The following is a 72,089-nucleotide window of genomic DNA, read 5'->3' on the forward strand; positions in this document are numbered from 1 at the left end:
AGTGACATCCAGACCCCAGTACCAGAGAGCTTCATGGTTATTTCAAAAGGGCCCCGCAAAGGAAAATCAGCCCTTACCTCCTGCACTACAGAGTTCCTGAGTGACCCTGCTTTTATTCCATCCCTAGGATCATTAAGCCACGGGCAGCACAGTTTGGTGACTGTGCGGTTCTCATAAGGGCAACTCCATATAGCAGTTCTAGGGAGCTGCGAGGAATTACCAATAAAGATCCCAGATGAGAGATTGGGGAGTTCGTCTCCAGAAGTTCCAAATCCTTTTTTTCTTTCTCTCCTTCCTGGACACACAGCTAAAACTACAGTTCCAGGCCCCACATGCCTGAGCTCCACACACTGGAGTGAGGGGGAAGGATTTTGTGCTCATCCAAACTGGGGCCAGAGCCACACCCTGGGCGCCCCCCTCACACTCTTCTCCCTTTCTGGTAGGCTGCAGCGGAGGGAGAGTGGGCTGAATGGTGGCCTTCAAAAAGATATGTCCACATCCCATCCCCTGGAGCCTGTGAATGTGAACACATTTGGAAAAGGGTCCTTGCAGATGCAATTAAGCAAGGGATCTCAAGATGCGATCATCCTGGATTAACCAGGTGGGTCCTGAATCTGATGACAGTGTCTCTATCAATCAGTCAGAAGGGGAGAAGGCCACGTGAAGACGGAGGCAGAGACTGGGGTGATGCTGCCATAGCCAAGAACACCTCCAGCCACAAGACGCTGGAGGAGGCGAGGAATCTCCCCTAGAGCCTGCGGGGGAAGCACGGCCCGGCTGACGCCATGAGTTTAGACTTTTCAAAACTGTGAGAGAATGCGCTTCTGTTGTTTCCAGCCACCACACTTGTGGTAATTTGTTATGGCAGTCCTAGAAATGAATGCAGGAGGTTCCCCCAGGGTGAACTTGGAAGCCATAGGATGGAGATGGCTGACTTCCAGTCAGCCTGGGTTCCCAGATGATCTACTCATGGCCTCTCCAGCAGCATTACAGTAGAACAAAAAGACTTCTCCTGTGGCTGACACCCACTTTTGGGTCTGTATATTAGAAAAATTGAACCTAATTACAGGTTTACAGTATGTATTATTTCATCTTTAAGCTTTATTCAGTAGTAATTTCTCCAAAGCAAAGCAAATAAAACACATACCAAAGAAAGGAGAGATGTTCTGGGGGAATCATGGACAAAGGCTCTGAAGCCTTTCACTTTTTACCTAAAGATTCTTGTTTCTTTCCTTTTTCTTTTTCTTTTTTTTGAGACGGAGTCTCACACTGTTGCCCAGGCCAGGGTGCAGTGGTAAGATCTTGGCTCACTGCAACCTCTGCCTCCCGGGTTCAAGTGATTCTCCTGCCTCAGCCTCCTGAGTAGCTGGGACTACAGGCACGTGCTGCCACGACCAGCTAATTTTTTTATTTTTAGTAGAGACGGGGTTTCACCACGTTGGCCAGGCTGGTCTCGAACTCCTGACCTCAGGTGATCTGCCCACCTCAGCCTCCCAAAGTGCTGGGATTACAGGTGTGTTTCTTAGAAATAGGTGTTATGGCATCAGGGTTGTCAGTGAGAAAGGCAGTGTGCTGAGTCCAGGGCCAGCCTGGGGCTTGACAGGGTCAAAGAAATCAACAACTTGCGTTCCAATTCTTGACTGTCAACTTCTTTGTTGTAGTGCTGATTTTAGGGATGAAGAATCATGTAACAATTAGTAAACCAGGCTCTAGAATTATCTTGCTTGGGGTTTCAACCCTACTTACTAGTTATCTTGATGACCTAAGTTGTCCGTTTCCTCATCAGTAGAACAGGAATAATAACGCTGGAGTTGGAGGGGCTGTTAAGTCATAACCCTCTCCTCCTATGTTCTAAAACAAATGAGAAGGGCAGAGAGCACTCACGGAGATGGGGACAAACATTTGGGGTCTATTGATGAAGGCTGGGGTGGAGGAAGTAGCTTACCTCCATGTGGCTACTGAGGTAGCTTTGCACTGGATCGGCTTAGCTAGGCTGGACCTGTGTTCCCCATGACTCCCTTCCTGGGATGGTTTGGGGTTGGCCTTGGTCACAGGCACCAGCTGCAGGAGGTGGGGTGGGGTGGCTGCATGCTGATATGCAGCAGGCTGCTGCAGCCCGGGCTCCACTGCAGCTCTTGCACGTTGACTCAGAGCTGCAGGCTCTCCTGCTGGCTTGGGGCAGGAGGCAGGCATGCAACTCCTCCAGCTCCTGCTGGGTCTCTTCCTTCAGCTTCCCTGAATCCTGGGCCAAGTGCACGTGCAGCTTCTTCTGCACGTCATCCCATCACTGAACTGGGGAGACCAAGAGGCAGCAAGAGCCAGATGCGGGCTCCATTTATCCCCACAGGTTCCAGTTCATTCTCGCTCCCCCACTGCACACCCGTCTTTCCTTCTGATGGCCTCCTGCTGATGGTACCCCACCCTGCCACAGCCCTGCCAGATGAGCCGGCTCCCACACCAGGGAGGTCAAGCCCTGAGAAGAAATCCCTTCTTTGTCTCTCTTCCATGGTTCTGTCACTGACCGAATTTCCCAACACCGAACTCCAGAACTGGACACTTCCCCCTCCAGGGGCAGGGCCTCCAGTGCTAAGCCCAAAGCAGATGCTCTCTACACAGAGCGCCACTGTCCAAGGCCTGTTACCTGCAAACAGAAAGTGCAAGCCCCTCTTTGTGGCGGGCTGGGGGCTGCGTGGAAGCCCCTGGGGCTCCACACACACCTGGCTCTTGGTGCTTTCATCATTGGTTTCCTCTGAATTCTCTAGCCCTCCTCATCCCGGTCTGTGATAAAAAATTCAAGCCTGCTAACTACAGGACCTGCTCTCATTCCCTACCGTTTACTTCCTCTCCCCAGGGCTAACCTTTGAACAAAGAAGGGATGCACGGGAATGCAAGACTAAGGACTCAACATAGCTGCTTCCAGCTCCTCATCAGGCTGGGAGGGCCGAAGCCACAGCTAGGCGGGGGCTGCACGGCACTCCATGTTGCCTATGTGAGTTCAACCAACCAAACAGTCTTGCAGTGCCTCTCCCCATTGCTTCCAGCTCTTCTTCTCAGGGCAGTCTTCTTTCCTTCTATCCACATCAGCTTGCCAGGAAGGACCTGCTGACTCCTAAGGAAGGTGTTACCCCTCCAAGGAAAGGAACTTCCACACATTGAAAGAAAGGGTTGGTGCTGGCCAGGACCCTTCCCATCAGTGCTAAGAGGAGCATCTGCCTGGAAGGGAATGTGTGTCATTACAGGGCATGAGTGACGAAGAGTGCTTCCCTGGTGGGGAATTCCCAAAGAAAAGGAGCACACACTCATGGGAGACACTTCTTTTATTTAGGAAGGAGGTCTTTCCTACTGGCGCCAGCTCCTGCCAGAGGTCGGGGTGACAGCAGGATCAGAAGCACTGCTCTCACACACAGTGGGAGTGGAGGATGGCTTCCTGCAGACTCTTTAGAAAGCCCAGGAGTTCTCTTTATTTCAGAGAAGGGCATTTCTATACAGGACATCACCCCACTACAGTCGTCACTTCCAACTACAGGCTCAGGGGGACGACTCTTGATATTCATAGGTATATATTTACTTTAATCATATTTTAGAAATCAGCTCTTCCACACTAAGATTTACAATAAAAATAAAATAATTTGTTCTGTAAACTATAGTAGAAAGTTTCAAATGTCTTAAAAACTATCTTCCATACAATGGAAAAAGGCTTTTCTGTTCTTTTTGGGCAAAGGAAGACCCAAATACACTGAGAGAAGACGGATGGGCGTGTTGCTGGAGTGATGCTGGAAGCACTTCTTTGCTACGGACGGTTGCTAAGAGAACAGTCACTTTCTTCCTTTCAGCCTGGAAGTCCAACTCTTCTCTTGCTTAAGAATCTAACCTCGGGATCTTCCAAGATGCTTAAGGCTGCTCTGCTGTTGCCTGGTCCTTGGCAGCAGCAACAAGCTCTGCGAGAGCTGGGAAGCTTTTTATGTCACTTGCTTGTAGTCCCAACTTTTGTATCTGCAAAGGCCGTGAGAACGAATTATGTTACTGCAATTCAAGCTGAATATGGCGGGGAAAAAAAAGAAAGAAAATCTTCATCCTCTACTAAACCAGAAGACAGTTCCCTGAAGACTTGTAGGATATTTTTTCCTCTACAGCAAAGGATTTACTCGTAAAATGTGAGGATTTTGGGGTCAAACACTTTGCATTCTAAGAAGCCAGTATGTTAATTTATCTCAGTTCATCAAATCAGACAGAATAAGAGCCTCTTTTGCGGGCCTAAAAAAATTCTAGAAAAGAAAATCTACACTAGAGGAAATAAAAAAGTGAACTATTTTTTAAGTAGAGAATTTTCAAAAAAGTACTGGCCTGTGCTCTTAGTTTCTTAACATATTGCCAAAAGCCTTTTAGAATCAGATGAGTTGAAAACACTTTGTTTGGCACAGCAACTACCGTGGATTATTTTGGTCACCGAGACATGGCACACTATGTTCCCACTTTTGTTTAAAAACGACAATAACAACACACACACACGTATACATCCACACATGCACACACACAAACGCACCACACACACGCACAGAGAAAGATCCGGAAAGATACACACCAAGTCTCTGTCAGCATTTTGTGGTTTGTTCTGGGGACCGGGACTGCGGGAGCACCTTTTCTTTCCCTTCTCTTTCCTTTTAGTTCCCTATCCCACTCTCCTTCCTTCCTTCCCTTTCTTTTGCTCATTGGCTCTTCACGTTTCTACAACATACTTTCTTGCTTGTAAAAAGTCTGGGTTTTTTTGCCAAATAAAGAAACATGGCAGTTGACTTTTACTGGGATAGATCTCTAAATTCATCTCAAAGCAGAAAAAAGTTGAATTTTCAGTGATGATCATGATGTGTAAAAGAAATTCGTTAGTGAGCTAGAAAATCAAGTGTCTTGTTTTGACTGTTTTTTTTTTTGCTTTTTCTATTAACATTGTATCAGTTCTCCAAAACACCACCAAGTGTCCTCTTGTGGAAACTTTATGATTTCACTTTTTTCCCTCTGGAAAGGCCTCCCTTGAGGACCTACTACTATGTGCGACAGTTTAGAAGGCCAGTTTCTGAACATCTAGAGGTTTTATGATACTGTCCTCATAGTATCATAAAATTTCATTTTCACCTCAGTGAAAAATGAAAAGACATTCATTGCACGTTATCCATATCACCTCTTAAGTGATAATATCCACATTACCGTTCAACCACATGCCATGATTCTAAAATTTGTGTTTTATAGGAAAGCTACAAAAGCCAAGCAGGGAAGCAGAGAAGTTGTGCTCAAAGGATTTCTCATGCACCATAGAGGGGTAATGCTTTCAGTTATTTTAAGCTAAACCAGCAAGCATTTCAAAAGCCTGGGGTTAGCACTGGACCAAAAAGTCCCACTGTAGTGAGCTCTGTGAGCATGGGCACTGCGGAAACAAGCAGATGGTAACGGCGCCAGAGAGCATGCCATCAGACTTCAAAACGGGAATTCTCCATTTTCTTCTACCTTTTCCTTCTCATATTGCCTAGGGGCAAAGTAATTTGGGAGCCCCGACTCCTAGTCTTAACACAGGAAGCAATTCCCTAGCCACTGCAACAGCATCTCTGGGATCACGTGAGCCACCAAGTAACTGCCCGGCTCTCAGAATTTGGTTTCAGGCTCGCTGGAGCTGCCGGCGGCTGATGGGTTACCTGCTCTCCCAAGTTCTCAACATCTAGGGCCAACTGCAGCCTGATTTTGTCGTCGTCACTCATGCCACCACTGGGACCGACGGGGTTGGCGGGAGTGGTTTTTCTGGCTTGTTTCAGCCTTTTCAGGCTCTCTTCCATCTTCTTCACAGAGTTCAATACATCTGACACGGTTTCATAGTACCTTCAATACAAGACACGTTTATTGGTGAAAAGAGGTATTTGTGTGTAACACCAAATAGAGTAACTGGCTTTGTGGACCAAAAAAAGAGATTTTTAAGATAAAAATTCACTTCCAGTGAAAATTCAGCCATGGTAAGTATTTAAGTTTCTTAAGATCATTTTATATATATATATGTATATATATATGGTCTTAAGTGTCTAACATAGAACATTCCCTCAGAATTTAAGAAATATGTATGTGTGTGGATTTTGCTTAAATTTTTAATCCTGAACATGGAGAAAACTATAGATCAATTTTGTCTTTCATGTATCGAGGGCGGACATCTGTAGCTCACGCCCCAGATCAAGTAACAAGTTCATTTCCAATCAGTTCTAGGAACAGTTCATCTTTTAGAGGGTAAAAGTATTTCAGAATTTTAAATAAAGCTCATTGCCTTCAAAATACTTTCAATATAATTTTCAAATTATAAATGAGTTATATTTCAAAGCTTTGTCTACAAGCTGGTTACTTGGCATCTGAAATACATTTGCCCACAAAAACTTTATTATACATCATTGTTATGTTCTAAATTAACCCAAAAATGGCCACTTAAATCTTAAGTAAATAAAATACTACTGCAAAATTAATATTTAATAATTAAACAAAATTGGCAACAAAATTGAGTAACACACTTTTTGATTTGGGAAAAGGAGATTTCATTAGAAAAAGACAATCAAGTGTTTTAGAGGTTTTAGGAATCGAGTCCTTGTCAGCTGTAATTACTTTTAAATGTATGTTTTCTCTTCCTTGATTACAAGGGTTTCACCAACCTAAGTCCTTTGAGTATCTGTTATGATCTGACAGGGTCTGAGCAAAGAAAGGGCCTCCCAGAAGAATGTGGCTGGACCTGGCAGAACAGCACCTGCAGGGAATGCAGGCAGGGCCCGGAGATGCGGGGGCACTGTGCACATGGCCTGGCCCCGAGGCTGAGGCCCAGGCAGAGGAAGCCAGCCCACAGGCCGTCCACAGGGGTGTGGGGAGGGAGGAAGCAAACTGCGGGACCACACTCTGACTAATCCAGTGAAGAAGTGCTAGGCAGTCTCACTGCCTTATCCATACGCAGTGCTTGATTGCCTTGGGGGTTTCTGCCGCAGACTCTTCTAAGCAAGGCCCACGAGGTCGGCTTTTAATTTACTTACTTATGAGTGCTTTCACTGAGAGCGCCTTCTAGCCACTGCTGAATTATTGCTTGTTTGAGCTTATCCTTGTGTCCGCTCTGAAGCTGGAATAAGGGCTTCAGAGCACTGTCCACATAGGAGGAAGCTGTGGTTGGGACCTCCTGGAATGATGTTGGTAGGAGATAAAGATGCACAGGAAAAAAACAGAAAAGAAACAGAGTAAGTTACCTAGACCTCAAGTCCAAAAGGATACTATTAACGTTCTAGTTTTGAGACATGGACAACTTCCATCCCTCCCAAAAGTAACACTGGGGTCCACAGAAAGCTGCCTGGAGAACACGAGGGAATAAGAAGAGCCAGCACAAGAAGGTGATGTCTGGAGCCAGGCTGGGTTGAGGTGCTGGCTGGCACAGCCACCCACCGCTCAGGGCACCGAAACTAGGGCACTGCTTCCCGTAGCTTCATGTCCACACCAATCACCTGGTGATCTCGTAAAACTCAGGTTCTAATTCTGTTGGGGGCAGTGGGTGGAAGGGTTGAGTTCTGGGACTGTGCTTTTCTAGCAAGCTCCCACCCACCACGTGATGTGAATGCTGCTGATCACCAGACCACCGTTTGAGAAGCAAGGATCCAGGGTCACGAATGTAACCTTTCTTGGCTCTGGTTTCTTCATCTGCAAATGACAATACTAGCACCCATTTTGTAGAAGGATAATAAGACTATGCAAAGTGTCTAGCATAGTGAATGACCCATAACAAACTCTCAGTAAATATATTACTGTAACAGCCTATTGACTAGAAAGGGAGAGTTGGTAGATTACTAAAGAAAAATAACATATTGGTTTCTCTCTCCCACTTCCAAGTGGCAGCTTCAAATCAGACAATAAAGAGCAAATATAAAATGGTATAATAGTTGCATATAACCTATGCACATCCTTCAGTATAGTTTAAATCATCTTTAGATTACTAAAATTTGTATTTTTTTTTAATAAAAACTTTTTTTGTGTGTGGAGACTGGATGTCACGACATTGCCCAGGCTGGTCTCAAACTCCTAGGTTTAAGCAATCCTCCTGCCTCGGCTTCCCAAAATGCTGGGATTTTGGTGTGAGCCACCACATCTGGCATGTATTATTTTTTATTGTTGTAGTTTTTTTTTTCCCCCTAAATATTTTCGATCCACAGTTGGTTGACTCTGTGGATGCAGAACCTGGGGACAAGGGGCCAACTATACTTCCAGTAACAATAAAGAGGGAACAAGATCTAAAGTGTGGAATACCAGATATGGAGACAAAAATGTATAGGACTTTAAAATGTTATTAAAATGCTTTCTTCTGAAAAACATACTTTTCCTCAAGACCAAAAGGAAACTGAGTATATCCTTAAATACTTTTGGGATAGGATGGGAAAGGTCTAACTATTTCAGTTTGTGGCCCAGAGCCCCTGACCACCCCTGCTGAACCTCCTTCTCTTCATCAATACCATTCTCAGAATGGGATGAGCTCAGTCTGTCTCAGGCTACCCTGGGAATCCGCTGCTTCCTTCCTTCCTCTTTGGCTTTCCTAATACACACTTCCCCACCTCAAAATTCTCTCCCATGAATGGCGCTGACCTTATTGGTTCTTCGGTAAAGCCTGGGAACCTCCAGGGCGCTTTTTAGGAAACTGAAGCAAGAGTCACTTAAATCCTGGATGATCTTGCTACTCAAGGAGGGCACACAGACTGACAAAGAGCTCTGGGAGTCCTCCAGGGCTGCTGTTGAGATTAAAGACTGGATTTAATCATCATGCTCAGGTCCAGACGTGAACTTCATTTGAAATACTGTCACAGCATTTACAGTGTGTACTATAATAAATCAGATCAAATGAATTAAATAAAACATCTTATTTAGGTAAGTTATAATACAGAACAGAATAGAGAAACAACCAAGGATTTACAACTACAGAAGAAAATGTTAAATTAAATATACCCTACAGTCTCTGAGATTTTATTTTAAATCATTTCTTATTCAAAGATTTGCTTAGTCAAGATTCATTTTTACCTGAGATAGAAGAAAAATTCTTAAAGCCAATCATTTCAAGTTTTGGCTTGATTGTTTCCAAGAGTTCTGGAAGCTGAAATAAATATGCACTTTATATATTCAGTTACTTTTTATAAATCAAACGAAGAGGCGATTCTATTTGCATCTACAAACTCTAGAATTTGCTAATGAATGGTGAACTTAAAATCAGGAATTTCAGTAATTTTCATCAAAGGAAAGAAACAGTTTTAATGCTTTTACTATAAAAAGATTTCAACAACATGAGAAATCACATGGTTTAATGGCTACTAACAGGCACAGAGAATAAGCAAAAACATTTTCTACTCTATGGTGCTCCATAATACGAAAATAGCTCACAGTAAAGACCATATTCTTACTGAAAACATACAAATTTTAAAATTCAAAACAGTATTTATTCAAGCACCACAAAATATCTAAACTTGAGGAAAGCAGAATTGTGTATCAGAGGACTTAACCACTAAATTCACCCCACAGAGTTAATGTTAAAAGCAAAAACATATGGATTTATACAGAGAAAAAAGAAGAAGAAGTTTTAATATTTTAGCACTTTCAAAGTATAGCTGAAGATTAAACATCAACAGAAAATATCGGGGTAAATTAATGTAAAGTAACTAAAATCCAGCCCACTAAAGATTATGCCTGACCAAAATAAGGTGAGCTAATGGAAAAAAAAAAGTGGGGGAGCATGGCTGCTCAAGCTTGTCCCATCACTACTGAAAAGGAAGCAGAGTGGAGATGAATACAATACAGAATGCACTCCACGCAGGAGCAGAAGCGCACACCCTTAGAAACCCTATATGGACATGATCTGTCAGGGGAAGCTGGAGAGACACCTAGAAAGGGAGGTGAGTGAGAGGTTCTCTCTTGGGGTACCCATGGGCCCCCCAGTTTAAGCCCCGTAAGGCCCAATGGTGTTTGCCTTTTACACATACTACCTTCTGTGAAAACATTAAACCAAGCACCTAGAATTCTTCTGGGACACAGGCTTACCTGCTCCTGAAGCTTGTCCAGGTCTGCAACCACATATACGAGCTGAGTGCGGGAAATGGAAACCACAGGCTTTGTTTCCGAAGGACCACTTCCTTGGTCTTCAGTGTTTCCTTGGGCGATGGAAGGTTCTTTGCTACCAGTTACCAAAGGTTTCTTGATCTCCTTGGGACTTTCATTAGAAATGGGCCTGAGTGAAAGCTGAAAAAGGATTTCACTGATTAACTACTTTTACACCAGCAAGATACATGAGCATTTATATATTATATATGTGTGCATCAATAACTCACCATTAAATGCTAGCTGTCTACATAGCATTTAGTAAAAACTTACTAATAAAAGTACACAATATTGTATCTATAGGAAGGTGTGAAGCACTAAGAGAGAAACAAGGACAAACTACGGCCCCGTGTACATTTACCTTCTGGAACTTGTCTAATTTCTGGTGATAAAAATAACATGTGAAAAATAAAGTGCCCAAACCACAATCAAATTAATTTTGGGGACATCACAGGTTTTAAAAAAATCAATTATATTAGGCAAATAATATATCATAATACATTTGTAATTATAATTAATAAGGGTAAAATATCAAAATCCAAACCTTCAAATACAAAAAACAAAGTGTTCTGTTTATAAGGGAAAAAATCAAACAGAAGTAAGCTAGCATCAAGAAAAGAATGGGATAGAATGGGATAATGAACATTCAGGGCAAAGTGATCTATTAGAGATAAACGGAGAATTCCCGGCTAGCAAGAACGCATGCTTAGCCTAAATGAATAATCGTCCTAACCCCACTCTGTCAGGGGAATCATACAGTGGTCTTCAGAAATAGCTGACAGCCCAGGGTGGTCCACTAGGACCCTTCTGAGCGGAGGAAAGGCAAAAGGGAAAGACAAACTAGATTTCACTGGACTCCCATTACCTGACAGGAGCTTTAGTCCAAATAAATCCTCACAACAGCCACATATAGAAGCTGTTTTCCCATTCTCCAGATGAAGACTCAGCTTAATTTCTCCAGGTCCACAGAATTAAAAAGTTGAAGAGCCAACGTTTGACATTAGCTCCAAAGCTGACACTCTTTCCATTACAACACACTGCAAGAGGAGGACTGGGATCCTTTCCTACTCCAAATTACAAAGATTGTATTCAAAGTGTGCTGTTTTCTCCATGTTGTCTTTTTTATTTTTTAGAACACATCTCCTTTGCATACTCCTCACACTGCCATGACTGGTTTACCTGAGTGTCTGTTACTCATGCTGTCCCCAGAGAAAGGGCAGCACTGCAATCCGAGGTCCCAGCAAGGACCCGCGGGGCTGGTGCTCAGCACTGGACTGGACCAACGCTCTTGTGGATCAAGAATTTCTGGGTTTTTGTAGGGTATTAATAAGTCATCAGGGCATGTGGATATTTAATACATTTGATTATTTGAAAAGGGAAAAGGATATTCAAAAAGAACAGAATTTTAATACCTTTTTATGTTGATGATAATATCATTTTGTAAACTTCCAAATATTAAGTATTAAAATGCATATATTTTTATTTCTAATCATTTTCATAATCACCTTGAAATTAAAATGAACACCTTTTTTTTTTTTTTAATTTGGAGGCAGTTCAAAGATTCTGGTTTTGAGAAGGAAAAAAATGGACTTGCCAGAGTGGTGCTTTTCAACAAAACAAGTTTGTGATAATAGACACCCCTAAATGCAATGCTTGCAGGAGTAAAAATGAAACACAGAAACACAGCTGGAGACAATCTTGGGAAGTCAGACTACTGTGGTCCTCTGAATTAACCTCTCATGACATTTACAAAAATCTTAAGGAGTTAGCCTAACTTATCTTTAATTTTTATCAGTATTGGTTATGGATGAGCTCCACGGCCAGCCCTTACCTCACTGACAAACACAGAGTATCGTGCCAAAATCTGCAGAGTGAGTCTCCACAGGCGATGCACCAGTAATGGCAAGAACATCTCATCTGACCAACACCTCCTAAGGCTGCTCCAAGTTCTATGAGAAGCCAAAAGGCAATATGGACTTTCAGCTAGAGACAAAACAACAACAACAACAACACACATTTAAGGAATTTCAGGCAATTTTAGGCTATAGACTAATGTGAGACTTTCGATGTACGATTCAAAAGTAAAGAAAGTGGCCTTCTGAAGAAAACCATGTGGTCAGCAAAGCTGTTGGACGCACAGGGATGAGGAGTGGCCACAATCCATGTTCCCTCCCACATCCTTCATGTCACGGACAATTTTACATGACACTATCTCCCAGGTGTTTGGATAAACATCAAACACATATAGCATTCAGAAATAATGTTTAATAGGTACTTTATACCAAATCGACAAACATGGGCTGGAGTGGCAATCACTTGCAGAGGTTTAAACTTCAGTTTCAAATTTGTCCTGTTTCACAAGAGTCTTCCTCTATCTCAACATACTTCTTATTTTTATAGAAGTTAACTACATATGACCATTTTTGGCAAAGACAGATGAAAACTAACTCTGAAGCTAAAATTGATTCAAAATGACAGTAGACTTAGCTGCATAAAAGAGAGTGGAAATTTAAGTCGAGGAACCTAGATATAAGCACACAGTATTTCAGTGGTCACTAGGAATAAATATATGATACAAAAATTAATGAGGCTGTCAGGGTATGCAAACATGTACTGGTAAGTCCACAAACCTACAACTGTTACCTGCCCAACATGCCAGGATAGGCGGCCAGGGCCCAGGAGGCCCAGGATGCATGCTCCAGCTGTGAGTCATTCTCAGTGAGAGGCAGGAGCACCCTGACCCTCTACCATGCAGACCAGTCCTCAGCCTGGGAGGAAGGCAGATCACAGCCAATTTGCTAAAAAAAACAGCTGATCACATAAGCACACCAAGGGGCCATATCCCCTGGACAAGTTATATTCAGGAATGAAAATGAAGTCTGTTTCCTATATTCTTATTCCTTTTTCATCCCTATAAAGCAAGAACTCTATACACCAAAACTATTTGGTTTATTTTTACCTTATTAAAAAAAGAAGTCAGGCTGGGTGTGGTGGCTCATGCCTGTAATCCCAGCACTTTGGGAAGCCAAGGTGGGTGAATCACTTGAGGTCAGAGTTCGAGACCAGCCTGGCCAACACGGTGAAACCCCGTCTCTACTAAAAATATAAAAATTAACCAGGCGTGGTGGTGTACACCTGTAATCCCAGCTACTTGCGAGGCTAAGCCAGCAGAATCACTTGAACCAGGGAGGCGGGGGCTGCAGTGAGCCAAGATCATGCCATTGCACTCCAGCCTGGGCAACAGAGCGAGACTCCATTTCAAAAAAAAAAAGCAAAAAAAAAAAAAAAGTCAAACTAAGTGATTTTAAGGTCCAACTTACTGTATGATTAAAAAAAAAAAAACAGTAAAAGTACTCTCAGAGTATTACAATCTAGCTGACTGGGCCAACTGAATTAGGATACCATGCCACTTATCACTTTAAGGGAGTTACCTGGGGCATCTTCCAGGACATCTGTAAGTGCTGCTTCTAAGGATCCCGCTATTTCTCTAAATCTGAGATAAAAACAAGAACACAAATTAGTGTTTATGACTCTGACAGATGCCTTTCTCTATCCATTCTCTGTTTTTCCTAAGTAACAGGAACTTCCTCTGTCACTCGCTGGTAAGTCCAGCCTCGGAATGCCTATTCTCCCAGCCTTTCTTTTTTTTAACTGAACAAGAAATCGTGACTAAGCCACTGTTATATAAGGGTTCTCTGTTATTTGCAGCTGGTCTGAATCATAACTTACCCTATGTTTCTCAAATTAAACAAACTGCCAGTTAAGTCTCCATCAAGAAGTTGTTGCTGGTGAGCAGCACCTGATTTTGATCCTCTATTCACTTCAAGGCCATAAAACTTTCATTCCTCCAACCCATCTATCTTAACACCATCACGGGAAGGTAAATGTCCCCAAGCTAAGAAAGCTGCATTCTGTACCTGTGTTGGCAGCTTGAGAAAAATCACAGGAAGTAGCCAGTTAAAACTAGAACTCGCTGTTTGGTGCTCTTCTAATCTGTGACCCTCTGCCACGTCCATGGTACTTGCCCTTCAGGTACTACGGCTCAGTGTCTGTACCAGCGCCTCCTAGATGTGCGTTCTTTTTTCCCTGATGACAGCTGGCCCACCTGGCACCTCAGCTCATCCTGTCACAGACTTCTGTTCTAATGATGGATATGGACATGTTTTTATGACTTTGTGAAAGGCAAATGTGTTATATAGTTTTTTGAAGCTAGCTGCTTTTGCAGGCATTGTTTTCTAACTATATAACTCTTCCAATTTCATATATCTCTTTACTAGCATGCTCTTTTGTTACCTGCTAATTGCCTTACTAGTAATGAATTCTGATGCATGCTCAATATCAATTTATCCAACTGATATTAAATTATTTTTTATAGCACATAATGTACTTTTACAAAGCGGTTCACAGACTGAGCTAAAGGCAACTGTCCAAAGAGTAAAAAGAACAGCTTGAGACAAAAAGCAGCAGCCCTACCCAACACAGCTGAGCACTGAAGACACTAAGGCTATCCTGGACCATTATAGCTGGCTGGTTTCCAGTAGCTGTCCCGTCTGCCCCATGGAAGGAAAGGAACTCTCTAATTGCCCAGTGAAGCGTACAAAAGGCTAGTCTTTTCAAGCTGCAGTTGAGAGGTACAGAAGGAACAAGTGACGGATGGAAAAGTGGGATAAGAGAGCACTGGAAACTAGCCCAGGAACAGCAGTAAGAGGAGGCAGTGACGCTGAACACGGGAACAAGGGAGATGGGATTGCTCTGCACCTGGGAGAGCAAACCAGCACCTAGAGCTCAATCTCAGACCCCCAAGTCCTGCCTTTTCAAAACCTAAACAAAATATAGGAAGTTAGACCTGATACAGAAAAGGCCTGATAGCTGGCACAGCACTGTTTATATCAGGGAAAAACTGGAAGCAACCTAAATGGCCAAAAGAAAGAATATGGTTATGGAACCTGCGATATATTCAATGGACTAGTATGCAGTATTAATGTGGAAGCGCGATGCTATAAACCAATAAGGAAAAATAGGTATAATTTAGTACCATGCAAAGACATGAGACACAAAGTTTTATGTATATTTATGATAATTCTGAAAAGCACACAAATGAAAAAGGACCAAAAAAAATGCAGCAGAGCCTTGATCCCTGCACTTCACAGAGAGGTTCTGCCTGTCTGTGAGAAGGGACAATGATGCATGATTACAACTACCTGAGTCACTTGGCCTAGGTGTGCTCTCCAGCCAGGGGACCAGCCCCTCACACAGCTCTGCTGTGCAATAACTTCCAGGAATGAAGCAACAGATCATATTTCTTCTTGGAAAATGGCCAAAAGTGAGAGGGAACCTCTGCTGAAATCTGAAAAGCTATGCTGTGGTTTTCATGTGCACATCGAATGTCATTCTACTCTCAACAGGATCCACGTAAGAAGGGCAACCCCAAATACAAACATTTCTAAATTCTTAAATATAGGCCTAGGGAAGGTCTCTAGACATATTCCTCCACGAACATCACAGGTCTACAATAATACTTAAATAAAAATAACAATGGCGATAATAATAGTGATGCCTATTGTTTTTTTTCTCTGAAGTATTGGAAACATCATAAGTGCACCCGTCTCTTGTGGCTACACGTCTGAGAGGAGTGCAGGAACCGGAAAGGGCTACTTGCACCTTAATACTACTACGTAGATTCCACATCATAAGACTGTATTCAATCAGCATATACTATGTAATACAGTATATACATGTGAATGTACTAGAAAGATTTCAGTTTTAAAAAGAACAGCAAACTGAAATTTAGCCTTTGGCATTTAAAGGGCTAACACCTGCAGTTTCCAGGCAGCCACTGACTCATAATTTGAGGCTGTTTTGATCACATCTGCATTTAATTTCTTCCTATGAGATACTAAGTCCTCATCTACTTTCCAATATGCCCGTAGGTGCAAATGAAATGTAGACACAGTGGGGTCTCAGGGAGAGTGAGAGGATACAAAATGCGTTCACAAGAATTGTGGTGAGGGCTGGGGTGGGGAGGTGGCCTTTTTCCTGAAGATGATTGGGATGTGGGTATATAGGCAGATCCAGGAGCAGAAAACTATTACTGAGAGTGCAATATTAATATTTCTTCTTAGGAAACGTCCAACCATCACCACCCCACTGTCTTTAGGTTTATTTCAAATGACCTTGAAATGAATCTGATGACAATGCAACTCTGACCCTAACCACGTTTGTGCAACTTTTTGTCATCCTTCAGAGCAAACAACCCAACACCTGATAAAAATCAATAGAAAAGTTCTACAAAGTCTTAATGGAATTTACTTTTTAGATGGAAAAACAAATGTACTAAAGACAAGTTCTACACTTCCATAACTCAAATGTATTTTTTTAAAATTTCATGAATTTTAAATAAAAGAGGTTTTTTAAAAAAGGCTAATCAGCTCCTTTGAAGGCTTAAGGCTGAAATCTGGTGAAGGTAAAAAAGACTTTCAGGGAACTGGCTGAGTTTCAATGTAGTTTAAGGTCCAATTACCAGCTTTGAGAGAAACTGAAATGAAGGGAGATGCAGCTGAAGCCAAGCTGTGCCATCACCAAGGGGCCCAGCCTGGCAGAGCCAAGAGCATAGGCTGAAATAGCCCATGGAGGCTCCAGGAGGTGCAGTGGTGGGATGGAAGAGTGAGGTGATGGTGCACGGGTCCCAGGGCCTGAGGAAAAGGACCAGGAAAGTTTGGAGGCAGGAAGCAGAGGAGTTATGTTTGTGAGGTGACAGCATTAGATAACTAAAGCAATCTAACTCCAAACCTGGACGACAAAAAGAGATGGGAAAATGTAAACATTATTTCTCCATAACAGTATCATTTTATAAAATGATGCTTTGCTATTTTAAATCCTGCTCACAAATCAAAAAGGCTTCTTGCCCTGGCTTGATGTTGATTATCATATACCAACTATTTCCAGTGCATCCCATTAATATCTTAGATGAACAAATCTGTAATTTCCTGCTGAGAGACAAACTACATGATGATGCAACCTTGGAAAATTTAGCATAAAACACAGTATTGTAAGTGAAAGGGCACCTTACTACTTCATTCTGAGAACTGTGATTTCATTATAAAAAGATGATTACATACATTCTCAATCATCTCAAGCAATTATCATCAGGGTACCTAACTCTTGATTTCCCTCTCTGTAATTATTCCTCAGAACTGTAGGGGAAAGGACTGCATCATAATTAATGAAAGCATCCAGCAATTTAAATAAAAAAGCCTATGATTCTTCAAACTGCATTTCAAGTAAAATGCCATTCTATGGAAGAACATACCATGACCTCATTCAAGAGAATCTGCAAAAATGGCTATTATCATTGTTTTTCCAACGCAGTGTATGATGTTAAGGGTTCATCCTAAATTTCCCCAAGTATTTTATAGAACGGCTTCTTGACAAAGGTGATATCATCATGAAACCTGGAAGAAAAATGTCACCATTTTCCCGAATAGACAGCACAAATGTCACAAAGATTATAAGGGAGGCTGAAATAATGACTAGGCTTCTCATAAACTAATAGATGGAACCAGCTGCAAAGAACACTTAAAGCTCTGCTTCTCCCCATTCCCTCTAGGGGAAAAGTATCTCAGATGAGCAAAAACAGATGTGAGACAGGTTCATTATTTGAGGCAGATGATGAAACTGGGAAAATGGAAAAAAAGAGCTGCTGTATAACTCCTACTTTCTCTTTTCACAATGAATGAGGACATGGTGGGTGGGAATGAGGCTGGGCTTGGAGTCAGCTCCTTCCAACTCTTGTGTTCTGAGCTCTCCAATTACCAAAAAAGAAAACTTATCTTTTTGTCATGCAAGCCAGACTTTGGCAACCATAATACTTCTTATATCTCTTTCTCCACTTTCAATTTTGTCTCCCAAAGCCTATTATGATGATCAGAGAAAAGGAGCCACTAACTGAGGCAACATCCTTAACTGGCATTCAAATTCTGTTTTAGAAGGGTGGGGGGAGGTGAATAAATGACCAACCTTATTTGAAAATAAACAGGCAAGTTCCACTTATTATTGAAGCTATGATAGGCAGGATGTGCTCTTAATCTTTTTACACTAGCCTGTGATCCACATTGCCGTTCAAATCTTCTGACAAAATCCATACTTATGGTATATTTCTAAAATAAAAACAAATGGAAAATTTTCATTATCAGAAAACTAAGTGGAACAGGCAGCATGTACTGAAAACTGTAATCAAGATAAAGAAGCTCAACACTAAGAATCATAGTTTCTAGAGTTAACAGGGACCGTACAAGATCTTCCTTCCAATGTCCCCATTTAAAGATGCATAAATGCCCAAAGTGGTTCTGTGATATGTCTTCCGTGTCTTCCATGGCAAAGCCCATCTGAGACCCAGGCACTCTAAGTCTGGTGCTCTTTAAATGGTAGTGCTCATGTTCTAGGGCCCCCTACCCCAGCCCACTGGAATTAGAATTGACAGCAGATTAAATGACATAATTCATCATTGCCTCACAAAGGAGAAAGGAGAAAATTCTGAAGAAGAAAGAGAGAGAAGAGAAATAATCAAACCATGTGAGTATTCACTTTATTTTTATAAATAAGACAGCATGAAAACTGACAGGGAGATGTACCAAAACCATTAAGGTGGCAGCTAACTCGTAGCATTTATCATCCACACACTGTGCTTAGAATTGTCTTATATGATGTTTCTTCTTCTGTTGAGGCTCACAGAGAACCTGCTCAAAAGACAAGCTAGGAGGTAGAGGAAGCAGAATGCTAGTCAGTCAGCTGAGCGAAACTGCAGCTGCATGTTGCTTTTGTGGGTACTTTATTCCCGAAGCCCCCAGGCTCTAAGAACACTGTTGAATTTTTTATGTTCTTCTCAATTAAAAGGGGCTCAATCCAGGGTCATCAAACCATTAATCTAAATATGCTAAAGTCTGTGCTTAGACAGGATCTTATAGTAGTAAAAACTACAGGCTTTAAATTTATTTCAAATGGTTTTGGGCAAACTTATGTTACCCCAGAGGGTGGTCTAGGTGTGTGGAGTTGGGACAAAAATAGGGATTATTCTTCCCTTTTGGGACAAAACTATACCTCTGCATATAATGGATGCTAAAACAAATATAAAGATATTGCCCTCTTACATGAAACACGTTACATTAAGGCTTAAAGCTGAAAGTATTTCTGGAAATAAATGGATACTGTCTGCTGGAAACTATACTCACAAATGTTAAGTATTAGCCTAAAATTCTAAAGTCAAGTTCTATCAGAAAGGTTCATTTTTGAGCTGAAACATTTCCTAAGTCAAACATAGTCAATATAAATCTCTAAAGCACACAGCAAATTGTAAAGCGTCTTTACATTTGCTAGTGCTTAAAGCTTACAATTGCTACTGCTTAAAGCCATTATTTCACTCTCTTTATGCTATCTTATTTAAAAAGCCCTACTTTTTAAAATCACAAATGTTGTTGCTACAAAATTTATTGAAAATGGCACAATCCTGTTATTCAATGCACTGTAACATGGGACAATCAGCCAAGAGACAAGGTAAGTTGCATTTCTGGGATGGTAAACCTCCCAATATGTTGTCTTATCTGCGGGAAACCTGCTAGGCCCCAGGCTGTTTATGCTTATCTTGTGCCTCTCTACACTTAAAAAATTAATAAACAAATTCACCAGGGAGGCTAGACAAACAACAAATATAACTTCTAGAAATAAAAAAATATGATAATTAACTGGAAACTCAACGTGCAGGTGGAAAAGAGTTTAGACACAACTAAAGAAGGAATTAGTAACCTAGAAGACAGACGGTGAAATTATCGAGAACATGGCAAATACAGAGGATAGGGTGAGCCTGTCTAAAGAGATCTAGATGGAGATGATAGAGGAATGAAAGAAAAGCAAAACTGAAGAAATAATAAATAAAAATGTTCCAGAATGGATGAAAGACACCAATTCTCAGATTCAGAAAACCTATCAAATCCTAGGGATAATAATAAAAAAAAAGAAGTTCTACTGGACATATCATAGCGGAACTTACTTAGCACACCAAAGTCACACAGAAGATCTTAAAAGCAGCCAGAGAAAAAAGTCATTAACTACAAAGAAATAACAATTAAATTAACAGCTAACTTCATAATGCAACTCAAAAGACAATACTCAAAGTGCTGAGAATTCTGTTAATATATCCAGCAAACTGACCTTACAAACAGAAGCAATACAGTTATTTTCAGACAAACACAAACTGAGAAATTATTAAAAAAAAAATTATCATCAACAGTTAGAAGACTAAAGTCTTCTAACATGAATTTCAGAAGAATGATTCAAGAAGGATGAGCTCACATTCAAAAAGGAACAGTAAGCAATGACAAACATGTAGGGTAATTCCCGGAGGACGATGACGATTTAAAACGATAAAAATGCCCAGTTTTTAAGATTAAAAAAAAAAAAAAATAGAAATACGAGCGAGGAAACAAAAATACATAAAATGAGAAGGGATGGCTGGTGTTAATGTGTTCTAAGTTCTGCGTATTCTCCAGGAGAAGGCTCAAGAACATAAATCAACTTTAGATTCCATTAAGTAACCAGTAAGGTTACTCAACGTGTACAGAAATAAAGGGCACAACTTCCAAATTAATAGAGGGGACAAAATGGAATAAAGACGGAAAACGGATCCCCAGAAGTCTAAAATACAAAGAAGGTGAAAAAAGAAGGCAGGAAGAAAAGATAGGAGGAAGGAAATAAGGGAAGAAAACTGGAACAAAGAGAAAGTACAAAATAAGAGTCAAATGCACTGACAGTTAGAATCACTGTAAATTTAATAAAGTACCCAATTAAACGACAAAGATTATCTCACTGCATAAGAAACCAAAAACTGAAATCCAGGGAAGAAGAAGAAAGAAAAGTGCCAAGACGCTGAGCCTCTAAAATGATACAATGGAAAGCAAACTTACACATTAACTTTTGAAATCCTAACCATGAAATCTTTTAAATAATGATTTCTTTTTTAAGGGGGGGAAAAAAAAGCAGGTGTGGAATAGGGCCGGACATGGGGGCTGAAATCCTAGCACTTTGGGAGGCTGAGGGGGAAGGAGTGCATGAGGCGAGTTCAACACTAGCCTGGGCAACATAGTGAGACCCATCTCCACAGAAAAAGAAAAAGAAAAGAAAAATTGACCAGGCATAGTGGTGTGTGCCTGAAATCCCAGCTACTCAGGAAGCAGCCTGAGGCATAGGATCGCTTGAGTCCAGGAGTCGAAGACTGCAGTGAGCTATAATTGTGCCACTGCACTTCACCCTGGGCGACAGAGTAAGACCCTGTTTCAAAAATAGTAATAGTAATAATAAAATAAAATATAAATTAAAAAAGGAAATAAATATTGGGGCTTTCTTACTTTTTAAATCATAAAGGACATTTATATAGTATATTTTAAAATCCAACCAATTCCTTTTCAAAATTATACAGCAGAGATGTACAAACTTAATTTTTCACAGAAAACTGCAAAAACACTGGCTTTTAATGGTCCTCAGGATGTTTTTAAGAAAGTTAGAAAATAACGTACATTTTTACTCACACTTGTATCTAGCCTTAATTATACTTTATGTTATAAAATGAAAATGTTCTTATTCCTAAAAGCATCATAGATCATATCTTGGATAAAACGATGTGTGTGTTTTAAGGTAAATGTTCACTTAGCAGCTCAAATTTTTATTTTTAATAAACCACAGAACGAAGACTAAGTAGAAGAGAACATGATATTTCTCCAGTCTCCGGTTAACATCTTCGAGAATCAAGACGATGTGGGGAGATACCTCATGAAATGCATCGGGATTCCCAGGATTAAAAAGCGAGGGTAACTTTTCTTCTAATCCTTGTACTATTTGTGGCCAGACAGAATTCACCAAAAAGTCATATCCAGGAACAGTATTGCCTTTTTCACTGTAAAATAAGGGCACATATCAGTAAAATACACCATAATCTACTTACAAAGAGCAAATTTCCACTGTGTTGCTTCTACCAAAAGATCCGCAGCCTAAAACTTATTTCAACTTTTTTAAAAAACCGTATTTGTAATTTAGTTTGTTTCTAGACTCAAGTCTCTATTTCACTCCTTAATCTCAGTCTCACCTCAAATCTCCTAGATCTTGACTCCTCCACCTGGTGTCAAGGCTAAGGGAAACCACAAAAAACCACCTTGGTACACTTTTCCCTCTAAAATACTTCCCACCCCCTTTATACTCCTATCTTGGAAACAAAAAGTACAGTAGTCTAATACCACAGGAAAAATAACCTTCGCGTTACTGAACAGCACTAAACCACACAGCATTGTAAATTATGCTAACTTATAAATTACTAACAGCTTTGTATTTACTAAGCTATCACTAAGATTACTTTCAGTTCTAAAATTCTATGACTATCAAATGTGAAATCACAGATCTTGACACAAAAACCATTTAACAAATTAATTTTTGTGTGTGTGTGTGTGCCTGTCTTATTTTGTCTTTTTTTAGCACCAGACTTTTAAATTCCAAATTCCCAAATGTAGATGACAGGCAGCACTGAGAGAAAGCATGCACTTTAGAGCCAGTGTGCCTGATTCAAATATTGGAGCGTGGGCAAATCATTTAACTTCTCTGTGCTTTGGTTTCTTCATCTTTAAAATGGTGATGATCATAGTACCAACTTCACAAAGTCATTATAAGAATTAATATTTTTAAAGTACTTAGGGATAGAGCCTAACATATAGTAAAAGCCCTATGTTAGTAACGGCTATGTTAGCGATGGAGATTCCTTAAGTTGCTCACAAACTCAAAGACCCGTAAACATCCATTCTAGGCAAACACCATTTCACTAATCTGCCCCACTTTGTTTCATATTGTGTATTCTGCTCTATTTTAAGGTAATTTTTAAAAATGGCAAATGATTTAATAAATGTTCTTATTTTAGCAAAACTGGGAGTTTTGTAGCTAAGTTGCCATATCAAAATGGGACTTAACTTTCTGGCAAGTATTAAAATAAATTTTTAAAAAGTTTTCATAATTTTCCTGCTTAACAAAAATTATCAAGATAGATAAGTTATCAAGGAAGCTTTGCTTCACTGTCCAGGAAGAGCTAGCAAATAACGTTATTATAGTTTCACCTAAGTATTGTTAGGAAATTACTGGTGGGGGTGGAGGGGGGCCAGGAAGCAGAAAGAAGATGACTGCCTTCCATATATCCAGTTCCACATATCATATTATACATTTTCAAATAACAGTAAGAGCACGCTCTGTTAAGGTATCTAGAGAAAGAAAGCACAAAATTGAGGACTCCAAACTACAGATATACATAATGTAATCACTATTAAATGACAACATTTCCTCATTCCCAAAGTTAATGTCTAATGAAAGCCCCAAAGACAGAATGTAAAACCTGCAAGATTAACAGTTGATGGATTAGAAAAGCTCATCTGTATTCTCTGGATGAGAAATCACGAATGTTGTTGGTGTTGCCAGTTATAAAGCTCATGAAGGGTGGCACATGATAAAAGAAAGGAGTGACAAGGAGAGCACCAAGCTGGAAATCTGAAGCCAGGAGCCAAGCATGGGAAGGAAAGGGATATGCAGAATCTGCAACACAGTGACGGGCTAGCAGCAGATGATGATCTCGCAAAGTACAGTTCAGATTCCTCAAATCTCTAAGCCTTCTACATGAATTCCCCCACACTAAAAACTGTGGAAAAGATCCCCTAAAGCTTTGAAGCTTGACATCTCTGGACCCAGACTGGCCCTGTCAAATCTAATGGCTGATTGTTTCGTATCTATGGCTTCATTTTACATCATGATTTCTACTATGTTCTTATCCCCAAATCCAACTAAATCCTTATGATTACTAAACAAAAGTAGCAAAACTAGGCTTCATCTTAGGCGGTACAGAGGAAACAAAGAGGGTATGCAAAGGCCAAGCAGCATATTAGTTACCCCATATTTCTGTAAAGAACAAAAACTCAAGGCCAAATATATTGCTTGCTCCATGAAAACAGAGACCTTATTTGCCTTTTGATCATTAAACATAGTTAATTCTTTCATTTTGCAAGCACTAACTGGGCAGCTGCTAGCTCTAAGACACTGTGTCAAGAGGCAGGGGAAGGTGTGAGCAGCGGAGAGGTGATCATAATGCAACACGGAAATCAGTACTCAGCAGATGCAAGAGCAACACATTATGCAATCCAGAGGACATGATGAATGCTGAATATTAGGAGAAAGACTGGTCTTTTTTTTTTCTTTAAGACAGGGTTTTGTCATGTTGCCCAGGCTGGTCCTGAACTCCTGGCCTCAAGCGATTCGCCCGCCTTGGCCTCCCAAAGTGCTGGGATCACAGGTGTGAGCCACTACGCTTGGTCAAGGATGGTCTCTTGAAGGAGGTGGTATCTGAGCTGGAGCTTCATGTGGAGAGGCAGTTTGACAGGAAAACAAAGGACACAGGAAGGGCAGGGCAGGCAGAGGAAAAACGCAGAAGCACCTGAGTACAAGGGAGCTGGGGAAAGGCAGCTAGCACTGTGTGGCTGGAGCATCCAGGGCTATGGAGGGAAAGTTCCAAGGCAGACAGAGTTCTACAGTGGAGAGTTACCAGGCAAGAACAAAAAGGGGCTCATGCCCTGCTTTGAGAAGCCTGGATCTTCCTCCATGCGCACTGAGAAGCCACTAAAGATTTATGAAGAAATCTATGAATCTCAGATTTCTGGGTAAAAATGACAGTTAGAAGCCTAGACTAGAGAGGGAGAGACTGGAAGCAGGGAGACAGGGTGGGAAGATTCTATTATTGTGGACAGCAGATGACAAGGCCTGGACTGGGACAATGGCAATGGTGAAAAGTAATGGGATATTTATAAAAGAGAATCAGGAAGTCATGGAAACTGAACAAAAGGAGGAAAAATTGAAGATGAGTTCACAATTAGTATAAAACCTGTTGAATTAAACTGAACTAATATTTATAGACAGATTATGACGTATTAGAATCATGGAAGGAAAGCAATTCTGACTTCAAACTAAATTTAGGAAAAAGTGCAGAGAAGAAGAAAGGCTAGGCTTTGGATTCGGAAATGTGGTCTTCAGTCTCAGCTTCATCTCAGTTTCCACAACTTTGAAATGAGGCTAATGGAACCTGCCTCACAGTACCACGGGTAGAAACAATGAAATAACAAGATTCATAATGGATTCATACAAGACAGTTCATACAAGACAGTCATCGTCCATCGTGCACCTGCAGTTAGCAGGTGCGGTCACTGAAAGGGAGATGGGGGTCCACACGGGGTTGTTTAAATTACCTGGAGATGGCACCTCCTGTGACTTCTCGAAGAAGGCGGCAATGGTGAGGAACAAACTCCAGGAGTTTATTATACATGACCTGAAGGCCATTGGGATGAGATTCAACAAACTGCTCTATAATCACCTATCAAAAGGAATATCATTTTTTAAAAAAGCATTTAAAAGGGAAGTACAAACTATATATTTCAGAGAAAACAATAAAGAAAACTTTACAAATCTGCTTCCTCACGCTCACCCTCCTCCCTGTGACACATTTTCTAAACAGTGAAGTAAATAACAGGTCACATTCAAAACTAGTTCCTCGGATTAGGCTGCACAGTTACGACTGTGGGGGAGACATGGGCTGACAAACCATGCACTCTCATCTGCTTCTCTGTGAGTCTGAAAATAAAATAACATCTTTTAAAAAAAGATTGAAAGCAGAGCACACGATTCTCCACCACAACTCCTCACTGTCTTCATCTGGGCCTTTTCTTCTACCATCATTCAGATTAGAGAAGGGTTTCAGGCAGAGAAAGGTAGAAGAAAATATATTAGTTTATTATTTTATTTTTTGTGATAAAATTGGGAGTCAAGAATGATATGACAAGGTAAGTTGAGTTTAAATAAAACACAATGTGGCTACTGAATTTAATGTGCCACTGAAAGTTCAAATATTTCTTTAATTTAGCACACTAGATTCAGTTCAGTGAAACAGGAACAGATTAGTGACTAAAATATTTTCATTGGTTGGGCACAGTGGCTCATGCCTGTAATCCCAGCACTTTGGGAGACCAAGGCAGGCAGATCACTTGAGCTTAGGAGTTCAAGATTAGTTTGGACAACATGGCAAAACCTCGTCCCTACAATAAAAACCATTAGCCAGGCATGGTGGTGTGTACCTGTAGTTCCAGCTAATTGGGAGGCTGAGGTAGGAGGACTGCTCGAGCCCAGGAGGTTGAGGCTACAGTGAGCCATGATCATGCCACTACACTCCAGCCTGGGCGACACAGTGAGACCCTGTCCCCCGAACCACAAAAAAAAATTTTCACTTATTGACAAAGAAATAATGTACATAATTTTTTCACCCCCATAGAGACAGCTATGGAATATAACATGATATAAACAGAGAGAACTGAAAGATCATTTATTTTTAATAATCTTAAAGCCAAAATAATTATTAAAATTAGTCCCTACATTTCATTTTTATCATTGGGAGTCTCAACTTTCCACTTTAAAAAATACAAGACTTTCACCCTGAAATCATGTGAGTATAATCTTTGTATTTACTAACAGTCAGAACATTCACACTGACAGGACACTGGAGGAAAGTCCCCAAACACCCAGGACGGGCTCAGTGACTTCTCTCAGTTTGAAGCAGACAAAGCTGCTATTTTTGTATGTCAGAAACTGTTGAATATCAGCAACTTTATATGGCGCAATCTATACTCTGGCTGCTCAGAAGCGGGATATACTTGTTTCCTATATTTTAAGTGAAGGATACTGCATAGCCACGTTCTAGATTTAAGGTATTACTCGGCTAATTTGCTATAAAAGCCCTTGATCTTTGAATATTCCTCCTCTCACCTTCCTGGTCCAGCAAACTCCTCTGTATTTTTCAAGACTTGGGCCAAATGTCATTTATTCCCTGAAGACTTGAGGGTACCACTGTCTACCCCACTCACACACCTTTCCACGCTCACAGCACTCTCTGCACCTTCCTCGTACACTGCAGTGTTGTCACTGCTTAACTGCCTTAGTCCACCCACAAGACCAGTGGTTTGAAAACATTCTTTTAACAACTACTGAGGAACAATTGTCTCCCACAAAATTGACCTAAAAAGCACGTGGATGCACACGTTCTCCCTAGGCGAGAATCTCGCCCTTGAAGCCTGAGCCGCAGCATTGCTGGGACACCTGAGAGGGCACGCCCAATTCCTGGCACCGTAACATTACTTCCCAACTGTAACCAAGCCTTCCTTACAGCTGGTACTGTAGGAACTGAGAATCTTTCCAGAAAGATCTCTGTTCTCTCTTCTTATCTTCCTCACACCCAGTAAAGAGTCAAAGACAGAACAGAAGCTTATGAATGTTTGCTGAAGGAGGTACACAGACCTCGTCTATGTATGGTTTCACTAGTACTTGGCCAACTAAGGCCTCCGCATCCCGTGTCTTGTCAATCGTGGCATAAGTCCGCAAGCAGTGCCGTATTATATCGACATCAGACGTCTGAAGGCCTTCTAATAGGAGACCTTCCAGTGACTGCTGTAACATGGCTGTAATGCCAGCTATACGCTGCAAGAAAAGGGGGGTAAGTAAAAAAAAGCCCTAGTTATAACAATTTCTGAAACTGTAAATAGATATATAACAAGCCTCTTACACCAAAAGATGATGACATAGATAAAATCAAAATAATAACTTTTCCTGGAGAATAACAATGAACGCCTCAACCCAATCACTTTATAAGTAAATCTCTGCTTCATCAAAGAAGAATTTAGACAGAATTGCAGAATGAGAAAAAAGTTACCTTCCTCTTAAGCTACAAAGTCAATCTTTAGGAAACATCATGGATTTAAAATCCAATTAAGGGCTTTGGATAAATTAATTGTCTACATCATATAATATGTCCAATTCCATGAAATTCAGAATTAATTTTACTCTTATCATCTGGAGAATGTGACTGAGTCTTTAAACAAAATCTATAACGTGTGACACTTAGGAAGCTGGGGCCCAAAAAATGAAAAATTGAAAAAAAATGCAAAGTTAGCTTCAAAACCCTGTAGATCAACAATATTACTAGTTTAAACCAGAATTATTTAGCAAGTCCCTAAACACCAAACTGTGGAAATCCAAAACAACACTTACCGGCCTTACTTTGTCCAAAAGAGGCATGCCTTTGCTTTGAACAGCATGAAACTGTAACTGATTAAATTCTGTGGCAATTCTCTCCAAAATTTGTCCAGTCAAAAGGGGGCTAGTAGAGAAAACAATTATAGAAGTGTAATCCCTAAGGTCTCTATTTCCACGAGAATACATCACACGCATGGCAGTGAGAGACTTTCATACCCACTATATTTTGATTTTTGTCAGAGTGTTTTACGTGGCCACCTGTTACAAGGTGAAAGCTAAAGCATCTTTTGTGCCATCAGTCAATGTTCCCCAAGAGCCACATGCACAGCATGTTCTAAGTGCACTGGGGAATCTGTTGAGTACAAGCTGCCGATGCTGCCTGGCCTTGACCCACAGGGACCAGAGAGCAGCAGGGCTGGCCAGGCCTGTGTACATGCAATTATGTGTTTCTGCCACCGACTCCAAGCTCTCTCATTCATGACCTTCTTCTTCAGCTTTAACCTCCCTTCTTTTTCCCTCTTCCCCCTCTCCCCCTTCCCCCTCTCCCTCCTTATCTTTTCTTTCTCTTTCCGTCTCATTTCTTATAGCTGGATCCTTTCCACTTCTCTGCCTGCCTCATTTTCCTTGCTAAAATACCTCTAAATATTTCTAAAATACCAAATACACTTGTCTCCTCAATAAATGAAACTGACCCTCCAGCAGCAATAAATATCTCAAAGTATCTTATTTTAAATTTAAATAGTAATAACTTACTTTAAAATTACATTTACCAAACAGCAAGAGCAGTCAGCCTATATGCTCTGGGTCCTAGTGAGAGGGCATTCTTTATGTACCTGGCACAAAATATAATAAATGCACTTTTTCCCCCCAAACATATTAAAAAGTGTCAATATCACTCAAAAGGAAGTAAAATAGCAGAGGAGAAGTATAAAGGCATAATCACCTGCTGTGTATACTGAGGCATCCTGTGTACACTGATGGCTCATCAGTTAGTGAGGAAAAATGTCCATATCATGAGGACATATAAAATGCTGCACTGAGACCATCAGTGGTCTACCCAGTTCTGTATTTGTAGCATCCAAACTAGTTTAGAGGAACAGGAACTGCCCAGTGTGACTAACCAAAAGGTTAACCAGTCTGTCTTGAATATCCCTAACTCTTTCCTGAATAATCTCGTGTGAATTAATTATTTATAAATTATCTAAATGTTTCTTGGCTTAACAAGCATGGTATATCTACTATTCAGTAATATTGCCCTGGTTTTACCTTCTCTGCAGCTCAAATTTGCAGATCTGAATTTAAGAAAAGCTCCTCAAAGATGATTCGGAGCAAGGAAGAGTGCAGTGTCTATTATACTGAATATAACATACTGAATATAATACAATACAATAATATAAGAGTATGTCTAGAAACAGACATCACTGAGGTCATCAGAAGCCCGTTCCCCACTAGTGGGAGACGTTTGGTATCTTTTCTTAGGTACCTACTAGTTCCAGACACTGTGGGTGTAAAGATGTCAGGGGCCTTACAGACTGATGGAGAAGGCATGCAAGTCAATCAACAGTTCCAGTCTCAACCGTAAGTTGTCTGGTGGATGACCCGGAGGCCTGATGAATGCATGGAGATGGAGCATCTAAATCTGAAAGGTCAGGGAAGACTTCCTAAAAGAGGTGGTCTTGTAATCGAGCTTTATGGAAGGGAACTCTTGTAGTGTCTTGTTTGTACTTTCTCTCACAGAACTGAGTGAGACAGTTTTAAAGAAAGTGGAAGGAATCAACAGTATCCCACATAAAAGAGAAGAATAAATTTTACAAAACAAATCCATATCGTTTTATAACCTGCTTTTTTTCCACTTAGCACGGTATTTTGAAACTTTCCATACTTTAAGCATGTTTTGAGCTAGATTTGGATGGAATAAAAAGAAATCAGGCAGGTGAAAGGGAGGTGGAAGTAGGAAGGGCTTTTAGTACAACAAATGGCCACACATAGTAAAATTAAGGAAGCATAAATCAGCAATGTTCAGGGCAGTCAGGGAACCACAAGTAGTTCCGAATAGCTTTAGTGAAGAATATAGAAGTGGCAAGGAGCAGCTTGGGAGTTTAAGATTTACCCTAAAAACACTAGGAAACCATTGTTTCCCAATCACATAGTAAGATGTAATTAGACAAATCTAAAAGATCCATTTGGCAGCCAGAGTTAGTTGTCCTAGAGAAAATGAGAGGTCAGTCAGGAGGCCACTGCCTGAAACGAGGCAATGGGAGAACTGAGAGGGGAGGCAGACATCTCTCAATCTCAGAGGCGCTAGAGCAGCAGACTCTCCAGGGCTTGCCTAGTGAATGCAAGAAGGAGATGAAGTTTAAAAAAGGAGAAAATGACTCCCCCAAGATGTCTAGCCCCGTTAGTGCAGGAAATAAAGGCACCGTTTCCTAAGACAAGGAACGAAAGGGAGGAGTAAAATGTTTTTGCTGGTGGAGAGAGGCAGGGAAAGAAGATGAGAGCTCAGTTTTCAACATGATGAATGTGAAGTGCCTGGAGAACGTCCACTAGACTCCCCGCAGTCATCAGACTGATGAGTCTGAGGACTACAGAAGTTCATCTGCAGATAAAGAGATCAGCATTCAGGAGGCCATTAAAACCATGGGGTTGGATGAGGTTACCCAGAAAGTGCTGATCAAGAGCACAGTCCCAAGAACAGTGCCCTGGAGAAAGCTGGCATGAAAAAGGGCACTGGAGTCCATCAAAGGAACAGAGTAGGAATGGGGAAGGAGGAAAAGAAAATGAGGAGGCAGGTATCACAGACGCCAAGTGAGGACACAGTTGGGAGGGGCTGTCAACGCTGTTGAGTGGAAGACAGAAGCAGAGCAGTTAGTGGAACAGGGCTCCACTGGGCTCTCAGAACTGACACTGATGGGGACTCTGATGAGCGCAGATGAAGGGGAACAGAAGGGACAGAAGCAGAAGTACTACAGGCTGAAGAAAAAAGATGGCAGTGATTGACCACTTATTTATACGTCTCGATCAGGAAAGAAAGTAGAGACCTAGGACATGAGAATAATTTCCTTTTCGGATGCCTCATCTCCTCATCTATAAAATGAGAGATACACAGCATACTGTCTCTACAGTCTCTCCAAATCTAAAATTCTGATTCCTAAAATTAAGAAATCCAACTTGTCTTGATAGTACGATCAGGACTTTGAACTGCAGATATATTCCATTTGGTCCTAGTTGGTTTTCCTGTAGCTTATCCCATATTAGTCAAGGAAAAATATGATGGCTATCAATGTGACTTTCAGAGATGCTTGTGTTAGGCCCAAACTAGACATGTATGAGGGTCTACTCTATGGCTACTAGTCTTGCAAGTGGAGTTCCTATTAGCCTTATATGAGAGATGACAACACCAAGACACAGAGTGAAATAACCTGACTCAGGCTACCCAGCTGGTACATGCAACGTAAGCCCATGCTCTTTCCACTGCACCATGGAGTTTCCCATTAATGTTCGTAATGATCCATTCAATTCATTTTCTGAGTCACTCAACTACCTGACTGATTTTAAATTCAGCGTGGGAAGGTAATAAGACACTACAGTATAACAAAGGAAACAGTCATCTTTTGCTTATTTTGCAAGCTTTTTCTTTGCTGTTTATAAATTTCAGTGAAATATGTCCTGCACTATTTCTTAATAACACTCGTGCGTTTTGAACCTCAAGATACATCAACTGGAATACTCTGGGCCTGTCTAAATAAGATGACTGCTATTCCACACCTTGAAGGTCAGTAGGGATTTCACTAGTCCATGGGTAAGGCAATTTCAAAAATAAAAACCTTCCACAGAAAGTACACGTTCTCTGACTCCCTGAAAGGTGCTGTGTTGGAACAGTGGCCTACGACCATCAAGGCTATATAATAATATGTATAAGCTTTACCATTTCATGCACTCTGCTTTGCTTGAGCTACATTTAAAAACACTAAGCCATAGATTGGGATTTTCTTCTTTATCAGAAATGAGTTCTAACTAAAAAAATTTTTACCCTGGATGTGAAGTATTAATTTATGAGTTATTTAGTAAAAAATACTTACCTGCTTGCTTCTAGTGCAGAGGTTTCTTTAGAACTTTGAGAGTTTAAGATTTTTTCAATTTTCTCAACTGACCGAATAACTTGTATAAGCCTCAATACACACATCTATAAATAAAAATTAAGGAAAAAAGTTATTGTCATGTTTAATCTTAATTATCTTATTTCATCATCCTAAGTGCAGGAAAATACAAAGTCAAAAGTCAACGTAAAATTACCTATAGCTTTCTATATTTTTAGTATTTCTACATAACACTAAATTCCCAAGAATGCAAATCTTTTGGCTTTCTAGAACAAACATATTTCAATATTCTATCACAATTTTAGAATTTTTAAAAAAACTTATTTTTTTTTGTTTTTAATATTATCCTTATTCCTTCTTTCTTTTCTCCATCTTTTTTAGGACAGGGTCTCACTCTATCACCCAGGCTGGAGTGCAGTGCTGTGATCTCGGCTCACTGCAGCCTCAACTTCCCAGGCTCAAGTGATCCTCCCACCTCAGCCTCCCAAGTAGCTGGACTACAGGCACACACCACCACATCTGGCTAATTTTTTTGTATTATTTGTAAAGACAGGGTTTTGCTATGTTGCCCAGGCTGTTCTCAAAGTCCTAAGCTCAAGCGATCTGCCTGCCTCAGCCTCTTAAACTGCTGAGATTACAGGTGTGAGCCACCACACCTGGCCTCTTTTCCCCATCTTAAATAAACCTTTATTTTGGAACTACATTTATGTTCATAAGATCCTTTTTTCATGTTTTTAGTTTCCGATCATATTTGTCCTCTTCATTTACATGTGCATGATATACCGATAAACGTAAGTGCCAATTCATTAAAGACATTTATTACATAAGGCAGATATTATCAAGGAACATTATAAAAACTCATAAAATAACAAAAATAAAGTCATTCATTAAATAGTTACAAAGCATCTACCATGAACCAAGACATTCTTCTACACATTGGGGATATAAGTGGATAAAACAGGCAAAAATCCCCTTCTCAAGAAGTACACAATCTTTTCTAGCAATGCACTACATTCTTGAATCTTTGGACGAAAGCTGAGAAGGCATCTAAAGGAGAATTAAACAGAAGCTCTCTAAAACAGGCTTCTCTCCCTTGAGATTTTAAAAAGTGTGCTTGGGTACTAAAGTTATCAAAAGAAAAATAAATATATAAATACATCTAATAAATACATTTAGAAAACACTTTACTATAAAAGAGAGACATCACACTCCTCTCTGCAAAGGTATCAAGAAGAGTAAATCAGACCGTATGCCTGAAAGTGCTTGTTACTACAAGGTGCTATAGTGAATCAATGCTTTAATATTATAATATTTGAGTATACCTTTTTTTTCCTAATGTCTTCTTGTTTAGACATTCGTTCATCAACTGCCCGAATTCCTTCACTGACAGACGACCTAAGGCTCTTTAAAAGACAAAAAAAAAGTACTGCAGAGATTGTTTTGTAACATTATGAAATTTACACATTTAATTCAATTCCACAGGACTTAACACCTACAGGCCAGTATTACACAGATATTGACAAATTACAAAATATTAGACACAATTGCTGTTTGTGTCTCAAGATTTAAGGGGAAAATGACATATAAAGCCAAGGTCATGCAGGATTGGCTGCCAAAAGAAAATTAATATATATATACAGCGAGCATCACAAGCGGTCAGGGTAAAGAAAGGATAACCGGAGTCAAGGTATAAGGGTGTCTGGTGGAGGAGATGAGACTTGAGGTAGATTCTAAAAATTTATGGATGCTGACAAGCATAGAGAAAAGATTATCAGAAGACAAGGCAGGAAGATAGAACAGTTATGACATATTTCAGGACCAGTGAGGAATACATCCAGGGGTACTGCAGGCATCAATTTGGACAAAAGTAGAAATAAAACAGGAAGGGTTAATTCAAGAGGACTATGACCAGATAAGACTTTAGACCAGATTCTACACATTTTTGGTACTAACATGTCATGAAAAAGTTGTTTTGGGAAAATTCAGAATCAAGAAGTCAAGAACGGGAGGCAAGGAAAAGGGAGAGGTTATAGGTGCAGAAACATGTCCAGAAGCTAATGAATTAATCAGAAATTAGGGCCAAAATGAAAGTAATGGAAAAACTAGAATAAACCGGAGAAATCACAAAAATTCCATAGAAAAATGAATTCATTCATCCCACAAATGTTATAAAATACCTATTAAATGTCAGCTATTGTGCAAGCCAATGAGGATGCAATGGTGAACAAGATAGAAATAGTCTCATTTCTCAACGGCTGCAGAATCTCACAGAGTAGCTTCATGAGTTGGAGGTCAAAAAGGAAGAACAGGTCTATTGCTAAACCAATCAGGAAAAAGGTGGCTATAGAGACAGCTGTGGAAGGAGGGAGAGCATATGGTGCTGGCAGGTGGCAAGGAAAAGACTAGAGCCTGCAGGTGAGACAGCAGTCAACAATGACAGAGCAGAATTCGGGAGAGTGAATCCACCTCCATGGGAGAGCACTTGGAGAGGAGAGAAGAGGAGAGGAGAGGAGGAAGAGGACAGGGCTGAGGACTGAGGACTGAGGCTCGGAAAACACCCCAAGGCTGGGGGGTAGGAAGAGGTACACTGAAAAGAAGGCAGGAGAGCCACCCAAGAGCCATGTAAAAGCCACCCAGAGTGTGGAATCCAACAGTGGATCACAAAAACAATTTTCCTTCCATGCCAAGAAGAAGTACTTTAAAAGCTTTTTTAAAAAATCAAACAAGACGTAAACATTTGAAAATATTTGTTAGTTCGAGGCACAACTCGAGACCTCTCTTTTAAGAATTATTTCTTGCCTGCTATTCCTATGGACTTCTAAACACTGACATTTCTATTATTCTGCATTTTTTTTTTCAGCACTACGCATGCACTGAATGTTTACTTATGTCACCTACTGTGAGCATACTATGTGCCAGGGACTGTCTTAGGGGCTAAGTGCATAAGGCTACACAAGCTGCGCATAATCTAATGGTGACATACACAGGTAATAATGGTGCAATGAACCAAGTTTATGACAGTTCATCAATGCTAAGACAGCATGGAAGTCAGGGTGCCTGACACAGACTGTGGGGTGGACCAGCAGGGACAGGACAGGGTAGCACACTTTTCTGTTGAAAATGATGCCAAAACTCCCTTCTCTACTGTTCATCCGGATGGAGTCCCTGTCTCCAATGGCTCAGACATGGGGAGTCCCAACTCACAGCAGACATTATCTCATAGAAACATTAAAATAAATACAATTAGTTATTACATTAATTGTATATTATCCTTTGGTTACATGAGGGTTTAAAGAGCTTCTGTGGACTAGTCTAGGAACCTAACAATATACAAAATATTATTTGGGAAAATATTTGTAAAACTACAAATTTTTAAAATAGAAGCTATTCTTAAATTAGTGACTACCTACATATGAGTGAGCTGACAGTAACAAGTTGAGTTTTCAAATAGCCTTCTTCTCCTCCCCCCACATTTTAAAGCTGTCTACTCTAAGAAACTGTCATATTCAAATCAAACATAAATTTTTTTAGTTATAGTATCACACAGAAAAAATAGAGAACGATTTATAACTTTTCTGAGGATGAGTATTATAATTACTAAACATTCAAAAAACAAAAATCAACAACCTAACAGATTAAAGGAATTCTTTTTTGGAGGGGCAAACAAGCATATCATGCTTTAGGGTAAACTGTTTAATGTTATTCGGGAAACTTACCAGAACCTCTTCTCGTAATTGTCCCAAAGGCACAGAAAGCTGGTTAAGGGCTTTGTCCATGCCAACCTAAAGGCAGAAATCATGTTGGCACACACACTTCACAATCAAGAGTAACAGCTAAGTATCTACTTAATGATCAATGTAGTGCTAGACTTAGGTTATTCTTTCTGTACAACAAAATGAACAACCATATATTGCTAAGTAACTAAATAACAAATGTTATTTTATAATAAACATTGTTGATAGAATGTGAAAAAACCTTTGATGTACATGAAAACTATAAAAATAAGAGAAGTCATAATAAATAAAAGCCTCCTTAGGCACAATTTGCCTCTGAATAAAATATTTTAATGAATTTGAGAAATTTTAACTGGAGATAAAGAGCTATCTGTCTGTACTTTACAATATTCAACCAGTTGATGTGAAAGTCTCAAGGAGTATATCTATCCTAACCATTATAACCCTTGAGAAAAATCCAAATGAAATAGAATGGAAATATAATTTTCTAGGTTTCTAATCCTACTACAACATTTATCTTAGACGTACATTTCCCAAATGCAAATATGGCTCATTAATTTTAATGCTTCTTAAAATTTCCATGGAGATGGCTACTTTCTGTACTTCTTTGGAGAGAGTTTTAAAAGTAAAATAAAATAGGAACAGGATGACCAAAAGGCAAACTTCGGGAGTATTAAAACATAAGCACTTCTAACCTACTTATATAAACAGCTGATATGCTCATGACAAACTATTCTTACATTTTATAAAACCAAGCCTCCTAAAGATCAATATTGGCCAATGTTCCCTCAATCTAGCTGTGGCTAGCGTATGCATCTGAAAGTAAATTAAACACTTCCTTAAGAACAGTTGATATTTGCTCTTGCAAATTGGTCTAAGCCAGAGAGATTTCATGGTAATCAGCAGCTAACAAAAACAACCAGTCTGCTATTGCTAGCCTTTGTTTTTCACTAATAATATCAAATTCAAAAAATATTTAATTTAGAATAGTCTTAAATAAGTAAAAAAGCAAAATTGTATATCAAGAAAGTTTGGTTATTTTATTGATGACATTAGTGATCTCTTCAAATTTCTGTGAGGACATCAACTAAAAGGTTTCTAAAAACACACAACACTTCTAAGAATAAGTATGAGTGAGAAAGAAATTGTATGTGTGTAAATGGGACCGTGGATTTAAAGTTTACCAAGTTTGTTGAAAGATTGACAAAATCTGCATAATCCTTGTTGATGAGTTCAACCATGGCTGTTTTCAGAAGTTTATAGTAGAGCTCCAGGTCATCTCTCAGTTCTTCCAGCTGGACCCGCTTCCTACAGTCAGACACAAAATGATCGACATCGAAATCTTCCTGAAAAATAAAACCAGAGAAGAAAAAATTATGGCAATGATATCACAGTGACGTATACAAATGAAATGGAAGAAAGAGTAAGAAAGCCCATTCCCGTCATTTACAAGGCCACGCTGCTGCAGGAAGAAAGTATCTTGGCTTATACATGACAGTATGAAGGTGTTTGTCCACTTTATCAAGGTGCCAAGGGTGGCCCCTGACTGAGAACATCCTCTCCTGTTGCCTAAAATTCTAAAAGTGAACTTCTTTTTCAAAACAACACAATTCAGTCAGGTTCTTCTCAAAATAGAAACGTTTCCTCTTAATTTTAAAGTAACAAATGTTCAATGTAAAACTTTCAAACAACAAAGAACTATATTAAAAATCTCCATCAGAGTAAAAAAAAAAAATCACCGAAATTCTCATGCTGTAGAGATAAGCACTATTAATTTTTTTCTCTACCTAACATTGTGATTCACATCCTTCCAGATGTTTTTCTATGTGTCACATGCACACACAGAATCTTAATATTCATCCTGTTATGTAAACTGCTTTTCCTCATATAACAATACAACTTGGATGTCTTTTCATAATTCATATAAATTTGCATTCATGTTTTATATGGATGCTGAGTATTCTATTGAACAAGATGTTCAGGAGCTCGCGGAGTGCACTGCAGCTCAGCAAGGCCGCTGTGGCCAGACTGCCAGATTTCTCCTCTCTGGGCAGGGCATCTCTGAAAAAAAAGGCAGCAGTCCCAGTCAGGGTCTTATAGATAAAACCCCCATCTCCCTGGGACAGAGCACCTGGGGGAAGGGATGGCTGTGGGTACAGCTTCAGCAGACTTAAACATCCCTGCCTGATGGCTCTAAAGAGAGCAGCGGACCTCCTAGCACAGCGTATGAGCTCTGGTAAGGGTCAGACTGCCTCCTCAGGTGGGTCCCTGACCCCCGTGTATCCTGACTGGGAGACACTTCCCAGTATGGGCCGAGAGACACTTCACACAGGAGAGCTCTGGCTGGCATCTGGCAGGCGCCCCTCTGGGACGAAGCTTCCAGAGGAAAGAACAGGCAGCAATCTTTGCTGTTCTGCAGCCTCCACTGATGAAATCCAGGCAAACAGGGTCTGGAGTGGACCTCCAACAAATTCCAGCAGACCTGCAGCCGAGGGTCCTGACTGTCAGAAAGAAAACTAACAAACAGAAAGGAATAGCACGTCCACTCAGACTCCATCCAAAGGTCACCAACATCAAAGACCAAAGGTAGATTAATCCACAAAGATGGGGAGAAACCAGCACAAAAATGCTGAAAATTCCAAAAACCAGAATGCCTCTTCACCTCCAAAGGATCACAACTCCTCACCAGCAAGGGAACAAAACTGGACGGAGAATGAGTTTGACGAATTGACAGAAGTAGGCTTTGGAAGGTGGGTAATAACAAACTCCTCCAAGCTAAACGAGCATGTTCTAATCCAATGTAAGGAAGCTAAGAACCTTGAAAAAAGGTTAGATGAATTGCTAACTAGAGTAACCAGTTTGCAGAAGAATATAAATGACCTGACGGAGCTGAAAAACACAGCATAAGAACTTCGTGAAGCACACACAAGTATCAACAGCCGAATCAATCAAGTGGAAGAAAGGATATCAGAGACTGAAGACCAACTTAATGACATGAAGTGAGAAGACAAGATTAGAGAAAAAAGAATAAAAAGGAAAGAACAAAGCTCCAAGAAATACAGGACTAGATGAAAAGACCAAATCTGCATTCGATTGGTGTACCTTAAAGTGACGGGGAAAATGGAACCAAGTGCAAAAACACTGTTCAGAATGTTATCCAGGAGAACTTCCCCAACCTAGCAAGACAGGTCAACATTCAAATTCAGGAAATATAGAAAACACCACAAAGATGCTCCTCGAGAAGAGCAACCCCAAGACACATAATCATCAGATTCACCAAGGCTAAAATGAAGGAAAAAATGTTAAAGGCAGACAGAGAGAAAGGTCGGGTTACCCACAAAGGGAAGCCCATCAGAATAACAGTGGATCTCTCAGCAGAAACCCTACAAGCCAGAAGAGACTGGGGGTCAATATTCAACATTCTTTAAGAAAACAATTTTCAACCCAGAATTTCATATCCAGCCAAACTAAGCTTCATAAGCAAAGGAGAAATAAAGTCCTTTACAGACAGGCAAATGCTGGGAGATTTTGTCACCACCAAGTCTGCCTTACAAGAGCTCCTGAAGGAAGCATTAAACGTAGAAAAGAAAAACTGGTACCAGCCACTGCAAAAACATTGCAAATTGTAAAGACCATCAACACTATGAAGAAACTGCATCAACTAATGGGCAAAATGACCACCTAGCATCATAATGATAGGGTCAAATTCCACATAACAATATTAACCTTAAGTGTAAACAGACTAAATGCCCCAATTAAAAGACACAGACTGGCAAACTGGATAGAGTCAAGACCCATCAGTGTGCTGTATTTAGGAGACCCATCTCATGTGCAAAGACACACATAGGCTCAAAATAAAGGGATGGAGGAATATTTACCAAGCAAATGGAAAGCAAAAAGAAGCAGGAGTTGCAATCCTAATCTCTGATAAAACAGACTTTAAACCAACAAAGATCAAAACAAAGAAGGGCATTACATAATGGTAAAAGGATCAATGCAACAAGAGCTAATTATCCTAAATATATATGCACCCAGTACAGGAGCACCCAGATCCATAAAGCAAGTTCTTAGAGACCTACAAAGAGACTTAGACTCCCACACAACAATAGTGGGAGATTTGAACACCCAACTGTCAATATTAGACAGATCAACAAGACAGAAAATTAACAAGGATATTCAGGACTTGAACTCAGTTCTGGACCAAGAGGACCTAATAGACATCTACAGAACTCTCCACCCCAAATCAACAGAATATACATTCTTCTCAGCACTGCAGTGCACTTATTCTAAAATTGGCCACATAATTGGAAGTAAAACATTCCTCAGCAGATGCAAAAGAATGAAAATCATAACAGACTCGCAAACCACAGTGCAATCAAATTAGAACTCAGGATTAAGAAACTCACTCAAAACCACACAACTACATGGAAACTGAACAACCTGCTCCTGAATGACTACTGGGTAAATAATGAAATGAAGGCAGAAATAAAGATGTTCTTTGAAACCAAGGAGAATGAAGACACAACGTACCAGAATCTCTGGGACACATGTAAAGCAGTGTGTAGAGGGAACTTTATAGCACTAAATGCCCACAAGTGAAAGCAGGAAAGATCTAAAATTGACATCCTAACATCAAAATTAAAAGAACTGGAGAAGCAACAGCAAACAAATTCGAAAGCTAGCAGAAGACAAGAAATAACTAAGATCAGAGCAGAACTGAAGGAGATAGAGACATGAGAAACCCTTCAAAAAATCAATGAACCAATGAAACCAGGAGCTGGTTTTTTGAAAACATCAACAAAACTGATAGACCTCTAGCCAGACTAATAAAGAAGAAAAGCGAGAATAATTAAATAGGTGCAATAAAAAATGATAAAGGGATATCACCCCCGATCCCACAAAAATACAGACTACCATCAGAGAATACTATAAACACCTCTAGGTGACTAAACTAGAAAATCTAGAAGAAATGGATAAATTCCTGGACACATACACCCTCCCAAGGCCAAACCAGGAAGAAGTTGAATCCCTGAATAGACCAGTAACAAGTTCTGAAATTGAGGCAGCAATTAATAGCCTACCAACCAAAAAAAGTCCAGGACCAGACGGATTCACAGCTGAATTCTACCAGAGGTACAAAGAGGAGCTGGTACCATTCCTTCTGAAACTATTCCAAACAATAGAAAAAGAAGAAATCTTCTCTAACTCATTTTATGAGGCCAGCATCATCCTGATATCAAAACCTGGCAAAGACACAACAAAAAAAGAAAATTTCAGGCCAATATTTCTGATGAACATCAATGCAAAAATCCTCAATAAAATACCGGCAAGCCAAATCCAGCAGCACATCAAAAAGCTTATCCACCACAATCAAGTTGGCTTCATTCCTGGAACGCAAGGCTGGTTCAACACACGCAAATCAATAAACGTAATCCATCACATAAACAGAACTAATGACAAAAACCACAAGATTAGCTCAATAGATGCAGAAAAGGCCTTTGTCAAAATTCAACACCTCTTCATGCTAAAAACTCTCATAAACTAGGTATTGATGGAACGTATCTCAAAATAATGAGAGCTATTTATGACAAACCCACAGCCAATATCATACTGAATGGGCAAAAACTGGAAGCATTCCCTTTGAAAACTGGCACAAGACAGGGATGCCCTCTTCTCACCACTTCTATTCAACATAATATTGGATGTTCTGGCCAGGGCAATCAGGCAAGAGAAAGAAATAAAGAGTATTCAAATAGGAAGACAGGAAGTCAAATTGTCTCTGTTTGCAGATGACATGATTGTATATTTAGAAAACCCCATCGTCTCAGCCCAAAATCTCCTTAAGCTGATAAACAACTTCAGCAAAGTCTCAGGATACAAAATCAATGTGCAAAAATCACAAGCATTCATATACACCAATAACAGACAAACAGCCAAATCATGAGTGAACTCCCATTCACAATTGCTACTAAGATAACAAAATACCTAGGAATACAACTTACAAGGGATGTGATGGACCTCTTCAAGGAGAACTACAAACCGCTGCTCAGGGAAATAAGAGAGGACACAAACAAATGGAAAAACATTCCATGCTCATGGATACGAAGAATCAATATCATGAAAATTGCCATACTGCCCAAAGTAATTTACAGATTCAATGCTATCCCCATCAAGCTACCATTGACTTTTTTCACAGAATTGGAAAAAACTCTTCTCAAAGAAGAGCCTGCATAGCCAAGACAATCCTAAGCAAAAGGAACAAAGCTGGAGGCATCACACTACCTGACTTCAAACTATACTACAAGGCTACAGTAACCAAAACAGTATGGTACTGGTACGAAAACAGATATATAGACCATTGGAACAGAACAGAGGCCTCAGAAATAACACCACACATCTACAACCATCTAATCTTTGACAAACCTGACACAAACAACGGGGAAAAGATTCCCTATTTAATAAATGGTGTTGGAAAAACTGGCTAGCCATATGCAGAAAACTGAAACTGGACCCTTTCCTTATACCTTGTACAAAAATCAACTCAAGATGGATTAAAGACTTAAATGTAAGGCCTAAAACCATAAAAATCCTATAAGAAAACCTAGACAATACCATTCAGGACACAGGCAGGGACAGACTTCATGTCTAAAACACCAAAAGCAATGGCAACAAAAGCCAAAATTGACAAACAGAATCTAATTAAACTAAAGAGCTTCTGCACAGCAAAAGAAACTATCATCAGAGTGAACAGGCAACCTACAGAACAGGAGAAAATTTTTGCAATCTATCCATCTGACAAAGGGCTAATATCCAGAATCTACAAAGAACTTAAACATAGAAGAAAATTTAATCTCCAATACAAGAGTTGAGAGGAGACCTTTAAGAAGTGGTCATGAGGGCGTTGTCCTCATGAATGTATTCATGCTGTCACCATGCTAGTGGATTCATTTTTGAGAGAGGGTTATCAAAGTGAGTTCATCCCTCTCTTGCTCTTGTATGCTCCTCCCATCCAACTTCTGCCACATGATGCCCTACACCCCATTTTGACACAGCAAGAAAGCCTCCACCAGATGTGGCCTCTTGATCTTGAACTTCCCAACCTCCAAAACTGTGAGCCACATAAACTTCTATAGTTTATAAATTATCCATTCCCAAGTATTCTGTTTTAGCAGCACAACATTAGACACTCACTAATATGGACTGTCTTAGTAGAATCTAAAGTCAAACTCTGGCTGGGCGCAGTGGCTCACGCCTGTAATGCCAGTGCTTTGAGAGGCTAAGGTGGGTGGTTCACTTGAGGTCGGGAGTTCAAGACCAGCCTGGCCAACATGCGAAACCCCGTCTCTACTAAAAATACAAAAATTAGCCCGGTGTGGTGGCATGCGCCTGTAATCCCAGCTACTTGGGAGGCTGAGCCATGAGAATCGCTTGAAGCCTGGAGGCGGAGGTTGCTGTGAGCCAAGATGGTGCCACTGCACTCCTCCCTGGGCAACAGAGCAAGACTCTGTCTCAAAAAAAAAAAAACCAAAAAACGAAAAATAAAGAAGTCAAATTCATTGAAACAAAAAGTAGAATAGTGGTTACTAGGTGCTGGAGAATGGGGATTGGCGTTGGGAGTAATGTCAAATGATATAACCTTTCAGTTTATAAGACAAATAAATTCTGGAGTTCTAATGTATAGCACGATGACTACAGTTAATAATATACTGTATTCTTGAAATAATATACTGTATAGTTAATACACTATTCTTGAAGAGAGTAGATCTTAAGTGTTCTCACTATAAAAAGAGGGGGTTAACTATGTGAGGTGATGAATACATTACCTTGATTATGGTAATTATTTCACAAGGTATACACATTATCAAATCATCACCCTGTATATAATTTTTATTTGTCATACAATTTTTATTTGACAATCATACCTAAATAAAGCTGGGGTGGACAAGCAGTATGAAATCAAACCTAATTTTAAAATGAGCAAAAGATCTGAAAAAATGCTCAACATGAGTTATTATTAGGGAACTGCAAATTAAAACAAGACACCAATGAAGAGAATGACTAAAATCCAAAACACTGACAATACCAAATGCTTCTGAAGTTATGGAGCAGTAGGAATTCTCCTTCATTCCTGGTAAGAATGCAAAATGGAAGTCACTTTGGAAGACAGCTTGGCAGTTTCTTACAAAACTAAACAGAGTCTTGTCAATTGTGCTCCGTATTTAGCCAAATGGGTTAAAAATGTATGTCCATACAAAAACCTGCATGTGAATGTTTATAGCAGCCTTATTCTAACTGCCAAAACTTGGAAGCAAATATGATTTCTTTCAATACGTAAACAGATGAACAAACTGTGGTATATCCATACATAGAACATTACTCAGTGATAAAAAGAGATGAGCTATACCAAGCTACAAAGACATGGAGGAATCTTAAATGTATATTTCTAAGTGAAAGAAGTCAATCTGAAAAGGCTATATATACTGTATGATTCCTACTGCATACATGATATTCAGGAAATGGCAAAACTATGGAGACTAAAGAGATCAGTAGTTGCCTGGGGTTAGGGATGGGAGGGTGCTGGGGGTACTGAAGGTGCCGGGAGAGGGGAAAGAATGGACAGGCAGAGCACAAGGGGTTTGTAAAGCAGTGAAACTGTTCTGTGTGATACTGTAATAGTGGATACATGACACTATGTACTTATTAAAACCCACTGAATGTAGAACACAAAGAATGAACTGTAATAAAAACTATGGCACTTCAGTTAAAAATAATGCCTCAATATTGGTTCATCAATTGTAACAAAGGTACCATACTAATGCAAGATGTTACTAGGAGAAACTGTGAAGGGGGAGGCAGGAGGGGATAGACGGGACCTCTGTGCTTTCTGCTCAATTCTTCTATAAAACTAAAACTGCTCCAAAAAATAGTCTATTAATTTAAAAATACTAAGGTAGATAAATTTTTTTTCCTGAATGGAATAGTACCCACTTTTTGAAAATAAGCTATTTTAGTTAAAAAGCAATATTTTTAAAAGTAGACTTTTTTCATGTTAAAATATACATGCCTGTGTCTGAAAAGCTGGAAGAAGTCAAGAATTATGGTCTGTAAGCCCAGAAATTAAAAGAAAAATCATTTCTCTTTATACTCAGAGATATTTCTGACTTAAATCCAGGTAAAGTACAAATGCCCCAAGCAGCTAGAAGTTGACTAACAAATCAAATACAGGATAATAAGACAGCAAAACAAACCAGCTGTGGAAAACCTAAGAACCATTAACTAGAATAGCAGTGACAATCAAATTTAAAACCAAATAAAGTTTAAAAGTTTAGCTGCTTTAATAACTAGTTGCACCCAAGGATGACAAACAATGACTAACACAAGAGAACTGGGGAAGTAATCATTGAAAGCTCGCCTGAGACCCAAATATCAATATCCTTAACACTGAGAAAATTTCATAGAACTTTTAACAGAAGAGCAAAATTCTCCAAGCTGCCCCATGCTGACAGCCAAAAAGTAAAATGTTCTCCAAATATAGAAAACTATCAACCTCGGCTACTGCAGCGGTGACAGAACCCAAATCCCCCAGACATCATCATTCTGTATTCATAATGATGGGAGGTACTACTAAGAGGCAACACCAAGCTGAAGACATGATCTCTGCACTCAAAACATGTTCAGTCTCATTGAGATAAATACCAATACAAAATATTATGTGCTAAACTGTGGACTAAATAAACTATGGGTGGGAAGTCATAAAAGATTAGTATGAGCTCCTGTATGTCTGTGTGTTTCAAACCATTCTTTAAGACAAAGGGCCAACTAGATAAGAATAAATGCCCCTGCATATTTGATAAACATTAAATATTCACTACGTGCAGAAAAATGAAACTGGACCCCTATTTCTCACCATATATAAAAATTAAGTCAAGATGGATTAAAAACTTAAATGTAAGACCTGAAACTATAAAAATCCTAGAAGAAAACCTAGGAAAAATTCTTCTGGACATTGGCCTAGGCAAAGGATTTATGACTAAGACCTCAAAGCAGATGCAACAAAAACAAAAATAGACAAATGAGACTTTGTTAAACTAAAAAGCTCTGCAGAGCAAAAGAAATAGCAGAGTAAACAGGCAATCTACAGAATGGGAGAAAACATTTGGAAATTATACATGCAACAAAAGACTAATATCCGGAGTCTACAAGAAACTTAAATCAACAAGAAAAAAACAAGTAACTCCATTAAAAAGTGGGCAAAAGACATGAACAGACATTTCTCAAAAGAAGACATACAAGCATCCAACAAACATATGAAAAAATGTCCAACATAACTAATCATCAGAGAAATGCAAATTAAAACCACAATGAGATACCATCTAACACCAATCAGAACAGCTTTTATTAAAAAGTCAAAAAACAACACTGGATGTGAGAAAAAGGAATGCTTATACACTGTTGGTGAGAATATAAATTAGTACAGGTTCTATGGAAAACAGTATGGAGACTTCTCAAAGAACTAAAAATAGAACTACCATTTGACCTAGTAATCCTACTAGGGAACATCCACCCAAAGGAAATCATTATATAAAAAAAGACACCTGCACTCCTATGGTTACTGACGCCCTATTCACAATAGCAAAGTCATGGAATCAACGTGTCTATCAATGGAGGACTGGATAAAGAAAATGTGGTGCATTTATACCACAGAATACTATGCAGCCATAAAAAATGAAATCATGTCTTTTGCAGCAACGTGGATGGAGCTGGAGGTCATTATCCTAAATGAACTAACTCCGAAACAGAAAGTCAAATACCACATCATCTCCCTTCTAAGCGGGACATAAATGATGGGTACATGTGGACATAAAGATGGAATTAATAGACACTGGGGACTCGAAACAGGAAGGGCTGGAGGAAGTTTAGGGCTGAAAAATTACCTATTGGGTACAACATTCACTATCTGGGTGATGAATACACTAGAAGCACAAACCTCACCATTACACATATAACCACATAATAAACTTGTACATGTACCTCTTGAATCTAAAATAAAATAAAATAAATAAATAACAAAAGTAAAACCACAATGAGATACCCAATAAATAAATATTCACAGTTTGACTCAGGCACTGCTGTAATTACAGGGAGGCACAGCAATGAAAAGCAAAGACAACATTCCTGTTCTCAAGGAGCATATATTCTAATGGGGAAATGAGAAAATAAACATGTAAACAAACATTATGAATAGTGGTAAGTGCTACAAAGAAAATAAAACGGAACCCTATGAAAGTGAGTGATGAAAAGGCGATAGAAGACCCTTACAAAGTGGAATCTGAGCTGAGATCTGAATGTCATGAAGGCATCAGCCATGGGAAAGACTGTGGGAAGGGAACCCTTCCTCACAACAGCAAGCTATGGGCAAAAACGTCCCTGGAGCTCTTCCCTCCAGCCCCTGCCCTCAAACCTAGTGCTGTCCCCAGTGCAGGGTGGCTTCACTGACACATGACCCAGTTAGTCTGGAACTCGTGTCTTCCAAGGCTCATTCTAAACCTTTATTTGGTTACCAAATTACTGAAGCTTGAGAAATTAAAAATGTATGCTAAAGTGCTTTCCAGCATCTACGGACAGATGATCTTATAAGTTTTATGAAATAGCAACACTTAAGTTCTAAATAACTTATTATGTTTAAGTGGATTAATCAATTTTATGTCTAAATCCTCTGTTCAATACCATACCTGTGTTTGACGTATTTATGAGAAGGCAAAGAAAACCTATAACCTGTCACTTCCATTTAACAAATATTTGTGCTCTGTCCCAGCTGATTTCTTCTCTTTCTCTCTCCCTTTTACCCCAATTTAACACTAATGATAACCTATGTGGTCTTTTAGCTTACTTTCTCAACTGAATTTCTTGAGCTCTTAAGCAGAATGATCTCATTCTGAAGTGCTCACTGCTGTGGGTGTATTAGGGACACCTGAGGAAGCCCAAGCCCCATTTTGTGATTAATTTGTTTAGTTAAATCTTCAAAGAAATTTGATGTTAAATGCTATATGACTAAACAACAAAGATCTATTTACATGATGCTTATCTAACTTTGAACAAAGAAATATACCAGGTAATAAAAACTCAAGGGACCATGAGTTCAACATTTTATTCAAGTAATACATTTTATAATATTGCAAGAAGTGACTTGGAAAATCAAAAGCCAGAACTGCTCAAAAAACTTTTTTTGTGTGTGTACCAAAGAACTTGTTTCTACCAAAGGTCAACTGAATAAACTGTATGAGCAATGGTACTGATCTCATACCATCAAGAAAAGTATTTCGCATTAGGAAATCACTCCACATGTGGGTAATTAGAAAATTCTGTGACAATCAGTCTCAAATATATTCCTTATTTCTGTTGCAAACTGAAGCCAAAGAGAATTCAAGCTTTTCATGAAGACTGAAAATGAAACCATGAACCTGTAAGGTCAACATTTTAGTTGCTGTGAAACGATAGCACACGCTGTGCCAGGCACTCAGCAACACTGGGCTGTGCTGCCTTTACACTTATATCCGCTTTCCTGTATCTCATCTACAGGCCAAGAGTCCAGATCACTAGATGGGTTACAATTTGTTTTAAATAAGTGATGGCCCTCCATCTTGTCCCTACTGATAAAATGCATGTGCTTTAGCATAGGGACTATGTGACATTTTTAGGCTGTTCTCAGTATTCAAAATCACACATTCCAAAGTTCCTACCATCTAGAAAGGAAAGCATGACACGATTATTTTTCCAGTACTGAAGCCTGGGAGTCAGGAGATAAGGGCCCTGGGTTGCCCCAGTTAGCTGTGTGACTCTGGGGGAAGTCACAACACCTCTGGACCTCAGTTTCTTTATCTGCAAACTGGAAGAATCTACTACAGTTGTCCCTCTGTATCTGAGCATTCCACACCCTCTAATTCAACTAGCCATTAATTGAAAATATTCTTTAAAAAAATAAAAAGTAACGCAAATAAAAATACAGCATAACAACAAAATTTATACTGTATTAGGTAGTATAAGTAATCTAGAGGTGATTTAAAGTATTCCAGAGGATGTAAGTAGGTTATATACAAATACTACACCATTTACAAGAGGGTGTTGAGCATCTGCAGATTTTGCTATCTGTGAAGGGGTGGGGGGTGTCCTGGAATCAATCCTCTGCGGATACTGAGGGGCAACTGTAAGTTTCTTTATTCACAGAAACACAAAATGACAAGAGCCAGAAACACTGCAAAGAGTACTGAGATAAGCATCACCCCATGACACAAATGAGGAAACTGAAGCCCGCAGAGGCCAGTGATTTGCACAAAATCACACGAGTGGTCAGCAGAGCTGAAACTGCGGCCCACATCTCCAGGTCACTGCTATTCAATCAGCTAGGCATTATTCTCTTGGACATACCGCCTGTTTCAATATTCCCTATTCACTCACTTAGAATACAGAGGAGCCTCTGAACTACTGTAAGGGGTCCCCTTATCTGAGGGAGATACATTCCAAGACCCCCGGTCGATGCCTGAAACCACAGATAGTACCCAACTCTATATACACTACGTTTTTTCAATCTAATAACCAAGATAGCTACTAATCAATAGAAACTGTCCATCAATGCAATAAGCTGCTCTGAAATACTTCCAAATGTTCTGGAAAATGCTTTCTCAAGTTTTCATGGTGTACACAGGTGGCAGTCTGATTACATACAAGCACCTGTTACATACAAGCACCAAGATGCATTTTGAAAAGGGCACCCTGCCTGTGATGTAGAACGTGGACTAGAAAAAGGCAAGAATGGATGCCAGGGGACTATAGTAAGAAGCCACTAGATTATAATGGCCAGAGATAACGGTAAGTCAGAAAGTGGGAAAAGAAGAGATGGAGAGAAGTAGACAAATTTCAGAGATATTTGGGAAGTGAAATCCTAAGGCTTAGTAACAGATTGGATTTAAGAATGTGAAGGAGAGAGGTGTTATCAAGGATGACTCCTGGTTTTCCGACTCACAACCAGATGGATGGATTACCTCAGGTCTACTATTACCTGAGATAGGTAATACCAGAAGAGAGCTAGGTTTGAGAGGAGGTTGGTTTTTTTCATCTTCCCCCCACAAATTCAGTTTTAAATATGCCAAGTTTGAGGTGCCACAGATAGCCAAGAAGAGATGTCAAGGTGCTGTGCACATGGGGTTGCAGATCGGAAGATATTTGGGCCAGAAGTATGAACATTTCACCTGCCTACATGTGGTCATTGAAGCTGCATGAAGTGGGTCACCTGGGGAAAGTGCACAGCACGTGAAAAGAAACAGACACATGGCTGAGTCCATCACCCACCAATTAATGGCTATGAGGAGGAGAACGATTATGCAAAAGAGACAAGGAGACCAGAGAGGCCAAAAGATAACCAGAAAGCACCAGGTTTCAGAAAGCAAATGAGGGGAGCATTTGGTCTACTGAGGTCAGGGAAGGAGGCAGAAAAGGTCTGATGGATTGACTTCCATCTAGTTAACTTTGGTAAGAAGTCTTTAGTGGAATGATGGGGCCAGAAGCCAGAATGAAGTGAATTTAAGAGCAAAGGGAGAGAAAGCAAAGACAACCCTTAAGCATTTGGCTGTGAGACGGAAGAGAGCGAGGGGCTTTAACTGGAGATTGGAGGGTCTAGTAGAAGAAACTAAAATAGGAGTGTGTCTGAAAGTCAATGGGAAGGAGTGTAGAGAGGGTGGGAATAACAGGGTTCTGAGAAGGCAGAGAGCACCGGATCCAAGCATGGGAGGCAGACCTCAGGAGGAAGGAAAGACCCCTACACCAGGGTCCCCAACTACCTGTTGGGAACCGGGTGGCACAGCAGGAGGAGCGCAGCCTGTATTTACAGCCACTCCATGTCAGAGCTCCGCCTCCTGTCAGATCAGTGGCAGCACTAGATTCTCATAGGAGCATGGACCCTACAGTGAAATGCACATGCGAGGGGTCTAGGTTAGGCACTCCTTATGAGAACCTAATGCCTAATGATCTGTCACTTCTCCCATCACCCCCAGATGGGACTGTCTAGTTGCAAGAAAACAAGCTCAGAGCTCCCACTGACTCTACATTACGGTGAGTTGTATAATTATTTCATTATGTATTACAATGTAATAATTATAGAAATAAAGTGCACAATAAATGTAATGCACTTGAATCATCCAAAAACCATCCCCTGCACTCCTGGTCCATGGAAAAACTGTCTTCCAAAAGTGTCAAAAAGGTTGGGGACCACTGCCCTACACAACAGGTTAATTATGGGAGTGAGAACAGGTACAAATGCAAGAATGAGGTGTCAGCAAGATGAAGGAGCTGCCGCTTGATGGCCTCTATTTTTTCTGTAAAACAGATGAAGTCATACGTGAGACAGAAGGATGTGATTTCCACAGCACACCTAGGTAAGTGGGTTTAAGTTATCTGTTAGCCTACCACCTCTCTCCTAATACCAGTATCTTACATCCTAATTCATCTACTGATTGTCAACACTCTCTAAGAGTGTTTCTACTTTCTTTTTTTTGACAGGGTCTCACTCTGTTGCCCAGGCTGAAGTGCAGTGCTGCAATCCTGGCTCACTGCAGCCTTGACCTCCACAGACTCAGGTAATCCTCCCATCTCAGCCTCCCAAGTAGCTCAGACTACAGGTATGTGCTACCACATCTGGCTAATTTTTTAGTATTTTGTAGAAATGCGTTCTCACTATGTTACTCAGTGTGTATATCTTATTAAGCTGACAAAGTCAACAGTATCATGCCATCACCACCTTTGACCCCTCAAGTGATTCGTTCATCTGCCACTCCTGCTTTTTGATCATTTACGTAATATTTTTCCAAACTATCCCTCTTGTATTTCTCAGATCTCATAAAAACCACTGAAATAACTTTTTAAGTAGCCTCCCGCCACCAGTCAGTTCCAATTGCAACATATATGATCATGTCATTTCCTGCTTTTAAACTGACTATAACTCCACAATGAATATTGCATCAAGTGCAAATTCGTCAGTATACAAGGCCCGTTGCAACTTGCACATAGCAGGTGATCATGGAATGCCCACTGACTGAACCATTGCTACCACTGCACTAGCATGCCCTCATGATCTACGGCAACCTAAACACAGTTTCCCATCAATACCAGAAGAGAGGTAATACCAGAAGAGAGTGGATTTCAAGCAACCTTAAATCTGGATTTTCAAGCAATCTCAAATCTCCCAATGCAAATGTCATATCCCAACCTTCTCACATGCACAAAACCTATCCAATTACAAAATGTGTTGAATGAGACACATAGAAATATAGCCTGGACGACAAGTGTTTCAACCATCCTTTCTGCCATGGAAATGTAACTTATATATAGTTATATATGTTTAAGGAAACACAAATTGCAAATAACCTTTATCTTCAAGCTCCACCTAAAAAACCAACAACATTTTACACAGAACAGCTGTTCTATGTATTTTCTTCTGTGTATGTTGTCACTTTTATAAGCACTACAAAATGTACGGCATATTCACAGAGCGACGAAATATGCAACTGCTGGCATTCCGGCCACCTTCCCCCCACAGTTTGCACTCTAAGTTCTATTTTAAAACTTGTATTTCTGTGATTTCATTTCCTGAAGCTGCATTTACCAAAGGCATTCTGTCAACTCAGAGTGGGAAAGGTTGTGGGGCTAGTGAGTCAGAGAAGATGCTGGTGTTGAGCCTTAAGAAGTCAAGAGATGGACAAGTTGAGATTATTCTGTACTCCGAGATTCTTGACGTCAACAAGGCCCCTGATCTCTGTGTATGGCCTTTCCTCTTCCAGGGCACCTCTCCCCAGCATGTACCCTTAGCTGTTTTTCTACCCTCATTTCAGTGTAGCTCTTAGCCAGTAGGCAAAACGAAGGGTTTCTGGATCAATGATTCCGTACATTCTTTCAGACGTCCTAATGAAGTTACACCTTTTAGCACAGTGGTCTAATAGGAATATCACTTACAAGAATAAGGTACATTATTCCTGGGTATAGATAAGTCCTATATATGAAAAATGATATGGTCACACCGGAGAAGATACACTTTTTTTTTTTTTTTTTTTTAAAGAGCTTTGGAGATGTAATCTGAATGCAAACATTATCAAAAAGAGATAGGCTAATTAATCTAGAAAAATAGAAAACATTATAAGTCACCAAGAAAGACAGAGTAAGATTTCAACTCACTTGCTCAAAATTGTAGATGTCTACTAATAAGCTAAAACTTTTCGCTTTTTAACACTGAAAGCAGCTACTAAAAGGTGTCAAAAATCCTAGTCCTCAGGAAATTAAATATAAACATTTTTTGAATGGTTTAAGTGCAGACCCAGAGGGATACACCAAATAGGAGCAAAGCTCCTCCCAGCTCTCACTCAAAGCCTGGCCATTTTCAAGGCTGTGCCTGATGAACTTTATCATCAGTGAAGTGTTTTCAGTTTATATTTCTTTTCTCTAAGTTTATGACCTACAACTACCAACTTCTTCAAATGCATCATGTAAAAAGAAGTAGAGCAACTTCTTTAAAGAGTAATGGTTTGCTTTGTCGTACTGCAATAGTAAGAATGTTCTAAGCTTCTAAATATCCCATTCCGGAAGCTTTAGCTGAATGTTAAGCAAAACTTCAGATTAAGTTCTTTTTCTTTCCGACCCGAGTCCCTAGGAAAGCACGTGAGCTCGGAGATTTATTCAACACACACTTAATGAGCTCCAAGGCCCCGGTCAACAAGCTTCTTTCCGACAAGGGGACTGGCAATCTGACTGCACTGCATGGTAACAGGAACGGGTAACAATGGCTTTGACATTCAGCTCAAAACCACTTGCCCAGAACTTTCAGGCCTTTTCATGTAACATGCACGATTTTACAGAAGTGCTTTCTCCAGGCTGCACCTGCCAAACCTGACGCCAAAAGACTCATTGCGAAGTGCAGCGAGGTCTCGGCGGAGGACCTGACACTGAGCGTGCGCAGGCAGGAGCAGCCGACCGAAGAGACGGCCACAGAGGGCACAGGGCAGAGGCACCGCCATGGCCCGGCTCCGGGGAGCGGACGCCGCGCGCACCTTCATGAACTCGTCCTTGTCGAAGCAGAGCGTGTCCGGCCCCTTGGGCAGGTTCATCCTACTTTTCTCCATCCCGCCGGCCACCGCCTCTCAGTGCCCAGATCCAAGCGAGAAAACGCAGGAGCCTGCGCAGACTGACTGAGCGGCCGCGGCCACCTCCAGTTTCCACGGCACAGGGGGTCCGCTTCCGCCAACATGGCAGCGCCCGCTCCGCGGCCAATGAACGACGGCACCGCAAGCTGGCCTGCGCCTGGCTCTGGCCAAGAGGGGCGCGGGGGCCGCCGCTGCTGCGCGGGTAGGCCGTGCTGCCCTCATGCGGCGGAGGGCGGTATTGCAGCCTTGCGCGGGCTCCTGCGAGGCTGCCCACCTCCCTAGGAGGCGCGGCTGAGCTGCAGAGGTGGGTCAAAAGGGGTGAGCTGGTTTCCCTCCCATCCCCACTGTTTCTACTGGGAAAAGTTGGCGGGCAACGCTTTTCCAGTGCCTTCTCCCCTGAGACTGCTCTGCTTCGTTATGCATGGCCAGAAGTTGGCCCTTTGGTTCTCAGGCCCGTTTTCCAGGTTGGACGTATCACTGTGGTCGCATTCTTCACCTCCCTGTGCGCGGTCACTGCTGCTGGTGGGCGCTGACGCCTCTATGGAGACCCCCGCGCTTAGCCTCTGCACCCGCAGAGAAGTGTAGCGTGTCCTCCACTGGGCTCCGTTACTGGGAACTCACAGGGAAGAAGGTGGTCAGCTAGGCAGCTTTGGGTCCTCTGAGTAGCTCCCTGCTCAACTTTGGGCTCCGTTCCAGGTGGGCAGCCTCTGAGCACAACTTTGGGTCTTCAAGGTGCTTAAAGGAATGCCTCGCTATCTGATTAAACACAGCAGACAAATACATGTGCATGCATATTTATTTTTTATTTCAACCAGGAATGGACAAATTTTTGTGTTGTGGCCAGTACCGGTGCAACCAAACCAATTCTCAGACTGTCTTCCTCCTCTCCCCCACCCACCCCAATTTTATTCTGAGACGTTCTTCCTTTTTCTCCTCCCTTGCTTTTTTCTCCTCTTGTCCCTTCCGCTAGCTGTAAATACCGTGGTCAAATGATGATGATTCATTTTTCTTCTTTTCTCCTTGACATTCGGATGATTCAAACCACAAACCTCACTTCACGCTCTTCATTCTGCAAACCTTTCCTTCCTGCTTCTATTGAGGAATCTAGGCCTCTCCTCCCAATTTTTCTCCTTGGAGATAAGATTAACGCCATGATGGCCCGTAAAAAGGAATGGGACAGCAGGGGGTAAGATCTCACCATGAGACTTTGTATTTCAAGTATCTCAACTAGAAAACTCATCACTTAAAAAAAAATGTGGGCATAGAATCCAAAACGCTCTACTCCCTAGCACTGGACCTAGCAGGCCCTGTTGAAGAGCCTATTTCCTGCCAGTGTCTACAGAACAGATGAACAGGATAAGAGCTGGAAGCTAGCTGGAGGATCAAAATATTCTGCCAGAGGAGCGATTGGGAAAAGTGCATCCTAAGTCCCTGTTATGTTTGTTTTGCTGGAGGAAATGAAAACCTCATTTTCTGTTTAATTTTTTGTTTTCTCTTGTTATGAAAATTTTCAAACACACAGAAGTCTGGAGAGCGCAAGAACCCCACCCTAGGAACTTAGCACTTCGCTTCAACCATCATCAACCTGTCTCCTCTGCCCCTCCCCACCCACTGCATCAAGACCTTCTTTTTTTGTTGTTATATATATATATATATATATTTTTTTTTTTGAGACCGAATTTCACTCTTGTTACACATGCTGGAGTGCAATGGCATGATCTCCGCTTACCGCAACCTCCACCTCCGAAGTTCAAGCGATTCTCCTGCCTCAGCCTCCCAAGTAGCTGGGATTACAGGCATGCACCACCATGCCTGGCTAATTTTGTATTTTTAGTAGAGATGGGGTTTCTCCCTGTTGGTCAGGCTGGTCTCGAACTCCCGACCTCAGATTATCCACCCTCCTCAGCCTTCCAAAGTGCTAGGTTTACAGGCGTGAGCCACTGAGTCCAGCCCTTTTGTTGGAATATGTTTTAAAGCAAATTCCAAACACCACATCATTTCCTATCCCCTAATACCTCAGTTTACACATCAAAAGAAGAAAAAGAAAACCCTGACATTTTGTAACACCTAACAAAACCAACAATTCTAATAACCAATCTATACTGGCTCTGAAAGATGGGCCTTTATCCCAAGGTCACACTGTTAATAAGTGGCAAGTTGCAAACCCAGGCAGCCTGGCTTCAAAGCCCAGTACCAAGGCACGGGAGAGGATGCTGGACAGATGAAACAAAGATGTCTGCAACCCTGCCTTCTCTTTTGAGGCTCTGCAGGAAGTCTAAGTAAGCTGGAACTTGAACTCTTTCTTTCTTCACTGTAATTCCCTTCTGACATTGTTACTGGGACTTTAGAAATAAAATGAACCTAAGTTTGTACAGACTGGGCTTATCTTGAGGATGCTAAAGGGATTAAGTGGCAAAGGCAATTGAGGGTCCCTGCTGCCTGCTGTCCTCCCAAGATTCAGAAGGGAGCCATCCGGACCCCATGGAGTGGGCTGTGGCTTGGAGACAGAGATAGTGGTGCAGACCACCACAGCCAGGTGCAACAAGAAAGACTTCAATGCTAGCATCATACTCTACAGAGGACAACGGCAAGAGAGAAAGCCTATACCTGCCCAGAGGACATGGCCCTGGGTTTCCACTCAGAGCTGATGTTCAGCTGGCACACACTATTTCAGCTGTGCTACTTGGTAAATATTGCAACATCTCAAAGGTTGGTGAATGGCCTCTGTACAGAATCTGCTGCTGCCCTGACCCCTACCTTGGCCTCATGATCCAGCCATTAGAGGGTTAGTGCCTGGCTTAGCGGGGCTCCTCTAGCTAGCTTCTGATTGGCTAGTGTCTGTGCTGTTAAATATTTGTCTGCTGTTAAATATTTGAATGTCATCTCTGGTAGTGATACTTATTTCACAGTATTTGCAGGAAGAGAAAATTTAAAAGTGCATGTAAAGAACCTACCTAATCAGTGCAAGACATAATATGGAGTCTTTGTACCTGAGTTTTTTCCCCCTTTGTTGATCTGTAACTTTCTTCAAAATGAGACTTTAGTTGACACATTTTTCCTTCTTTTTCAGTCTCTCCCCTAATTTCATCCTTTCTTGGCTTTTCTTTATAAAGCATGCACCTGCTACTTCATTTCTAAGTAAATATTAATCCCCCTTTGACTTGGCATCTCTGGAAAATTTTTAGTTCCCTATTTTCAGTGGCATTGTGACAGGTCCCATTTTTTTCTTCCCACTCTCCCCTATTTATAGGCTCCACATTTTTGGCAGGTTTGCTATAGAACACTCAAAAATTGCAAGGGGAAATATTATGCTCAGGAAATCATAGGAGCATTTTCTCTAGTAATCATCACCAAGTTCTTATGCTGATCCTCTCCTGAACTGTTGGACTAAAGCAGCTGAATTTTCCAAAAGCAACCAGAGTCGCCCTTGTTCACTACTGAAGGATAGGAGGGTTTCCATTTTTAAATGGATCATGTGCTTGACCTGAAGGCTGAGGATACAGTCAGACGGTCCTGCATTCCTAGAGGAGGGCAGACATGGGGGTAGGGGTGGAGCAGGAGGGGACAGGGGAGACAGTCACCACCTTCAGGACCTGCACTCTGACTTGGAAAGCTCAATGAACCAACTGGGCTATTTCAACATCCCCTATATTTTGTTTATAACTCTGCCTCATTCCAGGGTGGATTTGAGGTGGTTTGGTTTGATTCGTGAATATTTCCCATGCCAATTAGAAGACATTATGTTAGGGGGTCCCCAATTCGGCCTCGTCTCCCTCATCAACTAGGAAATGTTATAGTAATACCCAAATATACTTCCATCTATGTTTTGTAATAGACCCCGCTCATAGAAATGGTAGGGATAATGTCTTTTCCTTTTTAGCATTACAGGAGAAATTGTGACTTTGAAATGAACCAAGAAGGTTACAGTTGTCTTCAAAGGAAAAAGAGTCGGTCTAGCATGCCATTCCAGATGTGACTCTATGGTGTATCCTGTGCCTTTCTTGACTTTAAGCTATTTTACAACTCTGTAAGTTGTGCATAACTGATAGCAATGCAAATAACAGTAACATTTGTCTATAAACATGCAAATAAATTTTATCCTGTGAAAGTACAGTTGACCCATCTTGCCTCAATTTCCTTTGGAAAAAGCCAGTTTTGCATATCTTACGGAAGTTCATTCACACATCCTTGGCTGTATATTTGTCTGCTCTTTAGATTGTCTCTTGAAGTGGTGGTAACATTTTACTAGTTCTCTTGTTAAGTACTGAGTTCACATCTTTACAAGTATTCTTTTTATATTCGTATGAAAGTTATGATTTAAAAAAAATTATCCCTTAGCAGCATTTCAAATCATAAACTGTGATAGGATCCTCATAAATGAAAGTGCAAAGAAATACAATCAGGGTGAATTTTAGAATTGTCTTCTGTGTGGCCAGCACCATGACAGGGGCTAAGAATGAATGAAGCTCAAGACCCAGCCTTTGACCCTGAAGAGCTCAGAATCTGCTTAGAGAGACGCGACCTTCAAGCATAATAAATGTATGTGACTCTTTCACATTAGTGCTCCTCGGGGTTCTGCTAACCTTTCTCTTCCATGCTACCCTCTCCCACAGTCATCTCAGCTGTGCCCTTAGGGTTTCAGCTCTGGTCCACGTACTCACAATTCTCCCATCGCATCTTCACCATGCGCTTCTTTCCCCCCTCCACTAGACCCATGTATAATACTACTTCACTTTGATGTCCCACTGATGCCTCCAACTCAGCATGTTCGAAATTGATTCATTATCTTTCCTGAAAGGCCTTCTTTTCCTCCTTCATTTTATTTCTTGATAAATGGCTCCACCAAATGCCAGCTGCATAAGCCAAACACCTAGAAATCAATCACAGAATTGAGCCAACCGGTTGCACTTTAGAATACTCAACCACAAACCTCAAATGGGTGCAGAGGCAGAAAAGGGGTGATCCCCTTCTTCCCCATCATAAGGGGTCAAGGCTGACACTCCTATAACAAAAGACAGGTTAACAGAGAAAAGCATCAGAAATTTACTATGTGCACATATGTGCACTGGAATCATACAAAACATGAAAGCTCCAAAACAGCCAGCTGGTTGACGCTTAAGTATGCTCTTCATTGGGAAGTGGGGAGATGCTGGTGTAGGAGTGAAATAATTTACAGGGGAAATGAATGGACCCAGGAGACAGAAAGTAACCTGAAAATGATTCTCTTTGGAATTTAGATGAGCCCTAGAGGCAGACAGTGTCTTGTGGAAAAGTCCATCCAGATGCAGTTGCACTCCTCAGTCTTCTTTCCTGTGATAGAGGATGAGATTTCAGGGAACGAACCGGTGGAGGGCAATTGTGTTCCTCTTTGGGGGTCTGGTCTCCAGGTATATTAGGGAACCTTAGAGAAGAACTTCATCCTGTGCTTTAGCAGAGACAAAGAACTGGAGCCGGAGAAGAGGAGGGGGTGGTAGAGACCTTGAGGCTGCTTCTCCAGTTCAACGTGTCAAAGTGCCATATGTCAGGGCACCAGTTTCTGAGCCCCAGCAGGATACTCAGCAGTGACTGCGAACTCCCTTGTATCTCCAGCAGGCTTGCTTTCCCTCTAATGAAAATGACTAGTTAATGCCTTCAAGACTTGCCACAACTTTCTCCCCTATTTCTTCCCCACAACGCCCCCTCCGTCTTAGCTCATGCCCTTCTGTCACCTTTTGTTGGGGAAACAGAAGCAAATTGCACGACAATTCTCACATGTTCTTACCATCAGATCAAATCTATACTATATCTGTGTCCAGGTATTTTCATTTTTTATCATTTATTCCACACACATTTATTAAACACCTACTCTATGGTAGGCAATACACTGAGCATTGCTAATTCAGTAATGAACAATACAGAAAAATCCCTCTCATCATGGAATTTCCATTGTAATTGAACAGATGCACAATAAACTAATAAAAACTAAAAGTTCACTAAAAATAAAGCAGAGTTAGTGAGAAGAGCGGTGAGAGACTGTCATAGGGGAGCAAGTATCCCCACTGTCACACAGCCAGGTCCCTCCTCAGGCGCTTGGGACTCATTCTCTCCAGCCCTTTTCAGGACTCCACTCTGGGAGGTAACTCAATGCCTCCTTTCTTTTCTTTTTTCTCTTTCTTTCTTTCTTTTTCTTTTTTGAGATGGAGTCTCACTCTGTAGCCCAGGCTGGAGTGCAGTGGCACTATCTCTGCTCACTACAACCTCCGCCTCCCAGGTCCCCATTCAAGCAATTCTCCTCCCTCAGCCTCCCGAGTAGCTGAGATTACAGGCATGCGCCACCATGCCCAACTAATTTTTGTATTTTTAGTAGAGATGGGGTTTCACCATGTTGACCAGGCTGGTCTTCAACTCCTGGCCTCAAGTGATCCACCCTTCTCAGCCTCCCAAAGTGCTGGGATTACAGGTGTGAGCCACTGCGCCTGGCCTCAATGCCTACTTTCTAATGGACCACTCCTGTCAGCAACCTCTGAGTTTCCTGCCCTGCTGTCTTTCACAGTATAGCTTGTAAAATACTTCTTTATACCCTGGTTGCCCAGCTTGGTTATCATTCCCCTGGGGATACCTGAAAACTCTCTATACAATCTTGTGCACAGATCATTATAAGAGAGTCCCTTTCCAGATCTTCTCCTTCCATATACACTCTTTAGTAAAACTGATATGCCCAAGAATGCATCAGATATCATTAGTGATAGATCTAATTTCCTTTTATTTGTGATTCATGGATCAGGGCAGCCACCATCCTACAAAATAGAACAAGAGGGCCAGATGTGGTGGCTCGCGCCTGTAATCCCAGCACTTTGGGAGGCCAAGGTGGGTGGATCACCTGAGGTCAGGAGTTCATGACCAGCCTGGCCAACATGGTGAAACCCCGTCTCTACTAAAAATACAAAAATTAGCCAGGTGTGGTGGCTGGCACCTGTAATCCCAGCTACTCGGGAGGCTGAGGCAGGAGAATCACTTGAACCTGGGAGGCAGAGGTTGCAGTGAGCAGAGATTGTGCCACTGCACTCCAGCCTGGGCGACAGAGTGAGACTCAGTCTCAAAAAAAAAAAAAAAATAGAACAAGAGGTCCCACTGGGAAATTGCAGAACGGGGGGTTTTGTAAGGTGAGAACAAGGAACCAGAACAATAGAAAAAAAGAAGCTGATTAGTTAACATCAGGTTACTTCAGGAGGTGACTTGTAGGGGTTAAAGCAGGGGAAACTTCCGTATGATGCTGACACAAGTGGACTGGAATCTCCTGTTTTCAGGAAAAAACTGGTCTGTTTGGGGATTTATCTGCTTCCTTAAAGTTTCAGTTTGATTAAATGTCAGTTAGTACGAGTGACTCCATTTTGGTTTAGTCTGGTCCATTGAGGCCTAGCGCAGGAGCTCAGCCCCAAAAAACTGGTCTCCCTTAATTTTTTAACAGAAACTTCAACACTTAGGAGTTCCGTTCTTTCTTGTTAAGAGCAAAGGGTATCATTAGAAATAGAGTCTTTGGGTTAATGTTAACATGCTCTGAAATCAGAAAAGCAGAATCCCTTTGGGTTAGTGACATTGATTCTTTTAAATTAAACTAAATTGGTTTGAGGGACTACCAAAAGTGTCCAGATACAATGGGGGTAGAAACACAAATCAGCATTTTAACAGATGTTTTTCAGATTCAGTATGGTTAAGTAAAGAAAATAACTGAAAGCTAGTGTTTAAAAAAAAAGTAAATTGTATCAGGCAAGTTTTATTCCAATCAAGTCAATCTTTTCCTATATTATATTTTTAAAATACTAAATATTTTCAGCCTATAAATAATTTTTAAAAATATAGACTTATGATGAACTATTTCAGGTGTCAACTTAAAAATGTTCAAGATGGTACATAAATTCTATCAGGAGGTGTGTGAGCAAAGACGTCTACTCCTAGCAACCTGTGCTCAGGGTCTCCCGGTTCTCACTTCCTGTTCTTTTCTTAGTTTATCATAGTCATGTAGGTGTTCTCCCTACCATTCTGGACTTATATCCTAAATCTCCCTTAAGGGTTACCCTTTCTTATCTGACCTCCACATTTTCAGATTCCCCAGAGCTTGATTCTGAGTCTCCTTCTATAGCCACGTGCTTTCTAGACCAGGATTTGTCAACCTTGGCACAACTGACATTTTGGGCTATATTATTCTTTGTTGTGTATTGTAGGCTATTTGGCAGTATCCCTGGCCTCTACACACTAGTTGCCAGTAGCACTCCCTGCCTGAATTGTGACAATAAAAAAATGACTCCAGACATTGCCCAGTGTGCCCTGTAAGCAAGATCGCCACCTCCTATGTACCCTCATCTCTCAGTTTCAGAACCACTATTCTCCATGATTCTAGACAGTATCGTTGGTTTAAGTACTTTCTGTAAATGGAAGGCTCTGAAGTTCTAATCCTGACCTGTTTATTGAGCTCAAACTCATATCCAACTGCCTATGGAATTTCTCTATGGGAATATGTTAGAGACACCAGGTTTTTAACATAACTTTAACCAGTTCCCTCCTCTACCTGTTCCTCTCCTGGTTTTCCCCCATTTTAGTAAAAGTCATTCCCTCCTGCCTAGTGGCTAGGGCTTCCACCTTTGGGATGACTTCTCCCTTCCCCTATTCCCATCTATCAGCAAGTCCTATTGATGTTACCTCCAAAACAGAATGCAGACTTGATCGCTGTTCCCATATGAATCCAAATCCTGACGTGTGTGTGTGTGTGTGTTTTAACCTCAGTTACTGCCATCAGACTTTCAGTCCCGCTACTCTAGGAAGATAGCTGTTTTTCAAGGTCATTTCAAGGTCATTCATAATCACCACTTTGCCAAATCCCTTAAGTCATTCTCAGACCTCAGATTACTCAACCTGTCATCCCAATTGACACAGTAGTCCCTCTGTTTTTCTCGAAATGTTTCATTTTATTCACTTAGCTTCTGACTCTGCCTTTGTTTTCTACCAGTCTTTGTTGGCTTGTCCTGACCTCAACTTTTCAGCACCAATGTGCTCCTGAATTCAGACCTGTTTTCGCTTAACTCAGAGTCTTCCTCAAGGCAAAAATGAAGGCATGACTGGGCTATGTTCTCATCTGCAGGTTCAGCTGGGGAAGAATCTGTTTCCAGACTCGTTTAGGTTTTTGGCAGAATTCATTTTCTTGCACCCATATGTCTGAGGGCCCTAGCCTCTTTTCTCTATCTGTTGGAGTCTGCCCTCTGCTCCTAGAGGCCTCCTGCAGTTCCCTACTATGCGACCTCTCCACAATGGTTGTCAAGAAGCCCTTTGCTTTTTCAAAGTCAGCAGGAGAGCCTCTGACTCCAGTCAGCAAAAAAACACTAATGTAACATGGTGTACTTGTAGGAGGGACAACCCCTTACCTCACCATATTCTGCTAGTTAGAAGCAAGTCTATGTCCTGTCTACTTTCAAAGGACATAACATAGGTCAGATATCAGAGGGCCACCTTAAAATGCTGGCTAACACACCTTCCCTATCTCTACTCCCTGCAAGGACAAGCTCTTCCAGCCTCAGGGCTTTCAGTAACACCTCTATTCTAATGACTGTCACATTTCTGTCTGTAGCCTGGACCTCTTTCCTGAACTCCTGACTTGTATATCCAACTGCCTACTTGTCACCTCCATGTGGATTCAACAGGCATCTCAGATTCAACACATCCAAAACCAGACTCCTGATTTCCTCTAACTTGCTCCTCCTGTAGTCTTTCCCATCTTGGTAAGCAGCAGCTTTATTGTTCCAGTGCCTCAGGTCAAAAATCTTAAAATCTTCCGAATCCTTATCTTGTTCACAGGATCCACGCACAAAGCATCAACGAATTCTGTGTGTTTTGCCTTCAAAACACATACAGAATCTCACTACTTCTCCCCACCTGCCCATCTACTGTTCTGGTCCATGCCAATGTCATCAGTCATCTAGATCAGTGGTTCTCACCTGGGGAAGGTTTTGTGCACTCTTCCCCACATGGGTTTTCCCAATGTCTGGAGGCATCACCACTGAGGGAAGGGTCACTACTGGCATCTAGTGGTTAGAGGCCAGGAGCGCTGCCAAACATCATACAACACACAGGGCAGCCTCCACAACAAAGAATTATCTGGCCCTAAATGTCAACAGTGCAGAGGCTGTGAAACCTGATCTAGATGAACGCAAGTAGCCTCTGAACTGTCTCCTTGCCTCTACCCTTGCTCATCCTCCTGTGAGTCTATATTCCACAAAGCAGCCTGAGGGATTCTTTTCAAATCTAAGCCAAGGCAGGCCTCTTCTCTAGTCGAAACCATACAATGGCTTCTCATTGGTCACAGAGGTAAGGATCAATCCTAACAAAGGCCTCTGAGGACTTATGTGATCAGGTCCCCACTACCTCTCTTCCCTGTCTCCTACCACTTCCCCTCTTGCTCCATCCCTATTGATCCCTGTTCCTTTCTTCAAACACAACAGGCATGCTCCCATGTTCAGTTTGCTGTTTACTTTGTTTGGGATGCTCTTCTGCAGATATTACTGCTGCTCACACTTTTATTTCCTCCAGGTCTTTGCTCAAATAAGATAAACTTCCCTGATACAGACCTAATAAAATAGCAACCTGCTCCTGTAAACCTCCACCTGCCATGCCCCATACCCTGCTTTACATTTTTTCCTAACATTTATCAACTCCTAAGATAGATAGATTGATAGAGAGATGAACAGATATATAGATGAATAGATAGATGATAGATGGGTAGATGGATGGATACACAGATGATAGAGATAGACAGGTAGATGAATAGGTGCATAGATGGGTAGATGGTAGAGATAGATAAATAGGTGATAGAGATAGGTAAGTAGGCAGATAGAAGACACATTAGATAGATAGATATAAATGGATAGATGAAAGAGATGGATAGATATAGGTAGATGGTTGGATAGACAGATGATAGAGATGATAGGTAGATAGATAGATAGATAGATAGATAGATAGATAGATAATTTGTCTGCTTATTGTCTGACTGCCCCACTAAAATGGAAGCTTCACGGAGCCAAAAACTGTATCCTTCTTATTAACTATTCCTTCTAGGCAGTCTAGTGTGGTACCTGGCACATAGTTGGTGTTCCATAAATATTGAAGAATGACTAGTTTCCTTGTTTGTACTTTTGCCTTCATTCTAGCCATTCTCCACACAGCAGTAAAAGAATATTCTTAAAATGCAAGAGGAATGCTATCACTCCCCTTCACCCACCCTTCCAAACCCTTGAATTGCTTTTTATTGCTCCTGGGTTTTTTTGAGATGAAGTCTTGCTCTGTCACCCAGGCTGAAGTGCAGTGGCGCAATTTCGGCTCACTGCAACCTCCACCTCCCAGGTTCAGGACATTCCCCTGCCTCAGCCCCCCGAATAGCTGGGATTACAGGTGCACACCACCACACCCAGCTAATTTTTGTATTTTTAGTAGAGACAGGATTTCACCATGTTGGCCAGGCTGGTTTCGAACTTCTGACCTCAAGTGATCCTCCCGCTTCAGCCTCCCAAAATGCTGGGATTACAGGTGTGAGCCACTGTGCCCTGCTTATTGCTCTTAAACTCCATTTGATTATTTACAAACCAAGCCAGATTAAGATTTTAGTCTTTAATCACTGAAAAGATTATGGTATCATCACCACTAGAGATAATTTTCTAAAGATGATAACGTTAAATCCTAAAATAAGTGTATTAGAAGCCTAACAATTTCAGATTTTACCAAAATCTCATTAATCATCCCGTCTCTGTATCTATCTAATCTTTTCCAACTGCCCAGTTTTCCCTTCTGTTTTGGGCCTTCACCATACTCTGCCAGAATTACTACAAAAGCTTTCCAATTTGTCTTCCCACCTCCAGCCAGATGTCTCCTTCCCTTCTCTCTCCACACCAATTCATTCTCCACATTAACTCCAAAATGATCATTCTAAAATATATATCCCATTACATCCTTCTCCTACTTAAAATTACTCAAGATCTCTAAATTTCCTTAGTGAAGGATTTTTTTAAGACCCATTAGTTGCAAGTGGCAGCAATCCAAAGCAAACTGGATTGAACAAAAGGGAAAAAAATACAAAGCAAAACTTTAAAAAAGGAAATTTCATGTTCACATAGAAAAGGATTCTGTGGTAGTTCATAGTATTCAAAGGAAAGCAGAAAAACTAGAATTTCAGGATCAAGAAATCGGGAGTTAAAATCAGTGGAATTTTTTTTTCTCACTGTCGGTGTCTCATGTCTACTTGTCTCCATTGGACTGCTTTCTTCTTTAGTCAACATCTTTTCAAGTGTCAGGGAAGACCTCCACTGCCAGCTCTGGAATCACATCCACCAAAGCCAGTGCCTTCTCTAGAAAGACAGCATCTTTCCCACCATTTCTATATCAATCCCAGGGAAGATTCTGATTGGTCAAATTTGGTCAGGTGGTCCAATCAAATGTCCCCAACCAGACAGCATAAAGTGTGGAAGAAATATCCCACAGACACTAGCAGGCTGTCTGCAGAAGGAAGATGAGAAAGCATAGTGGTCAGGCACAACTCAGTAGCTGATGGTTTCTGCAGGTTATTAAACATGGCACATAAAGACCTTCCAGATCTGGTGCCTGCCAACCTCTTCAACTCCATCTTAACCCACATCTTCCTCATGTTCTCTGATCCAGCCACAGTCAGCTACTTGAATTCTTGGGTGGCTTCTGACTTCTTTTATCTCCAGCACATACTGCTCTCCGTACCTAAAACACCATTTGCTGCCTCATTATACAAAGATGATACTTCCACATTCTTCAGACCTTATCTCATACATTACCTCCTTCAGGAAGTCTTTATTTTAACGTGTGGATTTTATTATTATTCAAGTATAATGATATCAGCAGATCAGGAGATAATTATCCTTCAAAAGATCATTTATTACTCACAGTTCCCAAGAGGAAGGGGCATACCATATCACAAAGGGCCACATGGGGAAGCACCAGGGTTGGTCAGGAGACCCAGGGAGAGAGCTTTTGTGGTTTTGTGGGAAGGAATGGGTGAGACAGGGAAGCAGCTCTAGGATGGTCTAGTTTGAATAATTTCAACAGGCTCTGGGGCACAGAGGTCATCTGTAGCTGTCTGGCACCTGGCCATGAGGCGATTAGGATAGGAGAATAGTGGCCCTACATATGAGAGCCCAATAAGAAAGGGGGTTGTGGGGTGTGGGCTCTGGATTGGTTGGTTTTCATATGAAAGGCACACTCCATGGCAAGTCATTTAATATCTCTAGGAATTAAATAGTCCTGGAGGGGCAGTCCCTCCAGGGTCAGCAAGGCCTCAGATATAAAAGCAACAGAATACAGAAAATAAGTGGCAGGGTTAATACAATCTTTCCTAGCATTTCTTCAGCATCTTCTCCTAAATCAGGTTTAGGCATCTCTTTTTTATGATTCCACAATACCCCTTGCACACTGCTGTGGTTACAATGGCAGCATTACCGGCAAGGATATCTTAACCAACAGCCCAGCAATCTCTGACCTTCAAATTACATCTAGGGAAGTGGGTAAGAATTTGAAATCATTTTGCTGGCAGTGGGGGCTCACTCACCCATGTAACCTCAACACTTTGGGAGGCTGAGGCAGGAGGATTGCTTCAGCTCATGAGTTTGAGACCAGCTTGGGCAACATACTGAGACTTGTCTCTACAAAAAATTTTAAAAACTTAGGCAGGCATGGTGGCATGTGCCTGTAGTCCCAGCTACTCGGGAGGCTGAGGTGGGAGGTTTGCTTGAGCCCAGGAGGTTGAGATTACAGTGAGCCATAATCACAACCCTGCACCCTGCACTCTAGCCTGTGTGACAGACCCTGTCTCTAGTAAAAACAACACAATCAAACAAAATATTTAAGCCATTTAATTTTAATTTTATGGATATGTGACCTCATTTTTATTCCATAGTTTTTGAGACTGCACATTTAGTTTTCATTTAAATGCCTTTAAAATATTTATTCATTTTCTTTCTATTAAAATGATGCAAACAATACTCTTAGATGTATTATACACTGAATTTTGACACTTTAAAGAATACCACTACATTAACTTATGCAGCCATGATTAATTTATCTTTGTGCAGACTATTGAATAAAATTTTTTCATCATTATTGTGCATATAGTTGATCTTCCAAATATGTAATTAGTTAGAAAAATTGAAACTCTCAACTGCTCTTTTAAGAAATTCATGCCTGTGCATATTCATGAATATAAAACTGAAATGTGTGAATACACAACTATACCTCTCACTGCTGACTATATAGTGCCTTATTGTCTTTATAAGGCACCTGCATGTGAATTAGGAAAAGAAAGTCCTTCTGGGCAGATGCAGCTCTGTGTTGGGTGCATGACTTGGAGGCAGAGCATGGCATGGCTTTTGGCTCCCCTTGCTGCCCGGTCAAAAATGCCTTGGTCTGTACTAACCTGCAAGACCTTAGACAAAGGTGTTAAATGCGCACTAGCTTTGCTCAAATGGGCAAGTCTCAACTTGTCTTCCTCCCTGAGATCCTCATGCTCTCCATAGGACAGGATAGCCACCATGTAACAGCACACGATGGTGTAAAATTATACATCATGGTGTAAATTTGTGTACTCCTTATAAAATGCTTATGTTTGCATTTAGGAGTGTAAGCATGTATTAGACATTCTTAGTGATTCAACTTTGAAGCAAAGATTTTCTGTCACCTTTTCTTCAATTTAGATTAAAGAATACCTTGAGATTTCAAGGCAAAATATTATGAGTGTTTTTATTTGTAATTATTTACCTTCGTAATCAAAATTTTCTGAAGGAACAAAATACAAATGAATACAACATAAAACATAGATATAATTTGGATGCTGACTCTCTAATTGTCAAATACAACTCCTCATTCCAAGTTTTTTTGTATCACCTTATGATTCCTATTCATTGATTAAAAATTAAGTAAATATTATAAATTTTCAGTTACAAATTTATAGTAATGAAATATACTTTAATCAATTTTACATGTGATGGATCTTGGATTTTTTTTTCCTATTTTTAAAAATAGAATTTATTTTTTAGAGCAGTTTTAGGTTCACAGCGAAATTGAGTGGAAGAAACAGAGACTTCCTATATACCCTTCCCCACTCCCCCACCATGCACAACCTCCCCAACGGTCAACATCTCCAACCTGAGGGTACATTTGTTACAATTCATGAATCTCCATTGGCACTTGAGGGAAAGCAGGTATAAATAAAAGACTTTGGCTGGGCGCGGTGGCTCACACCTGTAATCCCAGCACTTTGGGAGACTGAGGCAGGCAGATGACCTGAGGTCAGGAGTTCGCAACCAGCCTGGACAACACAGTGGAACACTGTCTCTACTAAAATACAAAAAAGTAGCCAGGCTTGGTGGTGTGTGCCTGTAGTTCCAGCTACTTGGGAGGCTGAGGCAGCAGAATTGCTTGAACCCGGGAGGCAGAGGTTGCAGTGAGCCGAGATACCACCACTGCACTCCAAGCTAGGTGACAAAGTGCGACTCCATCTCAGGAAAAAAAAAAAAAAAAAAAAGACTTTTGGGATAGTTTCAGGTATTCTAGAAGGGATTCACTCACTCAAAGACTCTGGTTTCCAGAGTTCTTGCTGTGCCTCCCAGGTTTTAAAAGGTCAGGCTGCGCATGGTGGCTCACGTCTCAGCACTTTGGGAGGCCGAGGCGGGTGGATTGCTTGAGCCCAGGAGTTCAAGACCAGCCTGGGCAACATGGTGAAACCCCAACTCTACAAAAAATAATAGTGACAATAATAGAAAAATTAGCAGGGCTATTTTTTTTTTTTTTTGAGTGGCTGTAGTCCCAGCTACTCAAGGGTTGGGGTGAGAGGATCACTTGAGCCCAGGAGGTAGAGGTAGCAGTGAGCTGAGATTGCAGGACTGCACTCCAGCCTGGGTAACAGAGCGAGACATTGTCTCAAAAATAAATAAATAAAAAAAAAAAAAAGGTCAATAACAGCAGCACATGAAATGGCTCACGCTTCATCTGTGACACAGGATGCAGAGTCAAAGATGTAAACATTGTCCAAATGGCAGAGAGCCAAAAGAGGGAGTTAGTAAGTTTCCCATATTTGAAGTTGGCCATTTGTGGGGTACTGGCAAGTTTTGGTTTCTGAAGATGGAAACATCAATTTACATTTTAATTTCTTAAAAAGAAACTAAAGAGTTAAGCAATAGTCCACCCATTATTCGGTAGTGAGACTATAACACATTTCCATTTAACTTGAGCACCCCCTCCTCCTTTTTCCATGAATGGGCCCAGGTCCACTCCGTGATCAGGTTAGGTTTGCTGGGAGTGAGTGAGACAATCTGCAGAACCGGAAGTGGGTCCCCCAAAGGGAAGAGAGCAGAAACCCCTCTTGTTCTCTTTCAGATTGACTGTGGGTAATGAAGATTATCTTTTATAAAAATGAAGTCAATACATTTTCAATTTGGCATGAAATTACATTCCCATGTGGGCTTCCATTCCTACTGTCAAATCATCAGTCTCAGGAAAGACAGCAGGTACCACCGAAATCAAAATAGTCATCGATCGTCTTTGAGTCTCACAGTTGGGTTTTTTTAAATCTACAGCTAGACGAAGTTTCTTTCTTTTAACCATTTAAGAGCCAGGCCTGATAGACTCTAGAATAAAGTTTCTTTCACATACAGAGAATACTCTTTCCACCTCTCAAGTTGAGCCAAGAAGCTTCGTGTCTTTGAGTACAGGAGGCTTTGGAAGGTGGGGGTGAAGAGCTGGCTGGCTGAACTTGCGGCAGAGCTCCTGGCTCCCCACTGGCTGCCTGTGGTGTGCAGAGGACATAGGAGGCCCCCACTCCTGATGGAGGGTGAAAGTGAGAGTAAGAGGAATGGGAATGTGATAAGGCCACAGCACACTGGGACTTTACAACGGGATCCAGACTTCAGCAGCAGAGCCCACTAGATATGTCCATACAAAGACCTACGGTGCCAGAGGATGCAGCACAGATCCAGGGCCCTTCTGCCTCTCTGCCCTGGGGTCTTCACCTCGCCCACACCACTGTGGGGCAGAGATGGGGAGGACAAATGGGAAAAGGGTGCCTTTACCTGGAAGAACCGGGTCACACAAATGAGAGGGCTTTACTCGGCCTTGAGAGGGAGCCGCATTTCAGTTGTCTGCAGGACTCTCTTTAAACTAGAAGAGTCTGAGATCTTTAAACTCTCCCACCCATTGCTTTCCCTCTAAGGTGGGGGTCTATGAGGAAGAACAGACAAGAAAAATGGAGAAGCCACATTTCCTTTCCCATATGATGGCAGTATATTGTCTCCCTCCCAAAAGTAGCGAAAAATATAATAATGTGAAGGAGTGACTGTGATAATTAAGGCCCCAACCACAGAAGAGCGTTGAGGCTCTGAGAGAGAATCCACCATGGGGGCCCAAGGAGACTTGCACAAGGCGAGTTTGGTTCTGGGCTGGAGGCAGCTGACATAGAAGAGCTCTGTCGGCCATTCTATAATAACGCAGACTCATGTCCCAGGGAAGGGCTGTGTGTGCATGAATTGAAAAGTTCTTGTCAGAAACAGCAGAAACTTCTGCCCCAAAGCCAGACTCAGGAGTGGGCTGCCCAGGTGGTTGACAAGGGAGGCACTAAAACAACCCTGGAAATGTCATGAGATGAGATCAGCCTGTGCAGCTGGAAGGGCTACTCTGACGAGCAGCTTTGGGGCTTGCCAGGGACTTGCTTAAGTGACAACTGAAGGCCACTAAACTCCCTTCAAAAGAAGAGAGGGTACACCAGTATTCGAAGCAGC

At 41.0% G+C, this 72,089-nt stretch overlaps 1 protein-coding gene across 2 annotated transcripts; it reads right to left on the minus strand.

Annotated features, from left to right (window-relative positions):
• Positions 1–3,302: 3,302 nt before the first annotated feature.
• COG2 (component of oligomeric golgi complex 2) lies at positions 3,303–54,444 on the minus strand. 2 transcript variants are annotated; one of them, XM_054437183.1, is made up of 18 exons: positions 54,187–54,444; positions 37,282–37,443; positions 36,080–36,145; positions 33,686–33,766; positions 32,346–32,449; positions 28,282–28,390; positions 27,532–27,711; positions 25,437–25,561; positions 21,943–22,069; positions 18,145–18,284; positions 13,560–13,621; positions 11,960–12,111; positions 10,072–10,269; positions 9,061–9,133; positions 8,632–8,774; positions 7,044–7,183; positions 5,685–5,865; positions 3,303–3,993 (listed from the first exon to the last, which is right to left on the minus strand). In XM_054437183.1, the coding sequence occupies exons 1-18, from the start codon at positions 54,256–54,258 to the stop codon at positions 3,892–3,894; spliced, it is 2,217 nt and encodes a 738-aa protein (XP_054293158.1). In that variant the 5' UTR covers positions 54,259–54,444; the 3' UTR covers positions 3,303–3,891. The 2 variants fall into 2 exon arrangements, with proteins under 2 accessions (XP_054293158.1, XP_063527326.1); XM_063671256.1 differs by having other exon boundaries at positions 8,632–8,771; positions 54,187–54,427.
• Positions 54,445–72,089: the final 17,645 nt, after the last annotated feature.

The sequence above is a fragment of the Pongo pygmaeus genome, chromosome 1, assembly GCF_028885625.2.
Source record: "Pongo pygmaeus isolate AG05252 chromosome 1, NHGRI_mPonPyg2-v2.0_pri, whole genome shotgun sequence".
NCBI classification, from domain to species: Eukaryota; Metazoa; Chordata; class Mammalia; order Primates; family Hominidae; genus Pongo; species Pongo pygmaeus.

Excerpts from the sequence above, each read along its gene's own strand:
- COG2 (XM_054437183.1), bottom strand. The coding sequence starts at position 54,258 with ATGGAGAAAAGTAGGATGAACCTGCCCAAGGGGCCGGACACGCTCTGC. Across the intron at positions 36,146-37,281 it reads TCAATCTTTCAACAAACTTG|GTTGGCATGGACAAAGCCCT; the intron begins GTAAACTTTAAA and ends TTCTGCCTTTAG. Across the intron at positions 13,622-18,144 it reads CCTGTTTATTTTCAAATAAG|ATTTAGAGAAATAGCGGGAT; the intron begins GTTGGTCATTTA and ends TTTTTATCTCAG.